A 69,990-nucleotide genomic window follows, 5' to 3' on the forward strand; every position below is an offset into this window, starting at 1 on the left:
TCAGTGCTGGTTCTGGTCTCAAAGTCTGACATTGCCAAAAGGAAGGAGCTGAGTGATTACACGGGGAGAAAATGGATGATCACAACCAAGAAGGAGTTTGTTTGGCCAAAGCTATAGCGAGATCTCATCATTCAGACTGAGGGGCTTCTCATGAGTGCAGCCCAGCCTCGTGTCAGCTTTTGTGAAAGGACAACGCTTTTTCTTAATAGACATATCAAACGCTGGGCAGTAATTCTGTGTGAATTTTTTTTTGTTTCTGCAGTCCAGACAAAAGCAATTCATAGCTGTCCCCCTAAGTTAAACATTCAGATAACCCAAAGAATAAGATGTTTGTATAACAAAGCCTGGAAACTTCAGCCAGATGAGTCTTTCCATTATTATTTGGAAAACAGTGTCAGAAATCATCATGTATCAAACAATGTGATCCTCTGAGAGTTTAGTTTTGGGATGAAACATCATCAAACATAAACTTCTTTAAAAAAATTTCACTAGAAGTTTTGTCTTTCAGACAAGATATAAACCCCGGATCCTGACCTCATGTGGTTACTGACAGGCCCTTGGTATTTTCCATGGAGCTACATGGCTAACTCATGTTTCCTGATCAAATTGCTCATTCTTTTTGACTATCTCTGTTTTTTCTTGTGGTTTCAGGCTAAAATAGACTGTGTTTTTCCTTCAGCTCTTGTCTTGCTCGAGTGTGCTATGTGTTCTCAAGCAGTTGCCATGTCCCTTGCAGCATCAAACATGCTGCAAATGGAGGCGTGCACGGAGGTACAGCCAGTGATGCTTTTAGGTCTCGCCAAATTCACCTTCTAATTGCAGCCAGCTCTGCTTTAGAGTGGGAGAGCTTAGGTGATGTCTGCATTTCCTTCCAGCCCTGTTTTCTGTGATGCTGGGAAGACCTTCGAGGATGCGAGTGCTGCACCCGTGCTGCGCCTGGGGAGCAGATGGTGCCGGGAGGGATTTGGGTGACACGGGTCGGTCAGGTCATGTCTGTTCCCAAATGTCCCAACCCTTCACGCCCCCAGGGCTGGCCTTGGCTTGTAATCAGGAGGAGCATTGTGAGCTGAAGCAGCTCTGGGTGCTGGCGGATGGTGCTGGAGAGGGGACAGTGACCTGGGGCAAAGATAATCCTCCTTGACTGGCATATCTCCAGTGGATGCTCTGCACAGCTTCCTTGAAACCTCTGGCTGTGGCTGGGACCTTTCCAAAGACCTTGTGCACCATGCACTGCTCAGCATCCTTGTTGATTGGAGGGAGTCTGGCCTGTGCAGGGAAGGGACTTTCAGCTTAGATGTCAGGCACATGAGCAGGGCTCAGCACAGTCGGCTGGTCTGGGGAGGACCGAAGAGCTGCTGGTTCACCTGTCACCAGTACTTTGTTCACACCCAGCACTTAAAAAACCCAAATGACGGATTGCCCAAAACCAGCTGGCAAGGGGAACCTGCTGCTACTCCCCAGGGCTCGCGCCAAAGGCTTTGGGGATGAGTCCTGCTTCCTACCTCTACCCCAGGGAATAAAGCAAGGGCTGGGCTTGGGCTTGTCCTCCATCTCCTGAGCAAGAACAGAAAGGCTGAGGCCAGCAATGACTCCATGTGCAGAGGGGTCCCAGGCCTCCAGCCTTTCCCTACGCCCTCTCCTGATGCCAGAGACATCTGGAGATGTCTCGCAAGCATTGCCTTCGCGTAAACCACCTTCTCTTGTCCACATCCCCAGCCAAGTCAATAAAGACACGACTGAAACCTTTAGTGTGTGTGTGGGATCCAGTTGAGAAAAACAAACCTCTCGGTCTCACTATGGTTATGAAAGCAACGATGTCGCCTGGAAAGTATGTACCAGTGAGCAAAGAGAGCTGCCTGTGTCGAGGGGCGAGCGGAGGAGGTGGGCACCAGCTCAAACATGACTCAAAATCAGGGGAAATTATTTCTAATGAACGTAATTACTTCGGCTCCAGCCCTGATCAATATGAGGAGCTGAAACGCTCATAAACCGGCCGAGAATGCGAACTATGCAGAATGATTTGGAAAAGGTGTTTGGCTGGGCGCGCTCTCGCCTGGCTGTCAGGCTGCCCATGGGGCAGGGTGACCTGCTGCCGCGGCGGGTGGGAGAGCGGCCACTTGCTAATTGCAAACCGGTGGCCTAAACGAGAATCCCCCATGAAGGAAGAGGGAGGTGGCTGCCTCACGTCGCTCCCGAGTCTAATTAAAAGCAACCAGCTTCTTGGCTGGGCTTCCTTCGTGCTCTGACCGCAAAGCAAGAGCCAAGACTGGCTCTTCACAGCCAGGCTGGCTTATGCCGGCCCCCGCGGCGCAGGGAGGTTTCAGTGGGCTGGCACCCAGCGCAGCCTGGGCAGGGGCTCTGCATGGGCTCAAGGCGAGCTGGAGACCTGCAGGACCACAAGGACAGAGCTGAAGGGGACGGTGTGCTCAGACTTCATGCTGGCTGAGCCCCAGCTGTGTCAAGCATGGTGTCAGTCTGCATGGGAGAGATGCCTCCTCCTCGAAGGCATGGCTGTGTCTGGGGAACTGCACCCACAAAAGCAGATCAGGAGGAGGATGCACAGCCTGAGAGACCCCTGCAGCAAGTCCTGCGAGGCTGGAGCCTGTGGCCATCTGGATGGGGCAGGAATTTCCTTCTGAGAAAGCAAGCAGAGGCTGAGGGATGGTGTCCTGGGTTATGGGGGTCTCTCGTGAACTGGTGGTTTCTCTGACATGGTGTGGAAAGGGAAGGAGAAGGGTTGTGACAGTCTCATTTTTGTCTCACTGTTCCCCAGGGAGACTGGAAATCCCCACCATGAATGTCTCCCACCATCAATGTCTTCCACCACCCAGGCTTCTTCTCAGGAAAGCGTCCTCAGAAACTATGATGGCAGAAATAGGAGAAGATGATGAATGGAGCCCCTGGGCTGGGAGCTACCTGTGCCCTGGCACTGTGGGACAGGAGGAGATGGAGCGGTGAGTGCTTCGCCTTCCCGCTCCAGCTGCTCTGCAGGCTCCACGCTGCCACTGCACATCAGACAAGGTGATGTCTCCATCTTCTGTGGTGACATCTCCATCTTCGCCTGGCTGTGTGAGGCTGCAAGTTATGGCCACCACCTGCCACTGCCCTGCAGCCACCCCACCCCGCTCCCACCAGATGTTAGATTAGCAGCTGCAGGAAAACTCCCTGATTCATATTTAATGAGACTCCGTTGGCTTTCAGCTGTGCAAGCCCTGCCTGCCAGGGTCCCTACACCCATGGTCCTCCCAGCCATGGGAATGGAGACTGTTCTGGAAGTTTTTCCTTTTCTGACTGAAGCTTTTTTGGTGATTTTCTTAAAAAAAAAAAAGCCTATCTGTGACTCGTGACTCACTGGGATGTGTCAAGTTCTGGATTAGTATCTGCTCATTCTGGGCTGGTCCCCCTTGCCATGGATCGCCTTTTCCGTTTGCTCAACTGGGCCAGTTCTGTTTCTGGCACGGAGATCGACACTTCCCTGGCTCCGACTGCACCACTGGGAATGGCTCCCTCAAGGGGGCTGCTGGTCAGTCCCTTTGAGAGCTCGGGCAGCCTGGGGCCAGAGGACCCTGCTGAGCATCGCCGAGCATCGCCGAGCTGGCCGCAGACCTCTGGGACCATCTGCGGAGGTGTCTCAGTGAGGTGGGCAGGGCAGTGTTGTGAAAACCATGTGTACCTTGACAGCAGCCCTGATCCCTGCAGCCTCAAGCAAGGAATGGCAGGAGCTCCTGCCGGGGGTCCCCAGAGCAAGGCTCCCACCCGTCGCCATTGCCTCTGACCTGGGAAAAAGCCTGGCAACTCGTGGCGGAGTTGCAGCGGGACTGCCTCCTGCCCTGGATCACACTGGGAACTCGGATGGGCCAAATTGTACTAGGAATTGCAAGGCATCCTTCGTGTGGTCCTCAAATAAAGACCCTTTGGGGTTTTTTTCCACTTGCTGCAGGGCTTTGGGGAGGGAAATCTAGAAAGGGAGTGTTTGGGTGCTGGGACTGTCTGCACCTGATTGCCCAGGGCTGGCGATGGCCTGACTGTGGCTCAGCTCGTCTCAGGAGCTGCTCCTGCCTGGGATCCCTTCTCTGCTTTGGAGTCAGCCCAAACCCCAGAGGAGCATCTCACAAGGCAGTTGTTCTTGTGGACCAAACTCCAGAAGAGAAACACAGTCCAGAAACCCTGGCACTGTGGGCCAGGACAGACGCCTGCTCTCCCCGCTCCAGCTGAGCCCGATAAAGGATGACATCTCTTACAGGTACTGCCAAGGCAGCGACCTAGAGCGCGGTGGGCAGCGTGTGTGGGGGGCAGCCAGGCTGCCCTTCAGACCTCGCTAACCACCCAGGCTGGAGGGGATGTTTTGAGGTGCTTTTGTCTGCTGGGCATGCTGTCAGTGCCACATTTCTGACATTATCTACATCTCTTCCTGGAGCAGAGAGTTCTCCAGGCCACATGGAGAAATCCTGGTCTCCCCGTGCTGTGATTTTGCTGGAAACCACATCCAGCACAGCGTGGTTGGGGTTAGCAGAGCCGTTTCCCTGGGGGTTGGCTGCACTCTCCACCACCAGAAGCTGACCGCATGCAAACCCCAGTTCTCTTCACAACCCCCCGTCCTGCTGAGATGTGGTCTGCTGCCCACGCAGGCGAAGCCACTCCACTGGCCTGCTGTCCAGAAAGCATGCTCTGCATTGCCTGAATGAGAATTAAACACAAACACTTTGCAGACCGCAGTCCTTGAGTGCGAGGCAAAGTGCCGAGAGCTGTCAAAGGGAAAGGGAAGATCCTCTGCGCCGCGCAGGCGAAGCTGAGCCGGCCTGCTACAGGCGAGCGGAGCAGCGGCAAGTGCAGAGGCTCTGGCTCCGAGGGACATCAGCCACCCTCTGCATGCAGCCCTGGCTTTGAGATCTCTCTTTGCTGCTGTTCTTCAGTCCCACATGTGATCCTCATCGCAGAGGGGATTCTGAGATGCTGAGTGTGAGAGGAAACCAGGGGTGACACCTCTGCTGCAGAGCAGTCCACTTGTCCAGCAGCTCAGCCCAGGGATGCTCTGCTCAGCCCAGGATCCCTGCCGCGGGGTAGAGCTGCACCTCCAGCCTCTGTCCCCTAAACCTGTGCCATGACGGTGCCACTGTGCCTTCCCCTGCATTACGCTCACCCTCATGCCACCTTCGATGGCACCAAACGTGCTGCAACTCCTGGAGAGGCAGCTGGAAGGCTCTGCGGTGACATGCAGCTTCTGCTGGTATCTGGCCACATCAACAGCCTGGTTGTCCTCTCTGTCCCCACACAGGGCCACGGGCACCTGCTTGGAGACAGCTTTCCTCACCGAGAAATTTCCCCTCCCTGGGCTGGTCTGAGGGGTGGAAGAGCCAGCCTCCCTCCTCCTGCCTCTGAGCCCTGGCCTCTGGAATGCCTGCAAGGAAATAGCTGAAGGTATTGAAAGGGGAGGCAGGAAACGCTCAGAATTTTTTTTTTTTTTTTCTAAATATAATGACAGTAATGCTGTTTGCAGTGTTAAAAATAGAAATGGAGGGAACCTGCCTTTTTCCTGTTTGCTTTCAGCTCTTGCTTTCCTGCCTGTCTCTGCGTTCTGGGGATCTGTGTGAAAATAAACCCAGCAAAAAAGACCTCTGCAGTGTGCAAAGCAAAGCCAGGTGGGTTTGGCCTCGACTCCAGCTTCCCCAAGCAGGGCCATGCGCCTCTGTGCAGTGTGGAGACCCTGAGCCTGTGAGCTCCCCACCTCAGGCAGCCATCCCCATGGGCTCTGAGCTGCGGTGGGACTGTGTCCTGACCCGGCTGCCAGGAACCTGGCCACTCTCACTGGGCGTCTCTGGGAGTGTGACCACAGGAGAGTGACCACAGGACAGCCACAGGTCCTGGCTCTGGTCATTCTCCTGACTTTTCCAAGTGTCTCAGTGCAGTGAGTCGGCTCTCAGCAGCGCTGCTGCTCTTCCTCCTGAGGCTGGCAGAGCCGTGCTCGCACCCAGGGGTGGATCTACCACTGTGCTACCGCAGCACCCCTGGGCACAATTCCCCCTGTGCCCACCTCTCATGCTGGAGATGCTTCCCCATATGTCTGTGGCCGGTCAGGAGCACACCTCTCCACCATGCCCAGCACACACCGGATCCCAGGGCCCTTCGCAGCCTCTGTCAGTGCATTGGGGGGATTTTGCTGCTGGTTTTTCACCAGCTCATCAGAGAGCTATGCCCACGCTCAGCACCTGCATCACTGAGTTCAGAGGCTGATGGATTCAAACTTGCTTTGGCAGCACTGAGGCAGACCAGGGCACCCAGAGCTTGAGGGTTCAGGATGCAGGAGCCAGCTCCCTGCCCTGTACGGGGAAAAGAAAAATGCCAGAGCACCACAAACCAGCCAGGGAGACAGTGTTTGAACAGCAATGTGCCTTTCATTCAGGAGGCGATCCTGCACCCCGGGTCAGTGGGGCTGCCAGCCTGCTGCAGGTGTTCAGATGAAAAGCTCAGCGCTCGTTTTTCAACAGAGCGAACCGGAGTGTACGTGTCTTGGATGGAGGCTGCTGTCTGATTTATTACAGACTCAGCTCTAGGTGCCTTGGGAGAGTGAGTCCTGGCAGAGGATGAGAGACGGGCGTGTGTATGGATGGATTGCAGCTCACAAAACGCTGCATTGTAGTAAGTCTGCCTGGAACGCGCTGAAGCTGGGAGCGGGAAGGATGAATGAGTCCTCTGGCCTGGTTTGCATTCCTCTGCCCTCCCCATTCCTCTCTGCTGTTGGTGAACAGGGCAGGCGGGCAGCCCTGGCCTCTCGATCTGTCTTGGAAAGTCACAAGGCGGACAAGCACTGGCTGGGGGCGTTGGTGGCACTGACCTGGCAGAGCACACGGGGTGCACTGGCAGTGCCGGGCAACCTGTTCTGCGGTGCCGCAGGTGCCACCGTCTGTGCAGCATCTCCTTAAAAAGCTGATTTTTGCAAGGAGTGGTTTTCCATAGAGTGACAGCTTACTGGGTTGACCTCAGGTTGTTCTTTCAATGTCTTTGATGAGCTGGGCATAAGGTGTTTAAAACGTCACTGGACTGTCATGAGTCAGTGTCTGGGCCACTTTTGTAGCACAGAGCCAGTTCTGCCTGTCACTGGAGAGTCCACACTTGAACGTGGCATGACGTGATTTTGAAAATGCCTTCAGAAGAAGCTTCCCTGAGTTTCCTTTCCCCTCCAGCTGCTTTCCTGACTTTGACATAGCCCTGGCCGCCAGTAGCCAGCACACCTCTTCTGCAGATTTGCGACTGCCTCTTCCCTGCCAGGTGTGTTTGGTCCCGCACCCCCCGGCCCCGCGGCAGCGCACGGGCTCTGCCTCCCTCTCGTGGCCGCTCTGCCCGCGCTCGGCCGGTGGGGGGGCTGCACGCCGCACCCCGCACCTCTCTCCAGCATCCCTGCCCCGCGCTCCCCTCCTGCCCCCAGCACCCCCTGCACCCGGCATGCCCCCCGTGCCCTCCGCTGGGTGCCCACCGGGGTGTATCATAACATCGTGCCCGCTGATGCTGGAGGCGTGAGCAGGGCCGGCAAGCTCGCAGGCAGAGCCTGCACCGGTCCTGGATATTTACCTTTTGCTTTTAAGCAAAGCTTTTCTGCTGCCACTGGGGAAAAACTTTTTATAGCCAGACTTGCATCACGCTGGGGGAATGATTGGAATTGGAGCCAACTTCACTAGAGACAGCTGTCTAAAAATTGAAGCTGTTTTCTTCCCAATAATCTGTTTTCAATTTCTTCTGCAGCCCTTGAAGCCAAGAACAGAACAAAACAAGAGCTCCAGGAGATCCTATAGAATATTAACTGGGTCAGGGCCCGGGATTAGAGGCGATTTAAAGCGTCTCCAGAAATTTTCAGCTCGACAGAGCGAGGATCAGTTTCTCTTCAAACTTTTTTAGCTCGAGAAGGAGGCTGTGCTCAGGCTGCCCTGGGGCTTGCAGCCGCCTTTCGCCGGGACAGCAGCCAGGCAGCCTCCCGCCGTACGCCCCAGCAGCACCATCCCTGCTGGGGCCAGCACTGGCGAGACGGGTGGGAGCACCTGGCTGTTTCCCTTCTCCCTCTGCTTCTTCACCTCTTCACCTTTCTCTCCTTTCCTGTGATTCCTCCTTTTAATAGCACCCGATGCAATAGCCCTTAGTGTTGATATTTCTGCTGGTGGTCTGCAAGCCCAGTCTGAGGAATGAACATCTCCTGGGACCAGAACCCCACATGTGAGTGCTGTGACCCTCAGTTTGGGATCAGTCAGACCCCACCTAGCTGGCACTGTAAGGTAGGTGGTTTGAGCATCCTGGGATGGCAACCTTGAGCTGTGACCGGGGAGGACAATTTAAGTTACTGCTCTCTGGGCATGAAAATATCACTTCAAACCATCTACAGGCAGAGAGGAGCAGTAGCAGGGATGGACCAGTGCCAGGATCAAACCCTGCTATATGCCAGGTTTAAGGGCTCCACAGGATCTCGCTGTGCCCTCTGTCAGGGTGGCAAAGGAGCAGAGGCAGTTCCCTAGCTTTGCTTTGCAGGATGTGACAGTGCAAGTGTCAGAGCCCTGAGAACATTAACAGACCTTAATGGCCCTGACCATCCTCACCTGATCCCACACCCATGGGCCCAGGAGCTCTATTTAAGCCCAGCTCAAGGTCTCAGACTCTTCCTGAGCTGTGCTGGAGAAGTGCTTGGCTCTGCTATAGCCCCAGCTGTGCCTTAGCCATGGGGCCCTTGGTCCTGACCTCAACTTGCTGACTGTCTTCCTAGCTTGGTGTCAGCTCTGTGCAATTGCTAAGGACCTACCTGGTGGTCCTGGACCTAGTCCTAGCCCTGATGGCTAGACTGACTTCCTGGCTTGACCTGGGACCTGCCTGATCTCTGTGATATTGCCTGATGATCTGTGCTCTTAGGTGGACCTGGCTGTTACCTCACTGTCTGTGCTGCTTCTCTTGATGGCCCACCACCTGGGTTTGGAAACAGATCCAAATGCCTGGCCTGAACTAGGATGGAGATACAGGTATGGGACAAAAACAGGCTCCTTAGCCCTGGCCTATGGTGCTGCTAAGAAGACCAGGGACTTCAGCTCTGGCACTTTGGTGCTACAGGCTCAACAGGATGGCTTGGTCAGAGCCTGTACTAGTGGAATATCCCAGCATTAGATCTCTGATGTGGGGTTTTGGATGGAGGGGATGCCCTTTCCCCTCTGGTGCTGAGGGGCCCTGCAGGCAGCATCTGCCCATGCATGACCTGTCCTGTGAAGCAGCTCCTGCATCCCTGCAGCAGCTGACCAGCGGTGCTCCCATTCCTCTTCCTGCAGTCCCACCCCAAGCTGTGTGGTGAAGGGTTGAGAGCTGCATTAAAACCCCTGAAGAAGCAAAAAGCTGATCCTGTGTGTCATTGGGGGGGTGAAGACACAAACAAGGTTCCAAAAGTCGGCACCCTGCAGAGAGGTGAGAGGTGGCCTCGGGTTTAGCTGGAGCTGGGAGCTCCCAAACCCTCCTGGACCCTGCCTGCCCGGGGCAGGGCCACTGTGCTGCGGGCTGAGATCGGAGGCTGCGATGTGAGGCGGAGGCTGAGGGGGGCAATGTTTGCTGCTGTTTGGTGCTGCTCCGTCCCAACCGAAGCATCTCGGAGACGGTCGGGTTTGGCAAAAGCGTTCTGCCTTTGTTTTTCTCTTTGCCGCTGCAGTGAAGATGGGCTGTGTGGTGCTGACCTGGGGCATCACCTTCTGAGAAATGCTGTCCTCGCTTCCTCTCTGTCCTTTAGTGGCCCAGGTGGCGATGTCTGGCCGAGCACTTGTAAGCTAATTACCTGCTTATGCTGGGGGCTAGAGGGCAGCTCAGCCCCCCCAGTGCAACACGTGCAGCTAAACCCTGGGCACGCAGAGTCTCCTCCGTGGCTGGAGAAGCTCGCTCCTGCTGGTCACAGCTGCCCAGTGTGTGTACAACATCCTGGTCAGAGATTTCATCTGGAGTTCTTGTTACTCTGCCCCCGCATAGTGACTCTGCAACTTTTAGACAGTACTTGGCCATGGGACAGGGTGTGACACCTGATCTAGCTCCTTTGCTGCTGGAGTGGCCTGTGAGGGTGGAAATCTGCTCCCAACACAGCCCTGGATAACGGGAAGGAGAGCTGGGGAAGCACTGTGGATTTGAGGCTGCAGAGCTTCACGTACATGTAAAGCTGCACAAGCCTTGGCTCCCTGGGCCATGTCTTTGGAGATAAAATCAGAGGTGTCAGCCCATGTGTCTCCTGGCCCTCGTTCAAAAAGGGGATTTGAATAGAGACACGTGTTAACTGGCCACAGCTGGGCTTACACACAGCCTCAGGAGCTGTATCTGTTGCTCTACTCAGTGACCCCCTTGCAAGAGCAGGGCAGCCCGCTCTGAGCGCAATTTCCTTGAGAGAAGAGCTCCAGGAAGGGGTGCAAGGGAAGTCAGTCTGGGTGGGGCTTGACATGCTTCCCTCTGCTCTTGCTCTGCTGGCTCGGGATGCTCTGAGCCAGGCCCAGAAGGGCTAGTCCAGCTCTGCAGGAGAGGTCAGGTAGGTCTGAGTGGGCACTGCGATTGTGTTCCAGTCCCAACCTGGACACCATGCTCCTGCTCCTGCAGAGGTTTTGATCTGCAGGCGAGCTGTGCCTTTTGAGATGATGCTGAAAACCCTCAGGAGAAGCACATTGTTCCAAGCTGAGCTGAAAGTGCCAGGCTCTTGCTTGCAGCCCAAAAAGCCAACCATATCCTAGGCTGCATCCAAAGCAGCATGGCCAGCAGGGCAAAGGAGAGGTGATTCTGCCCCTCTACTCTGCTCTCATGAGACCTGCCCTGCAGTACTGCATTCAGCTCTGGGGTCCCCAACATCAGAAGGACATAGAGCTGTTGGAGCAGGTCCAGAGGAGGCCACAAAGATGATCTGAGGGCTGGAGCACCTCTCTTATGAAGACAGGCTGAAAGAGTTGGGGTTGTTCAGCTGGAGAAGAGAAGGATCAGTGTGATCTTATTGCAGCCTTCCAGTACCTGAAGGGGCTAGAAGAAAACTGGAGAGGGGCTTTTTGCAAGGATGTGTAGTGATAGGATGTGCTGGGTTTACAGGACAGGCTGCAGAAATGGCCCCTGTAAGTACCTGGGCTGCCACTACCGAATTGGAGATGGCTGCAACGACATGGCCTGGAGAGCTCCGAAGGGCCCTGCTCCTGGGGTGCCCGCTAGGAGGAGTTCATCTTGCCAGGACTGCTGAGGCTCATCGAGACCTGAGAGAAACAGCCATGCAGACACGAAGGACAGTGAAGATGGAGCAGGAGGAGGTGTGCTGGAGCTGAGATTCAACCGGTGGTGAGATGGCTGGTGGCCCCCTGCAACCTGTGAGGATTAATGGTGGAGCAGAGACCCACCCACAGCTCTTGGAGAACTCCATGCTGGAGCAGAGATGCCTATGCCTGAAGGAAGTCATAGAGAATGGTCTCCGTGAGCTGCTGGAGGCTGATGACGAGGCAGAGAGTCATCTAAAGCCTGTGGAGAACCCCACACCAGAGTGGGTGGCAGCTCCCTAAGAAGCTGTGACTCTGTGGGGAAGAAGCCCATGCTGAACCAATCTGATGGGTAAGGATTTCATCCTGTGGGAAGGACTCATGTTGGAGAAGTCTGTGGACTGTCCCATGAGGAGGAGATCCACTGGACTAGGGGAAAAGAGAGTAAGGAATCTTCTTTAAGAAAGGAGCGGCAGAAAGGATGTGTGATGAACTGACCTGGAACCCCCCTCATTCCCCGTCCCCCTGTGCCACTGGGTGAGGGGGTAAAGCAGGGAAGAAGGGAGGGGGTGGGGGGGAAGGTGTTCTAGAGATCTGGCTTTGTTTCTTGTTATCCTCCCTGGACGAGCCGTTAAGGAAACAAATTCATTTGTCCCCAAGCTGAGTTCCTTTTCCCGGGAGCTGTGGTCGGTGGGTGATCCCTCCCTGTTCTTATCTTGACCTTCAGTCCTTTGGTTACATTTTCCTCCTCTCCATCACACTGAGGGGTAGGAGTGAGCAAGTGGTCAACTGGTGGCTCAGCTGCAGCTGGGCTGAACCACGACATAGGACACGGGGCAATGGCTTTAAACTGAAAAAGGAGAGATTTCTATTAGATATAAGGAAGAAGTTTTTTACAATGGGGGTGGTGAGGCACTGGAACAGGTTGCTTGGAGAAGTTGTGGGTGCCCCATCCCTGGAAGTGTTCAAGGCCAGGTTGGATGAGGTTTTGAGCAACCTCATCTAGGGTAAGGTGTCTTTGTGTATGGCAGTGGGGTTGGAGCTAGATGATCTTTAAGGTCCCTTCCAACTCAAACTGTTCTATGATTCTATGAATCCAGGTGCAAATCTTGGTCTCTGTTGGCACATGGTGTCTACAAGGAGGGCAGTGACTTCAGAGTGAGAAAGGCCTAATCCTCTTCATCCTCAGAGGGTGGTTCCTCCTTCAAAATGATGAGGATGGCTCTGCCCCACCTCACCTCTTGGCTCCTCCGAGAGCTCCTGGAAAGCTTTGCTCAGAGTCGCAGAGCTGAGCGCAGTGCTGAGTCCCAGCTGTTACCCCCAGTGCCTTGAATAGGGGATGTGTTTATTTAAGGAATAGCATAGCAGAGGAATGTGCCTCAGCAATGATCCCACCGCCTTATTGCTGGGAATTGGACTGAGCTGCACCAGCACCTGCCCTGGCATGCTGTGGGGACCCACTGGGACCTGCTGCAGCATGCCTGGCTCACATCGCACTCTTCTCTCTGGGTTTCCCTTTGTGAAAGTCATGGCTGGGGCAGGGAGAGGCTGGTGCATGCCTGGGCTGGGCTGCCCCTGAGCACAGGCACCAGGAGAGTCTCCTGTCCCACATGGTGGGTGGAGGTCTCTGGGCACTGACCCAGGCAGTGGGGCAAGAGAGGGGACCTCTTATCCTCCCATAGTCTGTTGGGAAGGTGGTTCCAGCTCTACAAGTAGCATTGGGTTCAGCAAAGCCTTCCTCCAGTGCCTGAGGCATCATTCATTGTGGTGAAGGTGGGTTTCTTCCAGCGTTCTTGGCTGGGGAAGCCTTGTATCCACCTAGCCCCTTATATCCTCACCTCCTCAGGATGACCTTGGCTGATAATGATGCTGGCCTTAACCTGAGAGGAGGTTGCATCCCAGTGAGTCTTGTCTTGGCTGCTGTGGCTAGTACAGACTTCTCTCAGCTCTTTCTCTCAACAGCACAGGCACAAGAAGGAAAGGGCCACATCTTTCTGTGGGATGGAGTCAGCTCCTTCTCTTTACCCACAGGAGAAATCAAAGGGCAGCTGGAACCCAAGGGCCCAGGAGGAGACAAGCTTTCTGCACCTCACCTGCATGGCATGGCAAGGTGAACCCTGCTTTCATTTGTGGTGATGGTCCTTGGTCTTGAGCTCGCATGCTTGATTTTAATTCTATGAAGCAGACAGGACAGAGGGAAGGGACCTGCCAAGGTCAAGCTGCCCCACACTGTGGGGACCATGTGTTCCTCTCACCTGTGGGCTCTGGGTCCATCTGCACCCTGTAATCTGAAGACCCAGGTGAGAGCAGGGCTGCCTTTATACTTGCATAACCCACAGCTTCCAGGGTGGCCTTTGGAGGCATTTCCAGGTCTGCAACACTGCCAGATCCAGACCACTGTGTTTTCCACAGCCCAAAGCACTGACACGGTGCTTCTCCGCCTCTTCTTTGCTGCATCACCTTTAAAACCATGCCAAACCAACAACCCGTGGGCCCTGGAGCAGCCTGATGTCCCCATAGCTCAATTCAGGCAGCCTTCCTGGTCCAGGACATGTTCAGAAGAGGTCAAAATACATCAGCATGGCCCGATGCTGGGTGTGAATTGGCCTTCTGTGCCACAGTCTTAATCCGGTTAGGGGATCAGCGTGGCAGGCTTGAGCAGCCCATGTGGCTCTCCTGGCAGCTGCATACCAGGATGTGCCTGGATGTCTGTGCTGGGCATGTGGTGCTCAGCCGGGTGAATTCCCTGAAATGGGAGAATGCAACCTGTTTAGAGGAAAGCCTCATTGTATGCCAGGGTATGTCTCGGGGTGGAGTTCCACTGTGGAGGTTAACAGATCCTTCTATTTTCAGGCTAGCATTGCATTTGGTGGTTTGAGGGTTCTGGTTTCCTTGGGAGCAGCACCAGGCAGGAGTTCCCAGCAAGGCCTGCCCTGTGCCAGCTCTGGGGTGTACCCAGGCAGCTGTCAGCCCTCTGAGGTGCTGCTTGGTGGCATCTTGTGATTGTTCTAATGCTGTTGAGGCTGCAGTTGCATGAATATCCTTAGGAAAAGCCCATCACTCTGCTGGTGGAGAGCTGAGGGAAAGCCTGCCTGGGACCGTGGTGCGATGCAGGACCTGCTTCTGCTTTCAGAGGCCAATGTTGGGTCTGCTTCCAGCCCCTTTGAGAACAGAGGGAAAATGAAGTCCCTTTGGGGAGCAGGGTGACTTCTCAGCTGGGTTTTTGCCTTTCCCTTGACCGCAGGGTCCTGTGATCCTCAGCAGGAACCAAGTGGGTTGCAGCTGAGTTCCCACAAGTGACTCCAGCGTGGGGACTGGTAAGGGCTTGCCCTGGGGCAGAGGTTTTTTCCCTGCCCTGTGGGGAAGCTGCAGAAGCTAAATGAGAAATGCTGAGATAAGTTAGGGCTTTGTCTCAGAAACAAAAACTTTGCAGAAGCAATGGATGTTTGGGCTGAGATTGTCCACTCTTGCAAAAAAGACAAGTATAGCAGTGTGTTCTGTTTATACAGGACATCAGCATTTATAATCCCTTACTGGTAGAATTAGTCTGAACACTTTTTCCTCTCTTAGCCACTTACAATGGGCTGTAGTGTGACACTCTCTGGTAGCTGGTGAAAAAAAACCTCAATAAAACAAACAAAACCCAAAAAAAACCCCTCAAAATCAGAGAAGTGCTTTTTTTTCTTGAAAATCCAAGCCTAGTGTAAGCACACTTTTTAGTATTTTTGGAAAGTTATTTGAAGGTGTCAGCAACCCTGACCCACAGCTGGTCTTAACCTGTGGGGGCAAGAGCAAGGGAGCAGGTTTTAATATAACCTTTGGGAAATAAGTGTTGGAATACCTTCCAAGATCAGTTTTACCTCTACTTTGCTGCCTGGGATTTTCCAAAAAATACAGAAGAGAAACAATCAACAGCACAGACCAGAGCGATGGGCAGGCTGTGCAGATGAGCAGTCGCTTCTCCCAGGGATGGCCCCGGAGCCTCCTTGTGTGGTGCCTTGTACCTGGCCAGACAACCCCGAACATAAGATGTGTCCTTGTCCCCTTTCTGTCCCTGCTAGCCTGTGGTGGCTTCCACACACGCTGATGCAGCCTGGGGTACCTCTTGCATCCCTCAGCCCTGGGGAAGCAGCAAAGCTGGTGCTCCTGCAGCTGCCCAGATGTGCTCCCTCCTGCCTGCATGCCTGGGACTGCCTCTCCTTCCGCATGCAGGGCTCAGGAGAGGCTTCCCAATCTGGGCAGTGATGGGAACTGAGTGAGCAAAATTGCACTGGGGCCCTTCATAACTTTGTTTTCGCCCTGAGTAGTTGTTTGCTTCCTGTTCCCCAGTGAGGCTCTGGGGACCATCAATCGTGCTGAAGGAACAGAGGGATTTGGTCGTTTTTCCACTTCAAAAGCACTGTTCCTCGAAGCTGAACCCAGCACAGGGCTGGCTGTCTTTACAAGTGACTCAAAGGTTTGACCAAAATGGAAGGGGAAGCAAACAAGGTCTGAAGTGTTGGGCTGATGCAAATATCCAAGCAAGGGTTTGGGTGGAACAGAGGTCCCTGTCTGTGCTCCTCTGGCTTCCCAGGTGGGAAATAGCCATCAACCATTAAATAACAGACTCTTGTTCTTGAACCTTCTGACTCCAGGGAGATGTGGTGTTCTCCCTCAGAAAACATTCATTTAATATCAACAGTTCAGCAGTTGTTGTGACCCCACTGGATTGCGACAGCCAATGGTAAAGATGGATGAAGTGAACCAGGGTCAGGTCAATCAAAATCAGCCCAAGCTTTATTTCTAAGGCTTTGCAGCGCAGTGGAGTGCAATGAATACGCTACGTGGTCCTGATGTTGACACTCCTGGAAAGAGCTGAGTCTACAGTGCGCATGTATTTGCTAAGCACAGAAAAAACATCAAAACCCCTTAGAGAACCGTTCCCAGTCGATGGGGCCAGTTCAGCTTCGTTTGCCTCTTTCTGACCTTTGCTAACAACCCTTCTGCCAGCAGAAAATTACCCACATACTATTTTTTATATTTTCCTTTAATCTCAAAGGAAGACTCTAACTGACCTCTGTCCTTCCAATGTAGAAGACACATCGAGCAAGGCTGTGCCCAGAAAAGGCCATTAGAAAGCATCGTGTGTTCACAGTGGGACCATTTATGCTACAGCTGCTTTGAGCCAGAACTCAGACCTCATGTGGTGCTGTGGGACGTTCTCCAAGCAAAACAGATGTTTTCAAGTGGCTGCTAAAAAAGCCTGTGATGGGGAGGTGAAATGGTCCACGTGAGCCGGAGCTCACCTTGCCCCGGGACGGTTTTGCACCCAGTTGCTAATTTGCACGCTCAAGCATTTTATCTCTGCCCAGACCCTCTGTGCACACCCAGGAGAGTTTTACCCAAATTCAGCACTTGCAAAGCTTTGGGAGCCTGGGTAAATCTCACCTTTTGGTGGCTCCAGAAATCAGAAGTTTTAGTGCATAAAATACCTGCTGTTTATTCCTGCTGGTTTCCCGTGAGCTTGGTTTAATGCTGCTCCATCCTATAGGCTCCTGGAAGCCCTGAGCAGTGCTGGCACCGTGCTTGGCAGCCAATGGCTACTTTCCCCCGCCAGTCACTATTTTGTAAAGAATATTTTTGCCAATTAACTGCGGCTAATGTGCTTTCATCTCTACGGTATGGATGCAGTCAGGGCATCTCTGAAAGGTGGTACTTCATAAAAGAGAATGTTTTGATGAACTTTCCTCCCCAGCCAAGCCTGGTGCTTTTCCCACAAGCTCTGCTGCAGTGCACGCGCTCAAACAACCTTGGGATTCGAGCTGAAAAACTGCTGTTTTCTCAATGTCTGCTTGGCTTTGGGCACAAATTCCATCACTGCTCTCATGGCAAAGCTGGGGAAGAGCCGGTACATGCACAAGGGACGCCAGTGATATTTTCCTGTGGAGCAAGGAGTGTGCAGCATGTTCCACGTTTACTAAGTGGTGCGTAGCAGCAAGTTGCAGCCCCCACCTTTGGTGCTGCTCGCTCACCTGGGCTGTTTTATGTCACCTTGCTGGGATAGCAGCGCGGCCGTGACAGCACAGGGCTGGAGGAGCTCCCAGCCCTCCTCGTTCCTGCAGGCAGGGCTCCAGCATAGCTAATCCCCTGCTGCCAGCTTCCACAAACAATGTCCCTCTGGTATAAACACAGCTGGAGAAGAAGAGAAAACTTTATTTTCCAACCATTTGCGGTAGCGTTCACGCCCACAGCCCCAAGTGCTTTCTCTGCTCACATGCCAGAGCAAGTAATAATAGTATTTTATGTTGATACAGTGATTTTCATCTCCAAGGATCCCCACAGACCTGGCCTGTGGTCTGGGGGCAGCTTCACCTGGGCAGGTGAACTCCAGTCATGCAGAAGAAAACTGTGTTCCTTGGCTTTGTGGTGATTTTGGAAACATCACCTGCCTGCTCAGCACCTGCCAGGCAGCCTGGATCTCATCTTACCTGGGGCTGCACGAGGACCCACAGGATGTTCCTCAAAGCTCACTCTGGGGAGTGTTTCCACCTTGCAGATTTGCCTTTAGCCAAATGGGTGCAACTTTGTGGGTGCTCCAAGCGAGTGGAGTGCTCCAGGAGTGACTGGAGGTTCTGCTTTCTCCACTACCAGAGAAGCCGCGCTCGGTGGGGAGGAGCAGGACTTTCTGCCCCACTGTCCCTCAGCAATGTGGGCTGCCACGTGCATTGCCTATGGGAGAGGAAGGCAGGAGGCAGAAGAGCAGAGTAAAACATGATGAGGTCACTAAAAATACGAAATAAAACACTGAGCATGAGTTTGCAGGAGCTGAAAGCAGGCGCAGGATAGACCAAACGAGTCCGAAGAGCCATCGGACAAAACAAGTCAGTCACTGAGCAGCAGCTTTGTAAGCAGGAAAGGGAGTGAGGGATGATTGCTCCGGGGCTGAACAATTAAATCCTTTTTAGGCTAAAAAAATATTGGTGCGTTGGCCGAAGGTTGCAATCAAAGCTGGCGATCGCGTTTTCCGTCGATGTTATCAGAGGAGAAGGGACCCCGCCTGGACTCTCGGTTCCTGAAGGAAACGCGAGCAGGAGGTGGGGGACGTTACCGGGAGGGATTCCGAGGAGCCGGGGCGGTAGGACACAGCCCTGCCCGCCGCGATGCCGCGGTGCTCGGCGCTGCGCAGGGGGCGGGGCGGGCCCGGCAGGGGGCGGGGCGAGCGCGGCCGGCGGAGCGGGGCGGCGGGCGCGGAGCGGCGGCGGCAGCAGCAGCAGCAGCAGCAGCATGGAGCGGGGGCTGTGCGTCTTCGGGGACCCCAAGGTGAGGCGGCGGCGCTGCCGGAGGCGCTGGGCTGGGAGCGGGGCGGGCACCGGGTCTGAGGTGCTGTGCCCGGCGCTGGGAGCGGGCCGTGCTGCGGAGGCGGGAGCCGGGACATGCACCGGGGCTGAGGCGCTGTGCACCGGCGGTGGGAGCCGGGGCATGCCCCGGGGTGAGAACTGGGACATGCACCGGGGCTGGGAGCGGGGTATGCCCCGGGGTGAGAACTGGGACGTGCACCGGGGCTGGGAGCGGGGTATGCCCCGGGGTGAGAACCGGGACGTGCACCGGGAGTGGGAGCCGGGGCATGTCCCGGGGCTGAGGCGCCGCACGTGCAGCCGGGGTGAGAGCCGGGGCTCGCTCCGGGGCACGGCGGCTGAGCCCCGGGGCACAGCACCTCAGCCCCGGGGCATGCCCTGCTTCGGGCGTGCGCGGGGGTGTGCCTGAGGTGGCACTCGGCGGTACCCGCCCCGGCCCGGTGCTCCCCGCAGGGACACGCAGGAGCTGCCCCCGGGGTCCCGGCCCTGCCGCCATCCCGCCGCCGGAGCGGTGCTGGTCCCGGTGCCCGGCCGGGGTCACTCGGCACCGCCGGGCTGGAGATGCACTGGGAGACGGGATAGGGGGAAGTGGGAAGCCCTGATGGGTCCAGCACTCCAACTGGAGCCTTGGTCTACTAAACCAAACGTTTTCTCTCTCTTTTTTTTTTTTTGTTTTGTGTTTTATTTTATTTTGTTGGGTTTTTTTATTTTTATTTTTTTGTTTGTTTGTTTTGTTTCGTTTGGGGGTTTGTTTTTGTTGCTTTATGTTTTTGTGTGTGGTTTCTTTTTTTCTTTTAAACACTTAGTTCGGTTATTCCTCAGATACCTGAGATACCATCTTGGTGACTGCTGTTGGAGGGTGCTCCAGTCTTTCACTCTCACTGTGTGCTGTACAAATACATCTCAAGTAGGATCATGCAGTAACATATGTATTAATCAGATTATAAAAATATTGAGAAGGAAGAAGATGAAACAGATGTGGTTAGCAATAACCCTGTATCTGATGGCAGATGCAGGACAGCTCAGCTCTTAGGTTGTGGTCTGGGTAGGCTGGCGTAGGGGGAGTGGGTTCTCTGCCCAGCTGCCTTCGGGCTCTGACTGCCAGGTGGGGCTGGGCTCCAGGTGGGCAGCGAGGGGCTGGGGCAGAGGAGACCAAGAAAAGTGACGTGAGAATCGTGGTGGTCCTGCTTTGGGAGAACCTGAGCGGTGGCAACTGTGTGTGGCTTTCCCTGGGGTACAAGATTGCTTCTGAAAATTCAAAAGGGATTTTTTTTGCTGCTGTTTGCGTCTCCTGCGACTCCCAAACTGTTTATCTCTCAGTTTGAGCTCGCACCAGGAAAGTCTGGTGTACTTGGGAAAGCCTGTGTGCACGGGTCCGATTCGTGCTGTGATCCATCGCTGTGCGAGGTTTCCCTCTCAGGGAAGGTGACCCACGCGATAGCCTTGATACCGAAATCCAGGGAGCATTGGCATCTGCTCCACTAAGAACAAAAGCTGGTAGTTCACCCCAGTGATTTTAAACTTTTGGCTGAGAGAAACAAGTTAAGTTCTTCTTTTACTTGTGCTTCTTCCTACTTTTCCAGTGTGTGGGAGAGTGGGATGTTGAAGAGAAAGATCCAGGGAAAACCAAGCAGGGTTTGACTGCTAAGATCAGGCTTCTGTTGTCTGGTTGCCGGCAATTATGCCGGCATGGTTTTCCTGAGTCAGGCAGTCCCTTTCAGTCCTGTGAACCTGCTAAGTCAGGCTTGGGAAAAAAAAATGGGTCTGAAGTCAGTTAATGAGCCCTATTCATTCCCCTGGACCCTCTGCCATTGGGAACGACCAGTTTTGTGTTTTAGAGACGTTTCTGGTAACTGGAGCGGCTTCGAGCCCCAGCTGAATGTGAGGCCGGGGCTGCCTCCGCATTTTTTGGGAACTCGCTGACTCCCAGTGACTGCAGTGGATGAACAGGGAGCTGCTGGAGCTGCCAGAGGGTGACTTTGAACCTTGCTTATCATAGCCCAGGGAAGAGCGAAAAAGACTGTCATTCCTTGGGTGCTGACCACCGGCCTCTTCCCTCTCTGCTCCATAACCGCAGCAGAGACCATGTCCATGTCCTCACTCGCTGCTGGCTCCTTTCTCTGCAGGCCAGCCCGAGCTCGGGGTGTCTGGGACATGTGGCTCTTTCTCCTGCTGCTCTCGAGTGCCTGGAGCCACATTGCGTGGAGTGGGATGGGAATGGGGGCTTCTGAGCTCACGCTCGACTCTCCCAGCAGCTGGTGCCACTCTGCTGCTGGATGCTTGTTTCCATAATAAGCACAGGTGGCACTGTGCAGGGGTTCCTGCAAGCTCTCCTGGGGCACACCGCATGTGTCACGGCATTTTGGGGCCTGTTGCTATCCAAATGGAGGCAGTTATCTCCGCCGTGCCCTTGGTACCTTCCCCTCCTGGGAACTGGGAGAGGAGGCCAGACCCGGCTGTAGCTGCACGTGTCCTGTCAATGGTTAGAACGCCTGGTAACCAAATCTGGATGGCACCAAAGGTGCCCGCTCTGCTGCAGAGCACTGGCGGTACCCAGGGGTCCTGCTCTGCTCCCTGTAACACTGCAGCCTCCTCCTGCTCGAGACAGACCTGCCCGTCCATGCCAAGCCACTAGTACACGTATTTGCCTTGGGTGCAAAACTAAAAAAATTGAAAAAAAATACTAAAAAGTGATTTCAAAAGGTGATCTTTATTGTGGGGAGTGCAAGTGCCAGAGCGTGTGCCGAGGATGACGTTTTCTTCTGGTGCTAAAGGCTGCTCAGCATAGGAGAATCCTCTTCCTCCTGTCACCGAAGCCACGTATCGTGTGAATGCTTCTCTAGAAAGCACAAATATTTCTTGCAATGGAGCAGCGTGTCCTGGGGCTTGCGGTCTCCTGCATTTCTCTTTTAAAGGCTCAAGCCTTAAAGGGTATGGCAGATTCGTCTGCAAAACGTGTTTGTGGGTGTCATCGGGTTTGAGGATAATACTGTGCCTCTTCCACTTCACATCCCTCTTGATCCACTCTCACCTCTTGCTTCTGAATGAGTGTTTGTGGTGAGTTTACGCTCAGGATAACTTTGCTCCTGAGAGCACACTTTCATAAAGCCAGTGTTTGGGGCACACAGTTCATTCTTTTTGCAGTGATCAGCATTCGTCTTATCTCTGCTGAATTTTGCTCTCTATTAATGTTTTGCTGCCATGTGTATCTAACAATTGACAGCTGTAATCACTCTGGTTTTCAGTTATTGAGATCCATAGAGTGAACTTTAAATTATCACGTTTTAACGTGTTGATAAATAATCCCGGGCAAAGTCAGTGCTAAGGGTTTTAAAATGATGCAACTTCAGCAGCTGCCTGGATTATCTATTAACATCTACTGGAAATCATCAAAATAAAAGGTGAGGTTGGTGTTACTTTTACCATGGTGTTAGGGCTGACTTTGTTCATTGTATATATTTTTAAAAAGACCCTAAAACCACCTAATACAGAAGTTCCCTCAAGTGCCTTAGCTGGGATGGTACTTTTTTCTGCCACATAAGAGGCAGTTAACTGCTCTGCCGTGGTCCACTGAGCAATCCCTAGAGTAACAGAAATTCTGTTGGGTTGACTGTAGCTGAAAGTATTTTTTGAATGTTTGGTTGACTTTTTCTTCTTAATTTCACTCAATTGAAAATAATCAGACTTGATCTTTGAATGGAATATACTTGTTTGCAGTACCTCATTTTGTGTTTGAATTTATTTTTGAAGCTTATTGGGTTTCAAAGAAAACATTATAATATTTTCAGAAGAGAAGAGTCGAGCCAAAGCCCTGAAAACTTCTCCTTTTTTTAACTCTGAAGCAACTTGCTGATATCTGCACTAACTACTCACGTGCCGTGGTTGAGCTAAAACTTTTTTTTTGCATAAAAAAGGAAAGCGCTCGGTTTGCTCTCACAGCCTTACTGGGGGTTGTCTGTGCTGAGGACGCACAATTTATGGCCAGTTACATCTTTTGAACTCATCCCTCTGGCTTTTGACAACTCTTTAGTGAAACTCAGAGATTTTACTGAATTTCACTATGTTTTTTTTGATGCACTGGCCAACGATCAGTGAACTCGCTCTCAGCTGCAGCGCTGGGGAAGTGCAGAAGAAGAGCTGAAGGGTGGCTACACAAAGGTGGTCCTCGCCACAGCTGGAGGAAGAGCAGTGCTCCTGCCCCAGGAAAGCATTTGAGAGCTCTCTTGCTTTCTTGTTCTTCATTGGAACAAACATTGACAGGCCAGGTTTACTGTGAGGAAGGAAGGCATCGCTGGTCCTGGCATGGCTGAAGGCTCCAGTGCTGGCACAGCCCGGATCAAGAGTCAAGATCCTTATTTTATCTATGTGCACAGGCTTCCTCTCCAAATAAACTGGAGAGCTTGGGGTGGGACACCACATGTGTGTGGACCTCTGTGTGCCAAGGAGCAGAGCCCTGGAAGAGGCACTGGGCTCCTTCTGCTTGCTCAGGCGTCATCTCCTGGAGCCTCAGTTCAGAGAAAACTATCGTCTTTATCTGGGTACTTTCCTTGACTTAATGCAAGGTCACGTCACCCACTTGTATCAGGAAAAGTCTCGTGTTTTGTTTACCCAAAACAAACATGCAGGAGGAGACCTGAAGTGTAATCTGCAGCAAGCAGCCTCCTACGGACCTGGAGACCTGCGGGGCTTGTGAGCAAGGCAGTGGGGGGAGCTGAGCTGCTCGGTTGTGCCTCTGCTGATTGCATCCTTATCTGGGGCCAGGGCTCGTGGAGGCCCTTGTAGACACACCTTTACTTCTTCACTTGAATGTCCCTTGGTAATCTAAATAGCCTAGATTAGTTCCCAGCTGCAGAAGTCAACTCCCCCAAGCACTGATCTTGAGGATCTCCGCAAAGTTTTGGATTGAGTAGCATTGTGTAAGAGTTTCTTGGTACTTAGGTTAAGTCCCTCCAGATCCAAAGAAATCCCTGGCAGGGGAGGAAAAGCTTGTTGCTGGTGTTGGAGAAGAACCTTGCTGCTTTACAAGCATCTCGCCTGTATCAGCAGCAGCAGGAGGTGGCTCCTATGGGTGAAGGACACCACTGAGTTTACTTTCTCATTGACGGAGGTGTCACATTGGGATGTTCTTGCAAGAAATGCTTGAGAAATGTTTGGAGTGAGAAGACCCCAGTAGGTTTGACTTGCTTGATTTTTGTATCCAACATGAGCAAGTTTCAAGCCTGTAACTCCATCAGAAGGTCACAAGGGCTGTTGAAAACCTCAAGGAATGGAGCTTGCATGGTTTCAAAATAGGAATCAGAGCTATTTTCAAGAGTGGAAAATGTGCCAGGCGTTCCACATCTGGCAATGCAGATCATGTCCATAGTCTGTTATTTTATCTGCTGCTTCTCAGGACATTTAGTCCTCATAAGCAGGATTGTGTAACTTGAGGTGTGGGAAAGATCAGGTTTTGCTCTTTTAAAATCATCATCCCTTTAGATTCAGACTGTGTCTTAAGGGTGGGAGAAGTGACAGGGATATCTTTTCACAACCTGCTAGCAGTGCTGTCGGTGGGGACATTCATGACCCCTGGGCCAGCTAATTGCTACAGTGCAGGGTCAGCAGCTCGAGCTGCCCTGAGCCTGGCATCTGCATTTTGCATCCCACCAGTGCATGTTTCAGCGATAGCTTCATGACCGTCCTAGGGAGGTGGCCTGAACCCGAGCACTGTCCCACCCCAGCGATGATGGCCTTTTGCAGCAGAAGCGGTCGATGAAAACCCTGGCCGTGAGTCAGAGGATGGCCGTCGCTGCCACACGTGTCAAGGGCTGCGGGAGGATGCGGGGATGGGAGCGAGCTCCTGGGCATCTCTGCACGCTCCGGAGATGGGCATTGCCAGCCCCGCGCCAGGAGCTTGTGTCAGCTGCTCGCGGACGCTTCAGAGGAGACCAAAAGGATCTAGAGGTGGACAATTACGCCTTGTCCTTCTTGTAGGGACCACTTACTCATCTTTCTTCCAGCTCCTCGTAGTTATTGTTTGATAGATACCCTGATGCTAGAGGGTTCGTGGGTTTTAATTAGTAACCCTGGGCGGTTTAGTTATCCATGCAAATATCCGGTCCTCTTCTGAATCCTACTCAGTTCTCACCCTCAGCATCCTGCAGCAGTCATCTATGCAGGAAAACTTGTGCAATGTTATAACTAGCAAGAACTTTGTGTGTTAAGTTGCTGCTCTACAGTTGCATTAAAAAAAAAAATAATTAAATTAAATATGTATTTTGTAGACTATTCTGTTGCTTAAAATAAAACAGTTCTGGATATCCAAAGATCTAGCTGAAACACTTAACAGCTAATATTTTCCTTCCCAATTTGACTTCCAAATTACATTTGTCATGTTCCTCCAGAAGTCCCAGCTGCCTAATGGAAAAAAGCTTCCTTTTGCTTTTCTGGGACTCCTTCTCCAAAATGGCGTTGTTTCAGCAAAAATCGGGAAACAGGATTTTGGAGTGAAGACATCTGAGTTACTGCCCCGTTTTTAATGAGCCAAAATTTAAGTGTGGTGTTTTGAAATCAGCTCATTGGCTCTACGGAGCAACTCTCGTTCTTTTTATTTTTTCACAGCACCTTGTACCGTGGGACTGACTCCATGTGTCGGATTAGAAAGCCTGTAAGCTCTGATAATACCAAGTAATTAACAATGTATCAGGAGCTGATTCTTGGAAGTGAAGTCAAATTTTTTGTGTAATGAGTCTTAGCAAATGAGTTGATGCTTGGGTGTCTGCGAGTTCAAGGAGCAAGCTGGAAGGCGTTTGGGGTTTGCTTTCTTCACTCTTCCCAAACTCTAAACCATGAAGCTAAATAAGAGTAGGGCAGTTCCTAAATATTGCTTGGAAACAGAATAAATTTCTAAAGATCCATTAAATGTGTGAGCTGCAACAACAATAAGAAAATATTTAGACAATACTTCGTGAAAAATAAGCTTTATAGTGATGGTATTTTAAAAATGTTTTTCTTCTTCCTTGTCATGACTTTGTCCCTGTATTGGCTGCATTTACACCCGTGTTAGCACCAGCTGCTTGTCTCTAAACTTTTGCTGCAGCTCTGAGAGTACCTCACCGATTTCTTTTTGTCTTATTTCAGGTCGAACTTCACGTCCACCTGGATGGAGCCATTCGACCAGAAACAATCCTGCACTTCGGCAGGTAAGTTGTGGGGGGAGGAAGGCTCTGGGAGATGCAGTTCAAAAGCATCGTCCCTTCTGCTTGTCCACTTCTGTGGCAGAAGAGCTGGTGCCAGCAGGCTGGGAGAGCTCTGCTGTGCCGTGCAGGCAGCAAACCTGGCCGGTGCCAGGCTGGCCTCTGCACAGACGGGTCCTCCGACCATGTGGTGCGAGGACATGGAGCACATCCATGGAGCTTGGGGGCTGCGCTGGCGGTGGGAGCACGAGCGAGGTGGTCGTTGGTTCCATGAGCTGGATGAGCCAAGAGGAGCTTCTGTGGGATGAGTAAAGGAGATGTTCCATGAACAGAGCCATCTGCCTTTGAAGGGTGCCCGGAGAGCCAGTGTATTCTTGTTGCTTTTACCACATCCCTCATTGCAAGAGCAAATGAAACGAGAGTGGGCTGGGAGTGTCATCTTGGTGCTGGTACCACGGTATGGGGAGGCAAAACCAGCTGAGGTGCTCCTCCCTGCCCTGCTGCCGGGTTCTTTGATGCCCAGGCTGGCTGCCAGCAGCTGAGGAGCCAAGCTCCTGTGAGGGTGACCCAGGAGAGCACTTGGCGGTGACTTAAGGAGAGGCCATTTCCTTGACAGAGGCCACGTTGCTCCGGTGTAGCTCGTGTGGGAAGCACCAGGGTGAATGATTAACTGGTGTAAGGACATGGCTCCGCAGCTCTAAGCAAAATAAACTCAAGACTTCTTCCAGCTGTCACTGTTCAAAAAGCTATTGGAGACTAGCGGGTGCTCTCAGTTGGAGAAAGTGGCGAGCTGAAAGATTTCAGGAAACAGCTCTTGGGCACAACTCTGGTACTTTGGGGAGGCAGTGAACTCCGAGGCAGCGCGATCTCAGGGGGAAGTGTTCTTTCTGAAGTAGCTCTTTCCGCAGGGAGCGGCCGTACGTTTTGCAGTGTAATCAGATAAAGAAGGTGGATCAGAGATGTCCATCTCATTCGTTGCAGGACGTTAGCATGGTGAGTTGAGTCAGGGTTCTCGCTGTCTCTGCCCACGCTGCCGGTGGGCTGCAACACAAGTCCCGATGGGCAGAAGAGTCGGTGCTGGGTCCCTCTGCCAGCCAAGGGCACATGCCGGTGTAGTTCCCCAGGAGGGTTGTAGGGGCCCAGGAGGCACCAGCCATCTGAGGATCTCGTTCCTCTCTCTTGCTTAGGGTAGAAGCCTTGATTGCTCAAGTGTGGGCCGAGTTCCCTCTTATTTTTAAACAGCCCTGGCATCTCCCGGAGCTGCCAGCCCTGGGGTGGAGCAAGGCTATGCTATTCGTGGGCTCTAAAACTTGTGCTCACACAAATGTAAAAGTAACGGGGCAGTGCAGGAGACTGTAATGGACCTTAATAACCTCATCCAGGACACAGAAAGCTACTTGTGGTCTATTTTTAAAGGTAAAGAGCTGGAAATAAATTTGCCAGGTGGTGGCTGACCATGTACCAATAACTCAGAGCCGCTGGGATGCACAAGCCCCCTTGGGCAGTGGCTGAACTCAGCTCTTTTTAGGACTGTGGCTCCAATTTTATCAGGTCTGGATCAGACTTTGCATCCCCCCTGTCCAGCCAAAGGGTTCAGAGCTGTGGCAGACCCTTCCTGGTGCTGTCTCTGCGGTGGGACGGTGTGTGTGGTGCTGCTTGTGGCTAGAGGTAGCTTTGGGCAGGACACTGAGGTGCCGGTGGGCACGAGCACGTTTCCCTGGGACAGCTTTGCTGCAGGAAGGCTCCCACCTACCAGGCGGGTTGGATGGGCAGCAGCAGCTCCCAAAGCCATGCCGGCAAGATCCACCAGAACCCCTCAGCCAGGGACACCTGACCACCTGACTCCAGTGTCTCCACTCTGCGGATCATCCCAAAGCACTGTTGCTGCTGCCTGCGTGGAGGCAATCTTTCGGAAAGCACCTGAAAAAGGTCAGGGAAACGGCTTTGCTGTAGGAAATTTTCCCTGGGCAGGTGGAGGAAGACGTGGGCCAGTTCCTGAGGCAGAGACTAGTGTGTCTGTGCCACGGAAAGGGCAAGGCAGGCAGGGAAACCGATGCCTTGGCAGCGATGAACGTCCCCTGCTGTGTGCCAGCAACTTAATCTGTGCAGATTGCCTGTGAAGGCTGAGCGTGGGGCTGGTTTCCTTCCTGCCCGAGCAGACAAGAGCAATGTTTACTGGGCCCAGGAGCAGGGTGGTTCGGGCTGCTTCCCTTCAGATTGCTCGTCGGGAAGGCGGCTGGCAGCGGGACGCTAAAGCTGTCTGCGGTGTTTTGTCTCTGTTAGCAGGGAGATCGATCAATCGGCTGTAATTCATTGTGGCAGGAAAGAGGATTAAAAACAAATGTCTAGTTATGATTCCTAATTTAAGTTGGCATTCATGGGCAGAGTGACAGGGTGGGGGTGGCGAAGCCTGCCTGGGAAGTGTGCAGCGTCCTCAACTCCCCTCAAGCCCCCTCGAGCCCGGCTGTCCCTCCCTTGGGACACTTCCACCTCCCAGGACTCCAGGGACAAACAGCCTCTTTCATCTTGGAAAAGTTTAGGTGGGCTTTACCATCCCCATCCCTTTGGTGAGAGCAGTCATTCGGACTGTGTCTGCTCTGGCGTGGAGGTGTGCCTATCAGAGGAGATGCCACCACAATGTCAGGTTGGGAAGCGGAGCTGCTTTGCTCATGGGAGCTGCCGGAATTAAACCCATGAGCCACGATGCTTCTGCGTGTGTGATCCTGGGCCTGGGACCGTCTCCACAACTTTTCAAGCCTTTGAGCCTGACTAAGTGGAAATTAACTTTTCTAAAGAATTTTGGCAATTCTGCCAATAGGACTAGGAGGTGCCAAGAAATAAACCAGAGCCCCTTTAGATGAGCTCCTTCTTAAGCTTAAAATGTGCTCTGGCTCTGTTCCTGCCAGGTCAATCTGGGCTTGTATTTCGATTTGTTTGTGCTTTGCCTGAGTTTTGGACTGCCTTCCTCCCTGTTGAGATTCAGGGCTGCATCCGCGAGGAGATTTTGGAAGGACAACGTGTGCCATATCTTTTCTGTGAAGAAATGGCATTGAATGCTGCCAGCTTGGATTGCGATTGCTGGACAAAATGGGCCGATTAAAAACGTGATAGCCTTCCCAGTCAGTAACACGTGGCTTCGTTTCCAGGAAAAGAGGAGTTCCTCTCCCCGGCAGCACCGTTGATGACCTCCTGAAGCACGTCAGCTACAAACACCTCTGACACTTACCCAGTTTCTAGAGAAATTTAATCACTACATGCCTGCCATTGCGTAAGTACCCCACTTTTCACTTCTTCCCCCTCAGCCCTTGGCAGGACCTCTTGGCTAACGTTGCTCAGCCTTGGAGGTCACCTTGCCTGTCCCCAGTGTGCCCCGGGGGTGTTGAGTCCTGGTGATGGGTCTCACTGCTGTCCTTGCAGGGGTGACCGTGAGGCGGTGAGGAGAATCGCCTACGAGCTGGTGGAAACGAAAGCGAAAGAAGGCGTCATCTACGTGGAGGTCCGGTACAGCCCTCACCTCTTGGCCAACTGCCGCGTGGATCCCATCCCCTGGGGCCAAACCGAGTGAGTGATCCTGCCGTGCCGGGAAGATGGTGGCCGGCCGGTCAGGCATGGCCGTCGGTCAGCCAGCGCACGTTCAAAGTCGTGTAACCAAACCTCTCTCCTCCAATGCAGTGAGCGCCGGCACGCTTCCACCTCTCTTCCCCATCAATAGGATTTTTCCTCTTATAATATCTCCATGTGCTGATGTATTTTAACGTCCCTTGCCTTGGGCACCTCGCTCCGCATGTGCAGAGCAGCTGTGCTTAAACTTCTGGCTGCAGCTGTTCCCCAGGCGAGGGAAAGCAGCATTCGGACATGGGTCACCTGCCCCCAAAATGTGAATTTGAGCTGCCGGAGACGGTGGATGATGTTGAAGGCGGCTGGTGATCCAGTCCCTTCTTTACATGTCATCCCCTCTGTGATGTGTGCCTCTGATTAAGGGGCTCTGTGGCCCCTTGCTGAAGGTGCTGTGATGGGCGCTGAGCCCCCGGGCTGCAGGCAGTGTGTGTCCTAAGGAGATGCTCTGGTAAAGAGCAGGTTCCTCTGCTCGGGCTAGATAGGCATCCAGTTTCCCAAGGCTTTTCTAAACCTTACTGTCACCTTTGCTATGAAGACAGGCTGAGAGAGTTGGGGCTGTTCAGCCTGGAGAAGAGAAGGCTCCGGGGTGATATTATAGTAGCTTTCCAATACCTAAAGGGGGCCTACAGGAAAGCTGGAGAGGGACTTTTTACAAGAGTGTGAAGTGATAGGACAAGGGGCAATGGATTTAAACTGAAAGAGGGCAGATTTAGGTCAGATATAAGAAAGAAATTCTTTACATTGAGGGTGGTGAGGTACTGGAACAGGTTGCCCAGAGAAGTTGTGGATGCCCCATCTCTGGAGGTGTTCAAGGCCAGGTTGGATGAGGCTTTGGGCAACCTGGTGTAGTGGAGGATTTCCCTGCCCATGGCAGGGGGGTTGGAACTAGATGATCTTTGAGGTGCCTTCCAACCCTAACCGTTCTATGATTCTATGATCTTTGCATGCTTTTGTGCCTGACATCTGGTAGATCTGGGCATGCCATGGGTGTAAAAGGTGCTCCTCGGCTCTGGGTGGTCTCGTCAGGCTCCTCTGGAAGTTAAGGCAAGTGGGAGCCTGGGCAGCCTGGGTTTTGCTGGGGTGTCCTGTGGGGATGCTGGGCTGGACCTGCGGCCTCTCCTGCCTCCCTGACGGTGTCCGACCTCTCGCTGACGGCTTTTCTTCCCTGCAGGGGAGACCTCACTCCAGATGAAGTCGTTAACCTCGTAAATCAGGGACTACAGGATGGAGAAAGGGATTTCCGCATCAAAGCCAGGTCTATTCTATGCTGCATGCGCCATATGCCAAGTAATGTATTGCAGCTCCCCTGCTGCTCTGCTCCCCTTCCCTGACGCGTGGCGGGGGGTGACGTCCCCTGGGTTCAGGTCCCCGCAGAGATGTGGGGGAAGCCCCAGTCCCATGGCCCAATATGGGACCAGACAGTGCTGAGGAGTAGTTTTTTCATGGTGGGGGTCCTCTACTCCCTTCACTATGGGGAAAGGGTCTGCTGGATGCGAGAGTGGAGGTCTGTGGGTACAACCAGTATCTCAAAAGTTCTTGCTAGAGAGACAAAAGGGCTCTTCTGTCCTCTCCCAGGGGAAGTGTGGTTTCTGCTCGTACCTCACTCCCTGCCCAAAGGCTGGAGCTCTCCATGGGCCGGTTGAAGCCATTGCCGCAGTGAGCGGTTGCATCTGCCATGAACGGTCATGGGAGGAGGCCCAGGTGTGAAATGTCACGCTTCCCCTGCTCACTCCTTTGTTAGCCTGGACCATGGGTCAGCCAGGGAGTCCGGTGGCTGCAGGCTCTGCTGGTTTAAGCTGAAAACACAAGTGAAATATACTTAAGTCACATACATAAGATGTTTTTTATAAAATCAGCTGCTCTGAACTTCATTGGTAACAGGTGCCGTGACCCAGAATAGGAAGAAAACCCGATGTCCAATGTTTCATTGAGCTGCCGAGCTCTGTGAGCATCTTCCTCTAGGGAGAGATGCAGTCCGAGCGAGGCTGGATGACAGTAGCTCTGTGTGAAGACTTTGTTATGAATATCTTCATATCTCACAACAGTTTTGTGTAGCCTTAGTAGGGTAGATGGTGGAAAGATTTTTGCTAATGAGTACACAGTTAATTTGCGTCTAGAAATGTGAAAAATTATATTCTTGGAAACTGGGAGATTTGAGAATGTGTTTGGTTTTGTTTCCTGCCTGCACAATCAACCCCAAATGAAAAGCTTGACACTCACTTTTCTGGCTTCTAGGAAGAAAACGTTTTTCTTTGTAGAAACTGGGAAGCTGTAAGGCAGTGTCACACTTATCTGCAGTTACAGTCCTGCCACCACACCAGTGGCAAAGGCAGAGGTGTCAGGCGCTTGCACGGCAGGAGGGATGGCTTGTGCAACAACCGAGCTGGCGTTCTTGTGCCTGTGTCCCAGGTCACTGGCTCTTACCGGAGCCAGTGATGCCCTCGATACGAGAGGCTTTAGCTGTAATTTATGAATTGCTGAGAGAAAGGCAGAGGTGCCAGCCAGAACTGGCTTGTGTTAAACTTGTTAACGAAATAATGTCTCTAAGCCAGTAAGCTTGAAAACAATGAAAAAAGAAGATGAAATTGCACACCTTTTCTTGCGTGTTCATATTATTTTAGGATTGTATGTGCACAGCAGGTGCCTGTTAATTATTGACACAACCATTTATCTCTGTTCCTTGGCCTTGTTGCTAAGGGTAAGTGCTGTATGAGCTGGACATGCATGTTCTCTTTCAGAGGTTCTCCTCTATCTCGATCAGAGATGGCTCTGAAGTAGTTGTTGGCCACTTGTTACTCTCCTTCTCACTGATGCCAAAAAGATAAAACTTTGAGTTTCACGCAGCTGACCAGCTCCTTCCCACCACGAGTAGCATCCATCGTCTTGGGTGGGGAGTTGAGGATGCTCTGCAGCAGGGCACGACTGACTGTCGTACTGAGCCCCCGCAGTGACCCCTCCCAGCCTAAACTCCTCCGTGATACAACATGTCCATGGGCCGGTTCTTCCCTTTCCCCTGCCCCTTCCCCAGCTGGGACAGGGCGACGGCTCAGGAACGGGATGAGGGATCTCTCCCATGCACCATGTTACAGTACCTGCGCTGTGAAGTTCAGCTGACCATGGCCAACTGCAGCAGTTACCACTGTGTTTGGAGGAGTTTGTTTTTCTGTTTTTTCTTTTTCTTTTTTTTTTTCCTGCCCAAAGTGAGCAGAAAAACATGATGAAAGCAGTTTTATAGCTAGTAAATGCATTTCATTTCCCTTTGATTGATGATGGGCTAATCAGTTGGCAGTTTTTATTTGCCTGAAGATGGCAGAGCTTTCTAGGAATTTGTTAGCCTTCTTTTTGAGCATCAAATTTTAGGAAAGACCAAAGAAAATAACTCTAGCCTCCTAGTTATATGACCAGGATTTGTTTAGAAAAATGCTGAAGGTGTGACCCTTACCAGTGCTTTCTCCTGAACCCTGGTGCTGTCTCTTTCAGGCTGGTCTCCAGAGGTGGTGGAGCTCTGCAAGAAGTATCGAAACAATTCTGTGGTGGCCATCGACCTGGCTGGGGATGAGTCCCTGAAGGTGGAGAACTCCTCTGAGCATAAGAAGGCTTACGAGGTTTGTTTAATAAGCTTCTTAAAAGAAACGATGAGATAAACATGTCTTGAGGGGACATGCATGAGGGGACATGCAGCATGTTATTCAGACCGCAAACAGCTGGGACAGCTTAAAAGTCTGTTGCAGCTATTAGAAAAGTTCAGTTAAATAGCAAAAGTATTTGTTTATACTTCCTAAATGACTAATGGCAGGCATCATTGCTGAAACATGGCCTTAGAGCTGGAGCTCGGCACCCTACCCTGTAGCTGAGACTGCGATGTGAGCGACGTGGAGCCTGTGTCCCTGCTCTTGGCCAGAGTCCGCTCCCAGGGCACAGCAAAAACATGGCCAAGGGTGCAAGAGACTGGCCTCTCTGGTCTGCAGCTGGTGGCAGTCGCCCAAGGAGCAGAGAAGATGCTGCACATTTGAAGTGCTTTTATCTGATCATCTCAAATGCAAATTCTGGAGTGGCTTCAGGAGCCTGATCCGAGGCTCTTGCTAGACCTCAGCGCTTTGGAGCAACTCAAGGGGAAGACTTTGTGCCTCACTCCTCTTTGCTGGTGGGAGTCTAGGGTTGTTGGTCCCCTGAACCAGTGAGAAAGGAGGTTGTGCACCATCACTGCCAAAAAGGATGATGGTTTGTGAGCAGTGCTCAGGGCTGAAGCCACGTGGGGCTTTCTCAGGGGCTTTGCCCACGTCATCGGGAGCCACCAAGGTCCACCTCTGCTGCTGCACTGTGCTGGATGGGCTGAGTGGTTATAAACTGAGACACAGGCACAGGGTTTTATGAACTGGTGCATCTCATCCTGCCTTGGTGTGCCATCAGTACCTGGATCCAGACTGCTCTGTCTGGAGGACGTGCCTTGTCCCTGGGCTGGGGACTTAACCAGGCTCTGAGATGCTGAAGCAAACCCTGCTCCCGACCATCAGCCTCTCTTGGTCTGCGTGATGGGGAAGTGCTTCCGCATAAATACATAAATACTGCTGCTACGCTCCGTGGGGTACTTAATGCATCCAGGGAAATCGGCGAGACTTGTGATTCCCTTGGGCTCGGACAGGCACGTTCTGCCTAGGAGACAGCAATTGTTGGAGGAGAAGTCAAGGGAAGCACCATGTGTCCTTGGATAATTGGTTTGAAAAGGGGATTAGGCCACCCCAGGGAAGATGTGCCCATGGATGGACGTTAGACATAAGCTCCCTCCTAGATGCAGTGGATAAGGGGTCAGGCTTCAGTGACCAGGAGGGTTAGTAGAGAATTCCTGGTGCATGTGGTGTTCCTCACCCCTCTGCTTGTATCCCCAGCTCCTGTTGGGATAGTTAGGGATGTCTGTCACAGAGCAGAGGAACAAGAGATTCTGGTTTGTCTTCATTCCATGTCAAAACAAGTGGGAGATCTCAGTGCTGGTGTGTTTGTCTTCTTGGTCTGGTACTTTGGCCAGAGGGATTTTGTTATTTTAAAAAGTGTTAAAAAAAAAAGTCTTTGGGGAAAATCAACGCTCACTTAAATGTAGGGAGCACAGAGCGTCTTGTAGGTCAATGCACACAGGGCTTTTCTGTAGCTGCCCCATGCAGAGCCTGGCCTGACCTTTGCCAGGCTTGGGTGTGCAGCACATGAGGAGCTGAAAATTAAGTAATTGGAAAAAATCATGAGTGCAAAGCCCCGAAGGAGTGCCTGGAAAGAGCTGCTGGCTGGGTGGCCCTTCTGCAGCAAGGCAGGAGCCGGGCTTCCCTGGAGGCTGCATGGCTTCCTAGAGCCCAGGTGGTCCATGGTCACCCTGGCAAAGTTTTTCAGCATGGCCATGGAGACCATCTCAAAATGCCCCCAAAGCTGCACCCGCGGGGTCCTCCCGGCTGGGATGCCTCCATCCCCAGCCCCTTTTTCAGGAGCTGGGTGCCTGGTGTCTGAGCACCTCTTCTCCTCTGCCCGAGGGGCTTTTAACGTCTCCCTCTGGGCTGCAGCTGTAGCAGCCAAAAAGGTGGCAGATTCCAAGACAGGAATTGCTGCAAGATTTATGCAGAAGGGTGAGCGGGTGGAGGAGGGAGAACTTTGAGCTTAGTGCTGTTTGGACAGGAGACAGTGCGGAGCTCACCTGGTATTAAAGGGCCTTGGAGGAGCCTGGCTGGGCTCCAGGGGCAGGTGGCCAGGCTTTTGGAGTTTCTCTGCCTGCGGCATTGCCGAGCTCTCCTCTCGCAGCCTGTGCTGGAGCACTGAACGTGCACCTCTCGGGGTGTGCGCCTTCTGCTTTGGGGGCTCCTCGTGCAGAGCCCTGCTGCCCTCGCACGCTGTGCTCGCCCGGGGCTTTGCTGACCTTGCTGCAGGTGATGGGACAGGAGCGTGTCCTCCGTTGCTTTGCAGGAAGCCGAAAGATGCGGGATCCATCGCACTGTCCATGCTGGGGAGGCTGGCTCGGCTGCCATGATCAAGGAGGTACGAGTTGCTCCTGGCTCGGGGCAGGGAGCAGGAGGGACCGGGGCTTCCCGGGGTGGGGTGGGAAGCGCCCCTGCATCCTCTGCACCAGGGAGAGGGGAGCCCAAGTTCTCTCCTCTTCATTGGGGACCCAGGCAGAGATCTGGGCCTTCTGTGAGGGCTCAGAGCTGGAGCTCCCAGAGCTGGCTCAGCGACATGGGCTGTACCCGTGGTGGGGCACCGATCTCTGGGCAGGCAGGAGCCCAGCTGGCGCTTGGAGGCTGTACGTGGTTTTCCCATGCTCTCTAGGCGGTTTATCTCCTGAAGGCTGAGCGCATTGGCCATGGCTACCACGTCCTGGAGGACCCCGAGCTCTACAAGGAGCTGTTGAGAGCAAAGATGCATTTTGAGGTAAGGATGCATGGTGGGAGGGTGACAGCCAGGCAGCTGCTATCTGAGTGGAAAATCAGCCCTCACTTGGGCTGTGCTACAGCTGGGGACACGACCTGACACCCGAGTGCTGACCACATGTTCAGTGGTGATGCTGTTGAACCCAGATGCTCAAAGCTCTGCAGCAAAAATCCTGGGGACACCTGACTGTTTGCTGGGCTGTGCTGCGAGGAGCGCTGGGCACACGGCAGCTCGCAGGAGGGATGTAGCAGGGAAGAATGGATCCTGGTGTGGCTGAGGATTAATTTTTGAGGGCTTATGCACTAATTTATATACCTCAAGCCTGCAGGCTCCTCCACAAATCAGGCTGCTGTACCGGAGCCTGGCTGGTTGGAGGGTGGAAGTGCCTGAGAGTTTCTGTGCATGGGCAGATTTCCTTGGCTTTTCCCCAGAATGGGTGTATCCAACTAATATATGGGGTATATATGTAGATACTTAATGCCAGTGGTTTCTTAACTGTGGTTGACACGACTGGTGGCTGACTGGCCATGGGAAATACCTCACTGGCGCCTGCTGCTGTCACTTGGGCTCCTTGCGTCCGTGTCCTGGGACGTGCACTGCTCCATTGGAGCAGCACTGAGGGTCAGCTGTGAACAAAGCTCTCAAGCTCTATCTGGCTTTACCACCATGCCTTAGCTATCTGCGTACACCGCTGGGGTTCGGATCTGCGTGGCTGATTCTGGTTTTTGTGTTTAACTCCCCCAAACAGGTCTGCCCTTGGTCCAGTTATCTCACTGGAGCATGTCTTCCGGACTTTGGGAAACACCCAGTAGCACAGTAAGACTTTTCAATTATAGGCAATCTTAAATAACCAGGGTTTGGGTTGATTATAGTGGCTTTATTGCTTTACAAAGGTAACGCACTTGTAAGCACTTGGGGAAAACGTGGTACGTCCTCGCCCTCCGGCACAGAGGGCCCTGGTGCAGCTGGGGTGGTGTGGGGTCCCTGCTCCGAGCTGTGGGGGATGAGATGCTGCACAGCAGCTGTGAGCTCTAGTTTGTGGGTGAGAGCTGAGGTTGCAGGGACAGCCCCAAGGTCTTTGCTTTTACTGCGTTTTACCCTGAGAAGTGCACAACCAGTGCCACATCCAGTGTCTCACCCACCGGTTCAACCTGATTTCCTTACAGATTTAGGAAGGATCGAGCTAACTATTCTATAAACACGGATGACCCCCTCATCTTTAACTCCAACATTGACAAGGATTACAGCATAGTGAAGGACTACATGGGCTTCACTGAAGAGGAGTTCAAGAGAGTGGTAAGTCGGGCTTGGCTGAATGCTCTGCTGATGTCCCATTGCAGCCCAGAACAGCAGCCAGCTATTTTTCTTTATAAGCTGGAGAGTTTTTAATGGGAATCAAATCCTGCACTGGCCTTGAAAGCACGAGGCTGAGGGCAGATGCAGAGCTGGAGGGGGATGCTGGACGCGCTGCAGGGCGTGGAGAGTCAGAGATGCAAGTGCAGGGTGGGCTCTGCAGGGGTTGAGCTGTTTTGGGCTCTGTGGGGAGCAGATCAGAGGGGAAATTGGCCACTGAAGAGCTGAGTGGGAAGGAAGGAAGGGTGCCTGTTGCTTTTTTTCCCATGTAGATTATTTCAAGGTGTCGTCCAAAAGTTAGTGAGATTCAGCAGCTACAGAAGTGCTGGCAGTTTTTGCAGGTAGAACATGAGTATGCAACAACTGAGCTGGAAACAAAGCGACTGCTGGCTTCAGTTCTGGCACATGGTCATTTATGTGTCTTGATTATATCCCAAAAACTGGCTTCAATAATTGGTTTTCTAATTACTTAGCCAAGACAGAAAGACAGGATAACTATTGGAAGTTTGACCTACCCATTGCCAAGCGAACCTTTCCTGGTTTGCACTGAGAGTCGTGCTCAGCACTTTCGCCTATGTGTCACCAGAGATACTTGCTTGGATTGGGAAGTGCAGGGTGCATCGTACAAGAGAGCACCAGTCCTGCTCTCAGCTCTGGCTGGAGGAACAAGTCCCTTTCTCCTACAGACGTCACTCTCTGAGACTGGAAGGAGGAACGAGGACTGGTCTGAGATCCTTGATCCACAGCTGTTCTGCTGCCAGTTGTCCTCTCCTGCTCTTGCAAAAGCCAAGTTGCTTCTGTGTAATAAAGGAAAAGTCCCTGCACAGATGGACGAGCAGGTTACGTTGCACAGCCAGGCTGTGTCCCAGCAGCAGTGTGTCAGGCTGCCACCACCAGTGTGCCCAGAGAGGCTCTTGTCCAAAGGGGAGCTGGGGGTGTAGGAGCAGGTCTAAAGCACATGTCGTAAAAACTCCAGAGTATTTAAAGACCTTTGCTTCGTGCCTGCCTTGCTTCTCTGGTGACTGTTGCCAGTGATGGGCCGGAGCAGTTATGCTGTAAAATGGGGCCGTGGAAATGAAACTTGGAGTGGAAACGTTACGCTGTCCCTTGCCTGCTGCTGCTCAGAGCCAGATTTTTGAGTGTGCACAACCATGTGTTCATGTCCAATGTGTCCTAATGTCTCCCTTGTGTTCCCCTTCTGCCTCCCCAGAACATCAACGCAGCTCAGTCCAGCTTCTTACCCGAGAAAGAAAAGCAGGAGCTGCTGGACACGCTGTACCAAGCCTATGGGATGGTCCCCAACGCATTGTAACCCGTCCCTGCGAGGCAGCACGGAGCAGTGGCCCTTCTTCATGTGTGCTTGGCTCTCCTCTGTGCTAGTGAGAGCACCAGGAGAAGGTGCCTGGGGTCCATCTCTGTTACTGGCACCCCTGTGTTAACCCTTACAGTACTAAGCAGACTCAGACTATCACATACACCTACCTATACCCCCACAAACTCTCTCCCGAATGGACATCCAGCTTCCTATCGTGCTGTTGTGCAAGCAGACTGGCCCGACTTCCTCCTGCATCCGCCAGTCTTTCAGTACTGCAAACGAGAACAAACTAACCACCTTAAACTGGGACTGTGCCCTGGGTTAACCTTCACTTTTCTAGGATATAGGTGTGTTAGTACTGACAGGGAGTCAGCAGGCACCTCAGAGACAGAGGCTTTATTCGCATCCGTAGGGTAGGAGGGTTTGGCCACAGCTATATTTACCCAGGGTTAGTCTTGTACTAACAAGACTGGAACAAGAACAAGCTGGAAGCTGGTGCTCTTGCCCGTGCATGGGTATGAAGGGCATTTAAAAAAAAAACAAACAATTTTTTGGCATCCTTTCTTGGAATAAGGGCTCCTGTGTATCAGGCCTCCCAACATCACTGCCGCAGAAGCGCACACCTTGGACTCAGGCTCCAGCTGGGCTCACAGCTGGCCGTGACCATGCTCGCACATGCATAGGAAGTTGGAACATATTTTTACCATTTTGGGCCAAAATCTGCCTTCTGGGACTTTTGATGGTTTTGTACTCATCCTGGAGAATTCCCGTGAACTGCAGTTTGCTCTTCCTCTGTCTTTGCTTAGGGCTTGGAAAGACCATGATTGATGGCCTGTTTTAACCATTCTGCCCTCTTCCTGACCTGACGTAGTCTTTAGGCACCGTTAAAACTGAGTAAGCAAATTAGCAAGCTAGGGCCCGATGTCACATATTGACTCAGGTCCCATCTGAATTGCTTCTCTCGCTCAACCACAACACTGGCTAGAAGTCAGATCTTCAGTTTGGTGGAGAGTTTATACAGAAATATTCACCAAAATTTCTAAGCGATTTTGGTGCATTGTGTTATTTTTACTTAATATGCAATAGAGCCGTGCATCCAGAGAGGAGACCATTGTTTTCTTACGTGAGTGTGTGGTGTGCTTTAGCATCCCAGGTGTCTACCAAGATGCTTACTCCAAAGATACTGTACCAAAAAGTTGCCTTTGACAAGGGGCCATGGTCACCGTTACCATGGATAGTGTATGAGACTGGTCCTGTCTCAGCCGGCAGTGACTGTGGGCTGGGAGTATTTCCATTCTTTCTGGGCTTCCATAGTTGTCTTCTGAGTAAAATACTCATCTCTGAAGTACATGGTGCATATACACACATATATATGTATAGCTAGATAGACGGATATGAGAGAGTGAATTTCTTACTTTTATAAAGCAAACGATAAAGCATCACTTTTAAGAACATGACTGCAGTAAGAACCAGGCTTTTGGGGGTAATTGTTCTCCAAAAACTGTTTCTGAAGAAGAGTTGCTTGTTTGGATTCTGGACAGTTGATTGTTAATCCTGTTTAATAAAATAACAAATTTATATTAAAAGATAAGTCCTCCTGCCTTTCTGTTCAAGGGTGACTGTTAAGAACCATGATCCGTGGTCCATAGCGTAAGCCGTTGTACCCCCTGCCAGAGCATGAGGCTTAATTGGTTCGGTAGGTGCGATGGGACCTTTGGCAGCTGCTTGCTGCCTTCTCCTCTTGCCAGGTCGGAGCACTTTGACATCCAGAGGACAGGTACCCCAGCTCATTGCTAGATGGGCAAGTTGGATTTATGGATGCAGGTTGTTCCAGCCTCACCTGTCCTTTTCCCTTCGGTGATCAAAGGGACACGTATTGCTGCGAGAAGCAGCAACACCACTGCTGTGTGCTCTCGCTTCTTCTGGCGTGTATTAAAAATATTTTACCATTTTCTTCCCTGCTCTCCTGAGTTTTGCACAGTCAGTCGATGCTAAGAGCCAGAAATGGTGCAGCCTAGGCTGCCCGGCTGTTGGACAGCATGGTCAGCTCGCACAGGAGAGGGTTTGCTGAAAGACTTTCTGATCGTTTAGTGCCCAGTTAGAGTTTTGGGAGGTCTGCATGCCCCTGTGTTCAACTGAAATGAAGGGCTCAGAGCATCCATGTGCTCAGCAACTTTGCAAGTCAGGATGTGGCTGGCTTAAGCCAGTGCCCTTGGTCTTTCAGCACAATCGGCGACGGCAGCTGAGCTGGCTCTTTTGCTTGCAGGGGGAACCTGATGCCTCTTGCCTGCCCTCTGAGGGTAGCTGGCCAACAGGTCCCTAATCATCTGCCTAAATATAATCCTGGAACAGATATTTTCTGACCAAGGAGACCTAAGATTAGCCCACACTTGACTGCTGGAGGTCTTGCGTGGTGCACAGCCGCTCTGCGCAGCCTTTCAGCTCTTTCTGTGTCAGCACGAGCCAAAAATACTGTTCAGCAGCAGTGAGAAGAGCTGGAAATGGGGCTCAAAGACCCAACTGTGCAGTCAGTCAAGCCCAGGAGCTACCTGCTGTTTTGTCCCCGAGCACAGGGAAACAGGAGCAGGCTCTTGGCCGCTGTCCAATACTGTCCAATACTGCAATAGTATCTGGGGCCGAGCGGGTTTGCAGCTGCCAAAGCGGCAGATGCAGCCGCTACCTGGCTGCCAAATCCTCATTTCCTGTGGAGGCTGGAGCTGTGGACATCTCCATGCTGGTCCCGCAGCCATCGCTTCTCAGAGACCCGCAGACAATTCTCCCTGTCTGGCAGCTGCTTCTCTGCTTATTTATGACCTTGTTTTCTCTGAGAAATCTCAAACTTGTAACTTTCAGTTCTTCCCTAGGCTGTCAGGGTGATGCTTGTCCCTGTGTCACCAGCAGAGAGTATTTCTCAGGCCAGCTCTGCCTTGTCCCCTTGCCGGCTGTCGATCCCAGCGGGGCTGTAGCTGTCTCCCGCAGCTCCGGCAGGATGGGCTCTGCCTGGATGGGTGAGATGCCAGAGATGTCCTCATAGCTCTGTGCTGCAGAGGAAAGATGCCTTTACCCACAGGCACCTCTTCTGGTGCCTGGGTCACTCTGCCACATCCGAGCCAGCCTTGGGCTTTGAATTCTGAGGAGGGGAGCAATGGGAAAAGCGCTGCTTGGCAGCAAATCTGGGAAAGTGTGGGCAGACTTTTAACATTTTCTGTGCTCAACTACATCTGCTTCCACCTGGTTGCTGCAAACCCGTGGGGTTCAATGGAAGGGACCCTTGTAACACAGCTTCGTATCGCCCTGTTAGGGGCAGGTGGTGTAACCACCCTGCAGCTCAACCAGCTACAAGGCAAAACGGAGGAAGAAGAAACATCCAGGCAGAAAAAAATCACCTTCAGTACTTGAAGGCTGTGTTATTTATTCCAACAGCTTATATAGTTTTATCAAACCATCTTTAACACAAAACATGTCTCCTAAAAGAGAGAATGGTGTGAGATCCTACCAGAGATCATCTCAGCTAACAGCTTGCAAAGTTAAGCCTGAATTTCAACAGTCAAACCAGCAAAATGTTTTTCCCCTCCCCTTAACATATCTCTTAAAATGCTAAAACCCAAGAAAAAGATGCCTGTGGCTGGTGCTGCTGGGTCTGTAGGTGGAGCTCGTCCACCCAGAGCTGTACTTTGGTCCTTTCCTGATGCTAAGCGGCAGCAGCCCAGGTGAGTGGTGCTTGACGTGAAGGCGGTGGGACTGGCCGGGTCCCTTCCCCACCGCCCACCCTGATGAGGGGCTGCATGGACAGTCCAGAGGCCAAGTCAGGTCTAAGATGCAGATGAGGGTGAGGCTTAGAAAACTCAATAATCTAAATTTCTAATCTAAGGAAACAGAATAAATAATAGTCTAAGTTTGTAAAGTAGGAAGGTACCTTGGACAGGAAAGTCTGATGCATCTATTATTACTGAAATCGTTTTTTCCCCTTGGGGAAAACTGCAGCTAAGGCATCTTGAGAATGGCTCATATCACTACGACCATGGCAGTGTTGCTCTAAATTGTTGGGGATGGGTGCAGGAGTCTTTTGGAGGTGCCAGTCCTTGCGCAGCATCTTGTGGCTCTCTAAACAAAAACAGTTGCAGCAGAGGCATTTGACAGACAACTTGCTGTTCCAGGTTGGTTTTTGTCCACAGATTCAACAGCAAATTCTTGTTTAATGTTCACGGCAAGGCCCTCCTCCTGCCCATCCCACCCCCTGTACACTTTCATGGGGAGGGGCTGTTTTCTTGCCCCTTTGGTCTTGCTCCAGGGTCGTTCTCAGAAGAAGTGGCATCTCTTTGGCTTTCTGCAGAAGGGAGGATTGGGAAGAAAGCATGGTTATACTCAGCTGCGGACACACACCATCAGTAATTGCTACAGCTGATTTTATTCAGATCGTCACCTGAAGACCTATCGCTACCCTCCAGTGGCCAGATACTTGGCTTAAGAGTATTGGGTTCTCCCCTCATGTTCCCGGAATACAAATGCTTCTCAACACATCAGGTGATGCTGGGAGGGAGCCTCGGGGCAGGGATGTGCTCTCCTTGCCTAATCTTGTCTAAGTTGCGTAAGGGCAACTTGCAAGTGCTCCAAAGAGTGTCCAGGAATGTCTGCCCGACAGCCTGGCACCTACCTCAGTTGCTCCCTGTTAGAAGAGCTCAGATTTGTGCTTATTATGGATGGGCAGATGGACACACTCTAGTATGGACATGTTGAAAGAGGTACAGTTGGGGTAATATGTTTTAAAGTGGTTTTACAGTTACAGATTGTAGGCTGGAGGAGTGAAAGAGCAAGGGCCAAAACTGCGTTTACCCTCTGCAGTGGTGCTGTATGTTTTGTTGCTCATTAGTGAAATCAGAGTGGCTGGTTTGCTTGTGCCCTGAACAAGGATCCATGCTTTTTGTAGTCAGCTGGCTGGCATATATTGAGCAGGGTGATATTGCTGCCATGTTTGGACCACAGGGGACAATTTGGAGATGGTTGGTGGCGTTTAAAATTATTTCTGTTGTTATTTAAAATACTGTGGAACTATTTGAAGGCTGATTTTAAAAAAAAAAAAAAAAAAACAACAACGAACAAAGTAAACCACAACCTGTCCCGTGCTTGATTTTTAGAAAGCCTAAGGTGTACCTATTGTGTAATTTTCCCTGGGAAGGCTCTTGGTCAGTTCACGGCTTGTTTAAGCACCAGTGCCTCTGCAAACCAGCCGGTGAACCTGGGACCTGCCAGGAACCCTTGGACCATCCCACTGGTTGCTAAAGCCCCTCAGCCTGAGGAGTCTCCCACTAGATGAGTACCCACCGAGTATGGAGGCACTGACTGCAGCCAGGAATGGGATGTTCCTCCTGAGCATCTCTGTGATGCTCCCAGAGACAGCATGGGTCAGCTGTGCTACCATTCCATGCCTTGTCCTTCCAGCCTGGGTGCCAGGAGCTGGGTCTACTGGCATCTGTGGCAGCTCACCTGCTCTTTCAACGGAGAGGTCACCTAGGTCCTCGGTCAGCTTGCGCATGCTGATGGTAGTTGCATCTCGTTCGATGTCGTGGACAGCGTTCCTCCGACCAGCCCGATCGCAAGAAATAAAGTCGGTGTACGTGCTGGACTCTACCTCCATTGCATCTCTATACACCTGCAAAACGCTGCAGAGAAAACACAGCTGTGAGGTTAAGGATGCTGGGCAAGCCTCGAGTCATGGCTCCCTCCAGGTTAGGTTACTCTGTGGAGTTAAATTACAGCATGAAAAAATAGTCCCTGAAACTCTGCTCCGGTTCCCCTAACAGCAGCTACTGAAATCTTAGATATCAACCCTGTCACGTGGAGCAGCATCCAAGGTGACCCGTGTTAGGTGACCCACTGTGTGGGGTGACCCACCATGCGGAGTGACCTGTGTTGGGGGAACCACTGTGTTGGGTGACCAACCGTGTTGGGTGAGGGCAGGTAGGCAGGAAGGATCCCTCCCGGGTGCCTTACTGGCCCTTGCTCTGCTTTCCCGTTGCAAAGCAAGGCAGACAAGGCATTTATGCCTCCTTTTGAGTTTCTGGCCTTCTCCTTTAGGAGCTGCAAGGTCGCTTGCAGCAGCTTTTTCCTACAGAAAAAGCCCTCCTTCCTCCTTAAAATGCCATGGGAGCTTTGAAAAGAGGCCATATTTGGCTTGCTGCATGGGGGGATGGGGTGCTGATCCAACCTGAATTTGTAATGGGAAATGATCAGGGCCCCAGTTAATAGCCACTGGAAAGCTCTGGGAACAGGGGAGTATTTTACAGGCTTTGGATCAGCACTGGCCCCCACTGGTTGTTGATTGTCACTGAGAATGTGTTGGGCTGGACTGCTTGGACATAAGCACTGCTCTCACATGTGAGAATCAGCCCCTCCGTGAGATGTTTGGATCCCGTCCCTCCAGCCTCGTGTCTGTGCCAAGTGAGAGCAGGAAGAAAGACTTGGAGCAGCCACTTGTCACCCACGAGCTCTGCTGCGAGCCAGCTCTTAGCTCAGCCTCAGGCATCCTGAAGTTGTGGGTTTTTCACTTGAGCTTGCCAGCGTTTGTACAGCACGCAGGGTCCAGGGACCTCGGTGGCTTGTGTAACATATCACGGGCATCTTGGCTCCCGAGCACAGAGCTAGCGAGAGCATCTGCCTCTGCGCTGGAAACCTGGTGCTCATCGTTCCAGCTCCTGCCTAGTCAGTTTGGCACTTTGTTTGTTCTTCTGAATGGAAATTAGAGATTAATACTTGTCTTATCTCCAATTTTACCCACTAAAAAATGCCTTTAGCACTGCTGATGTAAATACTAGAAGGGGGGTCCCGATTAGAAATGCTTGTGTGTAATGAAAAAAATTCAATTTCTTGTTATTCGCTTGCTTTTGTGTCTTGAGGTTAATGTCTCACTGAGAAATTTGCTTAACCTCTTGTACAAATCCTGCTTAATATTGATCTTCCTACCAGGGAAATCTGCTGGCAGACCACCAGCCGGGGCAGGAATCACACTCCTCACTGTAATCCCTGATGTTTTGGCAGTAGAAAGAAGATGCTGACGAGGATGCAATAGCCAGGATAAAAGAGGTTAAATTCTCCCCTTTCCTGAGACTGAGCAGGGTGCAGCAACCTCAAACCTTCATAAACCCAGTGCATTTTGGTAGCCCCAGGGTCTCCTTTCCTGGTGCCAACGCAGCTCAGGGAGCGCTGGCTCCGACTCATTGGTGGGACGTGGGTCTTGGCCAGAACCTGCTTCTCCAAATCCAGCAAATCCTTGCAAACACCCACCTCCTGCCAGGGCTTGGCATCCACCTAGCCCCTGTTAAACGAGTTCTGGGAAAAGCCACATCCTTTGCTCCAGCAGGAGATCCCAGCTGTTGTTTGTCTTCATCTTCTCTCCTTCCTTTTCAGGCTTGTACTTCCCAGGAAGAGGCGCCTGCTCTGGATGCAGCAGGCTGGCTGATCTCAGCAAGCGAAGCGCCATTTCCCTGGGACAGAATGAGCATCCATCATTCCCAGACAAGTCCTCCTCGCAGCTCCTCGGAGCCCAGAGGCTGCGGACCTTTTGTAGCTGCCGGCCAGACGTCACATGGGCTTGGAAGCCTTCCCTGAGAGGGGCCCATGCAAGCCTGGCTCCGTCCCCACATTCAGTTCAGAGCTGACATGCTCAGGAGTCCTCCTGCCCTTGACCAGGGGCTGGACCATCTGGTTCGCAGGATGGACTTCACAAACTGGGGAGCAGGAGCCAGCCAGCCCGCGGGACGCAGGGGCTTCCCCGTGTCCCTTGATGCAGCTGCCAAAGGAAGATCCGCTCAGCTGCAGCAGCACTGGGCCAAGTGACTGAACGCCCCATTGCATGGGAAACAGACGGGATCTTGATTTCAAATAGGGGAAGGAACCAGTTCCTCTGAAGAAGCGGGCCCCGCTCCCGTCAGGTTTGGCCCCGGCTCAGCGGCCGGGAGATGGCGTGTGCGATTTATTTATTTCCCGTGGCCGGGAGGGCTGTTCCTGCCTTCGGCTCTCCACGCGCAGAGCCGGAGATGAGCGGATTTATGAGCAAAGCTTTCAAACTCGTGCAGTTCCTTCAGGATTTTCAAGGCCGGCGGCTCTCAGAAGCCTTGTGGGCAGAGCCCTCCCCGCTGGCATGGACACTCCAGCCTCCACCTCCAGGAAGCTGTTGGACCGGGGAGGTGATGGGAGTGGGTGCCTTGATTTCTGATAGAAAAAAATGATTTTTCAAAGAGTGTTTCCAGATTTCCAGGCAGGTGCAAAACACTTCAGTGGGTTTTTAAGTCAGCTGCAAACATCTTTTAACATAGAATCATAGACGTGTAGAACGATTTGGGTTGGAAGGGACTTTAAAGATCATCTAGCTCCAACCCCCCTGCCATGGGCAGGGACACCTTCCACTACACCAGGTTGCTCAAAGCCTCATCCAACCTGGCCTTGAACACTTGCAGGGATGGGGCATCCACAGCTTCTCTGGGCAACCTGTGCCAGTGCCTTACCACCCTCATTGTAAAAAATTTCTTCCTTAGATCTTCCTTAACATCTGCCAGGAACAAGAAAGGAACCACCTTCCCTCTTGCCTATGTAGTTCAACCTGAAACTGCGTCATCATGGACAGTCACCTAGCGGTGGCAGGGCGTGCAAAGTGGGGTGCATCACCCGCCAGCTCCCCACCTTCAGTTTTTCAGGCTCCCGTCCCGTGGGCTGGTGGGAGGGAACAATGCAGGAATAAGCCTACAGCACACAAATACACTGCACAAGGGTTTCCAGAGCACTTCAAACAGATGATTCAACCTGTCCCCAGAGGGTCTTTTCCCACCTCTCTTCCCTCCTCGCTGCTGTTGGTGACAGTAACAGTCCCCGTGCCCTTGGCGCAGCATGCCAGCCTGCAGGGACAAGGCAGGGATGCGCGGCATGGTGACAAAGGCCGTTGGCAGGGGACTGGGACCTGCTGCCTGTTGCACATTCCTCAAAAGCTTTTCTGTGCAGATTGGAGGGAGATTGTGTCCCCTCCACCGTGGAGATGTGGGGCTGCCTGTCCCAGGGCAGCTGGCCACAAGTGAGGAAGCCCCCATGGACACCAGACATGTCCCCAGAGCCACCTCTGCTCCCCTGCCCCCCAAAATACCGTGCCTCTGCCAAACCTGCCGTTTGGCCTGGAGTTATTTTATGGTAGTGTCTTGTGAGGACTAAAATATGGGGAGCTGTAATAGTCTTGGCTTTGCTGGTGTGGACTCAGCTCCCGGAGCAGTTTTGCTGTCGGACCGCAGCTGGGCTTGTCGGCATTTTCCAGGGAAGTCTCCCAGGAGTTGATGGAGCAGCTGGCTCTGCTCCAGGGGGCTGCAGATAAACCGGCCCTACAGACACCGGGGCTGAATTTTACCCATTTAGAAGGTGGATGCTGAGAAATTAAAGGGCTAAATGTTTCTTCTGCCTTAGGTAGAAGAATCCGGGACATTTCTCTGGGGTAAGCTCAGTGCCCCTCTCGGTCCCACTGACAAGCCAGTATTTAATTCCCATTCCCCCCTTGCCTGCTTCTCCCCAGCGCAGATCCCAGGGACTACAAGTGAAGAGTTACCACAAATAATGGTAGAAATTAAGAAATGACCTGGAAATGCCACGGGCGGGTGTAACTCAGCACAGGAGCAGACACAGCCCTGCACCCATGCCAGTGGCCGGCTCTGAGGGATGGGATGGATGTTACAGTCACACCCAGCCCCGCACTCCAGTTCCAAGGAAGCTCTTCGCACGACATTGCATCTGTCCCTCGCCTAGGTTAAGCTGTAAGCTTTTAATGGCGAGGAAAGCCTATTTTTGGACCCTGCACCGAGGCCCGCTGCATTCAGCCTGCTTCCCCCCTGCTGCCCGCTTGGCTGCTCCGTCCTGCGCTGCCTCTCTTACCTCTCGCCTTCCTCAGTGCTTTCCTCTCCCCTCAACCCGCCTTTGCAGCGAGAGCAAAGGGCCTCTCGGTCAGAGAGGTTCCCCTCTGCCAGGCACCCGTGGCACCTGTGGGTGTAAGGCGGCTTAGCCCCCACCTCGGACATCCTTGCCCCTCGAGGGAGCCAGGACAGCACCTGGGCTGCTGGAAGGAAGGAGGTTCAAGGGTTAAACACAGCAGGGGATTTCCCTGCTTAATTAAACCTGAATCATCGCCTGCTCCCACCCTGCTTCCCTCCTGAGACCTCCCTGCCCTCGGGGATGTTCCCCGGGACCCCGGAGCTGGGGAGCCCAGCGCCTCGGCCTCGGGCAGCCCCGGGGGCAGGGACGGGGCCGCCGCGGTCCCCGGGGGCAGGAACCCCGCAGAGTCACATCCCGTGGCCCCGCTCCCGCCCGTTGGCAGCGGCAGCTGGCACCAACGGCCGCGGGTTCTGGTTGGAGGCAGCTTCCCGGTCCCGCAGCCCGGCTGGGGATGTGCTCTCCTGCCTGCTTGGTGTCACACCGGAGGATCCGACTCTCTCTTTTGGCCTTCAAACTTCTGGAGTCATAAAGCCACGAAGTGAAGCTAAACTGCTGCGTTTCTGGGGTGAAATGTCAAAGTTCTGCCGGGGAGGAGGGACGTGACCCCTTCTTCTGCTCACGCATCGCATCCCTTCGTTGCCATTCTGTTGGGACCGATGCATGAAATTGCACAGTCGCCTTCGAGCTCTCCGCGTCGTGCAGTGCCCCTTGCCCTTTCATTCCAGGGTACAGTGACTATTATTAGACCTCTCCTGCTGGGGCTGGATCCATAACAACAGCAAAACACACTCAGCAGCCCTGCTGGGCTTTTAAAATATTTACAGTGTAAGGCAGTTTACTGTGGAGGGGGGGCCTGGTAGAGCACAGAGACGGGAGAACCGGGATTTCTGTGCTCCCTGTGGCTCTGCCGTGAGGTTTCCTGCTGGGAGAGTCGCATCCAGCAAGGAGGTAAAAAAATCTCATAGGGCTGAAGCCAGCACTTGAGGTCAGGGGGTTTCCACCAACTGTCTGACTACTTCCAGCTGGAATTTCAGCAAATTTTCCACTGGCTCTTGTCTGGGAACATGCATGAGGGGTTGCAAATCAAAGGAGGGCTCTGTAACTGTTATCAGGGTTAGAGAGTATTTTTAGACCTGTGCTCATGCCTTCAAGGCCTTGCTACAGCTCATGACCCCCATGCACTGGAGCTTAGATCCACAGCCAGAAGCTGAACTGAAGGTGCAGATGCCCTGTTGGGAACTCGGTCTGGTAGCAGCTACATAAGTAACAAGTGTTGGTAAGGCTGATGGCAGGCTCTGAGTCAGGCACAGAGCTCCCCTGCTTTCCTGCTGGGTCTGTGTTCTCCAAAATGTGGTGGTGGTGGGTTTTATTGGTCACAATTGATGTGCTCCAAACTGCTGAGCCCTGAGTTTCCCAGCTGGGTGAGAAAACAGGCAGGACCACGGCAGCAGCCTCATCTCCTAGCAGGGTACGTGTGTCTGTCTCATGTGCCGAGCAGCTTCTTTCCAGGTGAGAAGAGCATGGAAAAGCCTCATCACACTTTGGCAGTGAAGAGATGTCAAGGCTGGGCATGGTGCGTTGGGATTTTTGGAAGGCTTTTGCAAGGCTTTTTTTCGTAATAACTCTGTACCTTCTGGCTCTTACGCTAAGTGCAATGAATTCAGCCAGCACAGACATCACAGCTTCTCCAGCCACTGCAGTGGTTTTGCAGGAACAGCGCTTCTAGAGTTCTCTAGGACTTGGTGGAAAATTATAATTCTTGTAGGAGGAGAGCAGTTACAGCAGGGACTGAGGTTTGGTGCTCACAAACAGATCCCTTCTTTTGCTTTGCCCTTGTTGTACAGTACAGACCACTTAATGCCTGTTAATTTCTTAGCTCCAAGTTTAAAATGAGGCTGATGGACTCCTCTAGGACTTCGCGAACCTTGCTTTGAGCTTCTCCTGCCACCAAGCTCCCCAAACTCCCTCCCCTCCCTCCTGGCCTTCAGCATGTCCCCAGGGACCCCCACCGCAGCATCTCTGCTGTCCCAAAGCACCTCCTGCTGCCCCACATCCTCCCGGCCACTGCCTGGCTCCCGGCTGACATAAGAGATGCTCCAGCTGGATTTCAAAATCACAGTCTACCCTTGGCATGGGGGTAGGGCGAGTTCTTATGTGGGCTGCTGTGGTCCCTGGGGGAGAGGGGAAGGCTTGGGAGGAGAGAGGGAGGTGGGAGGGGATTGCTCAGCATCTCCTTAGCGTCAGGATGTGTGGGCAATGGCAAGAGGGAGCTGCCCGTCCATCCGTCTGTCAGTGAGGAGGGCAGCCCAGTGCCCAGATGCCAGCCTGTGTCCCCATGCTGGGAGTGGGTGGCACCTCTCTGCCAGTTCCCGTGGGGCATGGGTGCTGAGTGTCTGCTCCAAAAATCCTCCACCGTGAGAGAAGTCATGGTTTGCCTTGGCAACCAGAGTTTGATGGAGCTCTCTGCTCCTCCCTCCCCTCAGCACCGAGCCTCGGCTGCAGCTTAAGCCTCTTTGCAGCTTCTCACTAAGTTGATTAATGGAAATAATTGGTCTCTTTGTGCGTCTGGAGACAGTTGCCGTGACAGCAGTTGTATTTTTGTTTTGTTCCCAGGTCGAGCTTGTTTTTCACATCTCACAGCTTCAAGGTGCTAACAGATCAAGGCACTCCAGATCCCCTCCACCTCCAAAAGACACAGATCCCTCCAAAGGACGGGGTGGCAGGGAGGGATGAGGCACGCTTGGCCTCGGCCAGCCCTAGGACATGGCAGACTGGCACCTTTCTCCTCCCATTTTGACCCCCTCAAGCCAGGCTGGCACTGGGCGGACATGGCACTCTGACTGCGGAGCAGAGAGCAGCGAGCCAAAGCCCTCTTCACCCAGCACAGCCATGAGCACCCATTGCCTGGTGAGCCAGCACCCACTGCAGAGACCCTTTCAAAGCTGTAAGGGGTAGGAGGCTACGAGTCCCTTCTCCATTATTTTTATTTTCTCCCAACTTCTTCTTTAGTTGTCTTTATATGTCAAGCTATTTTTACATGAACCAAACCAGAGACTGTATGGAAGATGCACTAACACCTGACTTGCAAAGCAGATGAACCACAGACCAGTCACGTCAAACTTTTCAGCTGCAAAAGCCCCACAGCTGCTGTTGCAGGCATGTTCCAGGAAGGCTCATGTATTCTCCCTGCTTGTGATGTGCAGACACCCCACCACACGTGGGCCATGGGGTGTATTCCTTTGCAATGGGAAATTAGACTTGGGTCCCCTGCCTTCCCCCTAATCATTCAGGAAGAAAAGTCCCTGCTGGATTTTCACCTCAAAGGCTGGAAACTCCCCAGTGGTCCCACAGATCTTCTGACCACACCGAGGCGCTGACCTCTGACGGAACGTTACCTACTCAAACCCCACTTGAACTCCTGGCCCAGGGATGCTCACCCCCAGTACAACCTCCTCAACAGCTTGCAGGCTTCCCTAGGCAAGGAGAAGTCAAATAAGTGCAGAGGAGATGCAGCTGGGGCTATTCTCTAGCACAGCTGCCCTGGTCATGTATAAAAGGAAGGTGAAGGCACAGCAGAACTTGATAGGATAGCTCTGTGTCTGGGTGGAGGAAGACCTTTCTACGAGGACAGAGGTAAGCAAGGATGGGTCTTTATTTTTATGCCTAGCAGGAAAGAGAGCAATTTTGTCCAGCTGTTCTTTGTGGTCTGAGTTGAGCTCTGCTGCTGTGTGAAAGCAGTGCTTGCATGGCTGGAAGGAGAGCTTAGCTTGGAAGGGGTGTTGTGCAGGCTGTGACTATGCAGTTTTGGCTGCTGCTAGTTGAGGGGGCTCTGGTTAGCCCGGGGTGCACGAAGCTGAGAGCCACCTGCCTTGGCTCTTCCTCATTCAGCCTTGCACAATTCCATAGGAACTCACATCCAGCATCCAAAGAGTCTTTCTGACTCAGTGTGGTGTAAGGGGCTGAGCAAGAAGCTGTGAAACCTCCTGAGGTGCGAGAGCCCTGGCAGCTCCCAGCAGTGCCTAAAAATAACCTGGGCGACTCTTAGGAGTGTCAGTGTGGAATGAGGCTGATTAGCAAAACCAGGCTTATCTCTGCTCCCTGGGGCTGGCTGCCCTGTCCGTCCACCCCACCGCACGGGACAGGCAGCAGCAGGACTTCCACCTCAAGCAGGAGCATTGGTTGCCTGGGAAAATAGGGCAGGGGGAAACTCTATCTTTGGGAGCTGTGAGAAGGACTGGGTGGCTGGGATGGTGCTGTTGGTGCTTTACGTACACTAGAAAAGGAAACTGTAAGAGTTAAAAACAGGCTGGTAGTGAGAGATGGCTGAACTAAGGCCTTTTGAATGGCTCCATGGCTTCTGTTACCCACTGAAATGAGTCCCTGGGGCTGTGCTACCTTGCTGGGAACCCCACCTGGGCAGAGAAAGCTCTGCTGGCCTGCACACCCCTTCTCTAAGTACTTCCGTGATGGATGGAGAATTTTTGTATAGCTGTGTCAGGTGATGGCAGCTTCTGATCCTTTCTGCAGGCAGGGTAAATCCGTCTGCATAAGTCACCAGGGATGTGACATCTAGACACGAGTCAAAGTGGTGCTTCAGATGTGCCTGTAGCATTACACTGGTGATGCTCAGCGATCATTGCAAGTTATAGCCTCAGTAAAGAGAAAACTTCTAAATAAAATGAATTGCCAACTACTTTACGGTCCACGAAATGCAGTCTGGGGGTAGAAGGACACAGCGTGTCTCTGGCACATGTGGGAAAGATGTTGGGTACAAGAGATGAACTGCCCTGAAAGACCTGAGGAGGAATGTCTACGTGCACCAAAGAGCCCTGAGACCCTGTACTGTCAGATCTGCAAACAATATGGTGACAGCAGCTCTGGGTAAGGGAAAGTTCGGTGCAGGGATGAGAGAATGCAGCAAGGTGATGGGAGGACTGAGGAGATGCTATGAGCACAGGAGCCATGGGAGTGAACCACAGAAAGGACAGTCTGAGCTGGCGGCTCTGCTACTTACGCAAGCACCACAAAAGGTTAAGCTTTGGGGGTTCCCTGGATCTTGTTGGGCTGACTCCACAGGCAGAGCAACACTTGCTTGTGTGGTTATGTACAGGCAAAGTGAGTGGGCGGCCTGTGAGCAGGATTTGCACGTAACGTCCCCTTTGCTGGCCTGGGAGATGCCGAGCAGCACGGCTTGTACGTGGGGCTGCCCTTACAGTCAGTGCTGGAACATGGCTTGGTCCAAGTACATGGCTGTGTGGTATGGAAAATACAGCAGGAAAGTCATTATGGCAGAACAGGAGATTTTTTTTTTTCTCTTAGCAGCTTTCTAGCATCTAGTAATTCAGAATACAGAGGGAGGTCAAATGATCTATGAAATGAGAAGGAAAAAAACTCATTCCCGTTCATGTCATCTCTCCTTGCGAATAAAAATTATCAGTCCATAGTGTGAATCCCTACCTGATTCAGTTGACTTTCCTTCTGGACATGACTTCAAACACGCTTCATACGCAGCAGGGCAGCAGCTTCTGGGGAAGGAAAAGAAAATAAATGTAAGAAAACATTATCTGTGTTTTTGTTGGGAAGCATAAAGCTCAGCTGTTTTTTCCACTGCCTGTGACTAGGACAGCAAAGGGGCCACGGGCTCTGGTGGGGCTCAGCCCAGCAGGCTCAGCCGAAGCCTGGCTCAGCGAGTGCGGAGGCACCAACCGAAGGGCTGTGGGATGGTGACGTTCTTACAGCACCTTCTCAGGAGGCTTTGTGCTGATGGAGATTTGGCCTGTTGTGTCTCAGAGCGAGGGAAGTCCAGCTGAGGGTCTGGCTTCACGGAGAAGTTGTCTTTGGTTTTGCTTCTCCTTTTGTTAACCCTGCATGGATGCGCTGGGCAGAACCGGAGCAACGCGCATCTCCTGACCCGCACTGTGGTGGGACCCAGCGGCTGCCTCCAGAGTATAAATGAATGTTGGTTTGCAGCTCCACTGCCTTTTAAAGAAGTGAAACATCTCCATCATCTTCTCTAAGGCAAAAGGGGAAGTTTGATCTGGTACTTTTATCCGCCTTGCTGGGTCTGTCTCCAGCTCCGTGGGTTTCTGTGCTGTCTGCACACAGCTGTGCCTTCTCCCGCTGTCCCCAAGCCCTGCGCAAAGACATTTCCTCTGTGGCCTTAACATCTGTGGGTGCATTGCAATCTCCTGACCTGCAGAGCCCAGCCAACAAGACACTTGCTTATTTTAGCAGCTGTTTCAGCTTTCAGGCTCTTTGGAACATCATGGACTGTTTGCTGGTTTTTTTTTGCTTTGTCCCAGGGACAAATATTAGCAGAACAGAAAGCACGAGATGAACCATTTAACCATATAAGCTGTAGCTCATCCAGCAATTTATCTGTCTGGTCCATCTGGGTTGAGTACCACTCTGACTGGAACTGTTCCCTATTGTTTTACAAGCTGGGACAGATCTACAGCCTTTCTCTTTATTTTTTTGACCCACTTTTAAAACTCCCTGGTTGCTGGAGCCAACTACTTGCTGGCTCTGGCCCTGCTTCAAGGACAGGGCACTTGCTGCTTCTGTGTGTCAGTTTGCCCATCTGTTAAATGGAGCTATTAATACTCACTCCCCTTGCTAGATGCTTCAAATATTGTAAAGCACTTTCAGATCTGCAGATGACAGGCTTGCAGAAGTGGAAAAGACTAATTATGATGGTGACAGTAGCGAAACAAAGACACGGGATCAAACAATACGCTTTTGTTTGTGTTTACCCCGTTTACAGTAGAGTGCTTACTGGAAACACTGGAACGGAAAAGCTACAGTATTCCCACAACTCTGGGAATATGCATTGCCCTTTCAGGGCACCAAGCAGGCAAACAAAAGCAGGAAGGAAGAAAGCCAGCTTTGGAAATCCACGAGTCTTTATTTTCCTCCTTTGCCTTCCTGCCTCACTCTGACTCGTGTGTTACGCAGCCCAAACAGTTTAAACCTCCAGCACTTCAGATGTGTTGCAAAATATCTCAAAATAAGTGGCCTTTTGCCGAGAGGCTTAAAGGAAATAGGAGGGATGATGCCCTGAACTAGAAGTTATCACTCAGTAACACTGTTCTAACGGGATTTTTGGGGAAAAACCCATTTTTCTCTCCTGATGTTAGAGATAGAAGCTCTTTAGCAACTGATATTGGTTCTCCCACCCTGCAGCCCTGGCTCTGGCTAGATGTTTCTCCCCACAGCACTCGCATGGGATCTGGAGTCAGTAAATCTGAAGCTGAGCCCCTTGCTCCATCCCCAAAGGCTCATCTTCTGCTCCTGGGGCGATGGGCAGAACTCTGAAGGACCCTCTGGGCAAAGGCCAGGCAACATCCCACACAGGGAGTTTGGGGTTTTAAGGGTGGTGAGGTGGATGAGTCCATGCAGTGTGACTAAGGACAGGCGAAAGTGACTTGTTAAAGAACACTTCACATTTCCTAATCTAGTTGTATAACGCATCAAGGCACCACAGATGATTTGGGGACTCCTGTGGAAGTGTTCATTGGATAGCTAAACATCCACACCACATCAGGAGTGAATTAAAAGGGCATCAGCATGATGCCCACGTCTGGGGTTCAGATTCCCTCTGTGCTTATCAGCTGTTACCCAACAGCAACAAGCACAGAACACACTCAGTGCTCTTGGCCCTGCTTCAAAATGAATATATGTGCCAAACAAACCCGGAATGCTTTTTGGCAGAATTCAGCATTGTTCTACACAACAGCTGTTATGGGTCTGTTTTTGACCCAGAGAGGAAATCCTTTCTGGTTTCAAGCAAGGTGATGGTAGCAGAGAGAAGGTTGTTCTCATGTCTCTTGACTCCTGGGTAAACAAGAGGCTGTCTGCATTGCTGTTCAGAGCAGGAGCCCACTCCTCCCAGAGCAGACCGATTGTCCTGTTCAGTGCTCTGTCCCCAGCAGCAGCTGGCACCCTTGGCCACACAGGTGCAAGAAAACTTGTAATTGTAGTGGAACGTTTTTTATCAATTACTAATTACCCTGAACCAGGAGGTCTTATAATCCTTCAAATGCAATGTCCTCTTAATCATACACAGGATTGTTTTGTTACTGAGATAACTACGTGATAGCTATGAAAATGCCTTCTGAGCTCTTCGTTCCAGCAATATCTCATGTCAATGAGCACCACAAATTAACTACACTTCATGGAAACAGTAATTCCAGTAAAGTTGATGACGCTCCAGTGAGGATATATTTGGCTTATTACATCACTGCAAACATCAACAAATATTGGCATTTTGGCACTTGCTGGGGAGTTCCTGAGGCAGCGGCTTGCGACCGGCAACCTGCCTGCATGAAAGCCAGTGTGGAGGAACCGTGCACAGAGCCCTGAGCCGTGCTGGGAAGGAGGCGCTTGGGAACCCGCCGTGCCAACCAGAAATGGGTGGTGTAAAGTACATATCCTCGTAGGCTGGAAAGGAGGGAAAATTTTGAAAGAGGAATAGGTGGTTCACAGTTCAACTGCTGTTCTTCCTGCTCATGCCACAGGTGCCAGCCGAGTCCTGGAGCGATGTTTTGATCTCTCCAACTGCTGTTGTGACGAGCTGGGCACAAAGTCCATGCAATGGCTGAACTTTCCCTTCTCGCTGGCTGGTGCTGGCAAACCTTGGGAGCAGCTGCCTTTATGACTTGGCTTTTTCTAGTCTTTGGCTATACACAACTAGAAGTACATTCTGTGTGGTGTTTTTTTCCCCCTCTTATCCTCTCTAAAATGGGTACTGTGATAGAAAATTTTGTTTTCTGGATGAGTTCATATATACAGCTTTGGTGGCACTAAGGAAACCCTTAATATTGTGAAGAAACAGTTGGATCCAGATTTGAATGTAAAAATGGGATAGACAAGAACAGGGTGGTATAGAAAGGCAAACAAAAAGCTTGGTTGAAGCTTCTGCTGTTTCTTATGGACTTGTAGATTCATCCCTGATTCTGCCACAGAACTTTTATGAGCCCAGGAAAATAATCTGGTTTGTGTATAGCCCCTGTAAAATAGGAATAAGGCTGGTGGTTGGTTGCCCACAGGCTGGAGGGATTAATGCACAGCAGTATGCTGCAGGAACTGGCTCTGAAATGTGGGAGATCAGGAAACATTAACAACTTGGAAAATGTTTTCCATAGTTATTTTGGGGAGTTGGGTTGTATGCCTGTGGCTATTCCCCTGAGTGGGCTCAAAAGACATACCTTTCTTTGGAATAAGAGGAAAAAGCAAAACTTCACATTCTAATTCACTGCGTGCCTATACACCTCCTCAGAACTGGCCACTGAGTACAGAAATACTGGGTGGTTGGAAGATGCATGGCTATGAACCTTCTTGCATTTTCATCTCTCAATGACCACCACCTACACTAAGAGCCTATGTACTATAATGATCTCCAGTTCTTTAAGGTTCTTAATCCGCACCCTCTGGAAACTGTCCTGGAAAATGATGGCATGGGGGACTTGTAGGTTCATGGGGAGCTCTGTCTGAAGGACTCAATGCCCTGTTCTGTGCTCAAGGCACTACCGGTGCAGCCATGTTTGTAAACTGCCATTTAACCTGCATCTGCACTATGAATGAATCCGGCCATTAAGGATCTCTTCATGCATCCTTCTTTCCCAAACACCATCCCTCATGAGAGCAGAAACATGGTAATTTCTCAGTTGTGTGGCCATGTATTAGCACAGTGGCCACTTCCAGCCAAGAATCTCAGAAGCCAAGGTGTTGCTCCATGGCTACCCAAGCCAGGCATGCCAACCTCACCATGAGCAAACAGCCCTGAGCCTGAGGGACTGCAACCATCCGATGGTCTCTACCACCGAGCCAAGCCATCTCCACTCCACAAGCCTCCTCTCGCTCTTGCAGTGCTGCAGCATCCCCACCATGGCAGCCTCTTGCTCATTTGACCCAAGTGTGTCCTCTTTCCGGTTTGTGCCACCAGCCCAGCCACCCAAGGCACTGGTTTTGGGTTCACAGCTATGCTTGGCTCTTGTTCTGTAGACCCATTTACCCCTTCTGAGCAAAGGGAAATGCTTCCCAAACACCCCTTTGGGGCCAAGGCATTACATGCATGTGAAAGCTCACCACTGTGGCTCGCTACCAGCTGCTTAGGGGAATCCAGAGAGAGGAGAGAAAGACTCACAGCTCTGAGGTGGAGGAATTTGCAAAGCCTCCTGAGAATACCACCACACAGCAGTTCTTTTTTTATCCCAAGTCTTTGCCTTTTAAAACATTTGCTTGGAAAGCTGGATGCCAGGGAGTCTCTGAGCCTGCTTCCGCTGCCACGCTCTGCAAAGCCCTTGCTCAGGACTCGAAGGGGAGCCCCAGGCAGCCCTGCAGCTCCCGACAGCTCTAAGGATGGATTCAGACCATGACCCTGTACGGAGGGCACGCTGGGTGCCTGTCCCACTGGCTGGCATCCATTCCTGTGCGAGCACAGAACCATCCTGAAGCTGTAAGGGATTCCCTCTGGCGAGTCGCTCAGAATAAATGGATACATGTCAGAAACGAGGCCAGAAATCCCCACGGGGGTCACTGATCCATGGTCCTTTGTGATTTCTAACCTCCAAGTCCGCTCTCCCTGCTACCCTTTTGCAGCAAGTACTGAACTGGGTTATTTTCCAAGTGAAACAGCAGCCACCTCCCTGCCATCAGCCTACAAATGGCTTCTCCCGACAGAAGAAAAAATGGGATGCAGCTTAGTTTTTCAGCCCACGGTTTGTGGGCAGCAAAAAAATCTTGCTGTTCGCAGGCAGTTAGGTAAAAGTTAACTGTATCTCTAAACAAATCACCCCTTCGTACCGTGGCTCTGGCTCCCGTGCCAGGGTGGCTGGAGAGCAGCCCCTTACTGCGCGGCCACCAACCATCCCGGTCTCCTGGCCACTGACCATCCCAGCCCGTCGCCTGCCCCACGCGCCCGCAGCAGCGTGCACAGCCCTACTTACGGCCACGCCGGCTCCCGCTGCTTCTCAAATCCCAACTTTCACAGTTCCGCCACCGAGGAAGAAACCGCAGCTGGTTTACAGCCTCCCGGTGCCTGTGCCCGGAGTGGCGAGCGGCCAAGCTGGCCGGGGCAGTCGTAGCCAGCTTCAGTCTTGCAGTTTCCTCATACTGGGAGCTGCTAAATGAAGTTGCACTTCTGGGGCTGAGGGGCGTGTTCTCCCCTCCCGAGTCAGTCCCTGCCTGCTGTAATCCAATGCTCATCCCGATGATGTCAAGCAGCTCCCGCTCGGCTCCTACCTTACAGTCGGCAGGAGGGATCTGTTTCTTTTTTGCAGTGATCTTTGTTTAGCTTCGCCTTGTAACCCTGTCTCCTGGCAGCTGCCTGTGCCCGAACATCCTTCCTTCGATGCTCGGCGCTGTGGCTCTTGCCGCAGGGCGCTTCCTCCTGCCTGCTGCTCCCCTAGATTTCTCTGGCATATTGCTGAGATGCATGTCCCAGCTGCATCCCGCTGGTCATCCTTTCCATCGGGGCCTGGCCAAAAGCATCATCACACCCCATGGAGCCTGAAGTGTTTTACCAGGTGTAGCACTGAGGAAGTGCCTTCCATGGAAAAAAAAAAAATAGCTTCATATCTTTTTAAAGCACCTTTTGCTCCACTGACTCCCACGGGGTAAAATCCAAGTGTGCATCAGCTCATCTGCCCCTGGGGGCCAGCTGTATTTGGGAGTGAAGTGCAGAGCTGGTGACAGCACCCAGATTTAAGCGAGGGGAAAGTGCTTAGGGCAAGGCAACACCACGTAACAAGCACACACCTTTGTATCCACCTTGCTGTGAAGCACAGCCTGGGAGCTCTCAGTGAGGTTGGGGCTACTCCAGGAGAAGAGGAACTTTTGGCTGTCCTTGTCACCCCAGGGGCCCAGGAACATCCCTCTGGGTGCTATCAGCTCCCTGTGTTACACCAGCCTTGGAGACACCATTGGGTGGCTGATCCCAGATGAACTAGCTGGTCGCTGTGCCAGGTCTCTAGCCTTCCTCCTGGCCTGCACTCCTGCAAAGCCCTACCAGTGTGGTGGGAAGGTGTGTGAGCACACAAGGATGTTGATATTGCTGAATGCCCAGACTGGAACAGGGCTCGTTAGTGTTAATTGCTTTGCTAAGAGAGTGGAAGACTAGCTCCGTCCCTGCTGTAAGGACACTCTGGTCTTCAGCCTTGTGAAGAGGAGGAGGAGAAGTGGCCTAACTCGACTTGAGAGCATGAAGGACATTTGTCAAGGAACGGGTCCAGTCCCTGCTTGAGCTAGATGAGCTTTTACTTCAGGTTGCATGCAAAGTGAGCAGTGTGAGCCAGGAGGACTTGGCTCTCCCAACCCGCCATCTCACTGAGCACCAGCCTCTCCTTTCACACTGGCACCGGCTGTGCAGCCGGACCTGCTCCACCTCTGCCAGCCTTGCCGCCTCCAGCCAGAATCTGTGCACGCCTGAAAACATGCCACTTGCTGTGATAGATACCCACACCCCTGCCATCGCACGCAGGAAGAGATAAAAACACCAACGAAAGCAGCAGGCAGCACAGGAAACACCCTGATGACAATACTGAGGCACGGAGGAAGGGGAACAGACCTCAATAAAGCAAAATGTACCCATGCTCAGTGCTTCCCCAAACCGACCTTGCGTAGCTCTGCCTCCTGATTCAATTCAGTTGTATTTCAAAACCAGCCCTGGGAAGCCAGTTTGATTTCCTGAGATGTATCGCTTGGCAGAAAGTCATCTCTCTCCAGCACTTTTGAGTCACACGTTATGACTTCTGAAAGTAACGGTAAGGGATTCACCATATGCCTGCCTTGATGAGACACAGCGGAGGGAGGAGAGCTTTGCCACGCTGTGCCGAGGGACCAGCGCAGCCTCGGGAGGCTGCTACGCTGGCCTGGCCAGGGCTGCAGTTTTCTCTTTACTCTAGCTCGTGTTTGAAAGCGATCCAGAAGGCTACAGCTTTACACCAACGCTTGGACTGTGGGGTTTGAGGGCCAAATCTCATATGGATGCAAATGATGCACAAGGAACCCAGGCGTTTTCTTGACAGCCTGTGGCCAGCACCATGACAATATATGCAATATATAGAGATGGTTAACAGCAAAGCACTTCAAAAAGCTGAGAGTGCAGTACATGATCTGTACATTTTAAATAAGATGTGTCCTAACTGTTTGTCATAGTCAAACCTCCTAATCTTGTATGGCTGGTCCTGAGGACAACCCCCCAAAGCATCCCTCAACAAAGAGTCTGTCCTTTCCTGCACACACTCATGTGTTCTTATAGTGACCTTCTCATCCAAGACTATCCCCTACAAGGACTGGTCAAACATTTTCCATCAAAACTCTTTTTATTTCTTCAGAAGATATATTTTTTTTTTTCACAAGGGGAAGAAAAAAAAAATCCTGAGATGATGAAAAGTTTACCTGAAGTCTTAATGCATTAGGATAAAAATGCATGGCTTTCAATGTATTCATTCTTTCTCTCTTTAAATGAAAGTCAACATTTTGCTCTGGAAATCCACCCTAACTTCTGGCTAAGTCTCAGGTTCACCATCTCTTGTCCTGTTGCTTTGTACGCTGTAAGACATTCACCTGGAGGTGTGGGCTATGAATAAGTGTGGTTCCCATCTCGCCATAATGAGAAGACATTATAGCTGCCTGGCATGGCATGATCTGTGTGATGGACGGTATTACAGCCTTGAGCCGACTGACTGCAGCTACAATCAGCCTTTAATGGCTGGCTCTGCTCTTCTACAGCTTCTGCTTGACTGATACACTTGTCTTTGGCGAGGATCTTACTGCCTCTTGCACCCAGCTGCTTTATGCTGTGCTGTCCCGTGTGGTCTAGGACTGGTGTTAATGACATTGCTGCTCTGGACACCAGGAGGTTTGGCTCTGCTCTGGTGGTGGCTGCTGCTGCTGTTGACCATGCGGTTGGGCTACAGAGAATTTCAGAGATGTTTTAGCTCTGCATCGTGGAGTGGGATGTGGAGAGCAGCCCCCAGGGAAGGGATGGTCCTATGATGCACTGCAGCCCACACCGTGGGTGCCACCTTCATGGCTCTGGTGCAGAACAGGACAAGAGAGCATGGCTCTGGGAAGAGCAAGAAGTTATCCTATGGGTTGACTGTCAACCTTTAGCTGGAGAAGGTAGAAAGACAGAGCAATCTCATAGGGCAAGTCTCAAAATGAGGTGAGAGTATCCCTAAGGGCGATAACATAAAGAAACCCACCCCCAGAGCAGCGTCGGACTGCATGCTGCCTGCTCCAGCAAGAAAAAACATCAGCACAAAGGACCCTCTGGGAAGCTCTGAAGCCCAAGGCGACAAGCTGTCACTTCAGAAGGATCTGACCTGCCTCTGACCTGAATGTTTTTGCAGCCTGAGCCTCAGTTCCCTCCAAAGCTTGTGCTGCCGGGTTTAGAGCGGTGCCATGATAGCCCACTGGTGTGGCATGAAGCCTCCTCATGGATGAGCAGCTTCCCGCTGCATTTCCCAGGCATTGAGTTCTCCGTGTCACCCAATGTCATCAAGATTGCAAGGAAAAGTGGAATGGCACAAGATATGCATGGAAAAAACGTAACGACCTGATTTTTTTCCTCCCCCCAAAACACATACTTTAAATAAACTTTTGATCAGAAAACCCCACAGAATGTATTTCAACAGTCTGCTGGGCTCCCTAAGGAAAGTGTGGATGTCTTAAGCCATCGAATAACAGCTCGCACTCTGAGATTCATGAGAAAAAGAGAAACCAATAGGTAAAAGCAGCTTTAGTGACAAGCCACTCTCTTTGCTGTCAAAGGAAGGACGTGGTTTGCTGTTGATTAGGGAAGAGAAGAGTGGGTGTTGGGATGTCTGAATGAATTACTCAGCGTTCAAACCCCTTTTGTTTTTGTAGAAGTTGCTCATCTAGAAAGGATCATCAACAAGTGAAACATAAAAAAAGCTTGTAATGAGGCTAAACTCATTAGCGAACCCCCTCCAGGGTCACTTCTATTAGCAGGCAGGGTCGAAGAGTCGAGTCTGGCGGTGGGGAGTCCCTCTCAGCACTGGGACATGCACCGTGGCTGCTGGCACAGTGGCTCGGCACAAGGCTGGCATGCCAGCAGGGCAGAGCACGCTCAAAAAACTGTTTACTTTGAGCTGGAACTATTTTTAGCTCCAGTAATCTGTGCAGAGATGATAAAGCTTTTCATTGCAAAGTGAGTGGCTGTGCTTTGCTTCTGGGCAATTTCACTCCATGAGCTCGTTCCTTTCCCCTTCCCAGCCAGTGCTCCCCAGGGACCTTATCTCCTCTGTCTCCTGGGCCAAACACCTCTGAAAGGTTTGTCCCAGCTAGATAGGTTGGAGTCTTAGCCCAAACTTACTTTTTTTTCCTTTTACCCTAGGGAATGTATTCAATTTAGAAAAGAAATGAACTTTTTTCATAGTCTCCGAAGTCCAGTTCAAAGCCTTTGCTGAAAGCCCATCGTGGACATGCACCGTCTCATCCTCCATTCCTGCAAAATTCTTTCTGTCCAAAGCCTCTTGCAAAATAAGCCACTTGACAGCTACCTCTTTGCAGCTGCAGCAAACACAAGCAAGTCTCAAACTCCTATCTCACGACAAGCCAGAGCTGTCAGTCCGTGACAGCACTGCCCTGCACCACGTTTTACCCAGAGGGTCCCAAAGCCCGTTACAAACTCCCTTATACACTCTATATAAGAAGCACTTTACCTGCTGCTGATAGGAGAAAGCGTGGCAACTGGCTAGCGGCACAAAGACTACAAAACAAGCATAAATCCTGCTTGGTAAGGGATTTGTTTGTCTAAAGGAATCCAGAAGCTTCTTTAGTGTAAACCCACAAAGGTCACGTATCCAGCACATGCTTCACCAGAAAATCATCCCACTGGTAAAAGCTTTCTTGTCCGTGGACACAGGGTGAATAGCAGTATCTGTCAGCTCAGGGGCGTATTCAGAGGGGGAGGAATATGCAAGTATTAATTAAACAGGTCCATCCTGCTTGCTAAGAAGGGTCGGATATATGGAAAGAGCTAAAAAATGATTGTCAGGATGAAAAGGTGCAACAGGAGAGGTATGGCTTAAATTGATCGCGACTGACTGCTCAGGTCTTGCTGGCAGGGAACCAGGAGATCCAAGGTCTGCACAAGGCTGAGTTGGTAGATTGGCTTCTCCCTTTTGGAGAGCAAAGGGGTATGCTAATAAATAAGAAGAAAAGTCATCTCTGTCAGCTTTACAATATTTGCCAGAGCCACCCAGCCAACTGTTACGAATTTTCCCCTGTGTTTGGCAGCCAGACAGGGATTCCTGTTGCAGATGTGCAGAAGCCGCGTAAATATTTTGATCCTGACTTGTGCTCTCAGTTAAATGGCTTTCACGTGATTTTATTCCACGAATTCTGAACGGAGTACTCCTGATTTGGAATGGTGAGGGATCAAACACAGGTCTTTAATCCTCTGTGTCGAGTCAAACAACTGCAATCGCCAGGCTTCACCATATACACTTACTCTCTACCTAAGGTCAGGAAAAATTCTGCCTAACCTCCTAGCATGACTCCCTGCTTTCCGTGTTGGCTTGTTCAGGGGGTACGTGTAACTAGATGCTGTCTTGTGAAGCAGCTGGCCACCAAGGCAGCCAGGATAAGCTCAGTAAGGCTGTTCCTGTGTCCTCTGCTATCCCATGCCATTAGAAACAGTGTCGCTTATCTATTCTAGCTGTTCCTAAGGCCATAAAGACTAAGTCTGGGGAGGAGCAACATCCCTGCGATTTGGTCTGAGAGCAGCAAGAGTTCAGGGTGCTCTGTGGGAAGAGCTCCATGTTCTGGTCAGGGAACAAAATATTCTGTTTGTGCTGACAGCGTATATGAAATAAAAACAGAGTTTGCCTGGTGACCTGGGAGTGTTTTGCTCAGGCATTGCATAGAGCCCTCTGCTCCCAGCACCGCACTGGGAACCGGCCCTGATTTCAGGTGTGGCCCAGGTGTGCAGTGGTTGACACAGGGAGGTGTAAGCAAAGGTGACGGGGCCACCCTGCATATTGGGTGGCCCAGGGAAGGGCTCTACCTCTCCAGGGTGAACGCAGGGGCTGACAAAACCCTGTTGCTCCTCACCCACTGTGTGGGCAGAATATGGCGCTGGCTGGTGGGTGCAATGTGGGATGCTGCGGGACATGGGATTTGCCAGGAGGCAGAGCCATTGATTCTCAAGCGATCCCAATGGTGTTACACCAGCATCAGACTGAGATCTCACGCTTCATCCCTAGTGTAGTAGTAGATATTAAGGCATAGTCCCAGTCTCAGAAAGCTTAATCCTTTAAATAACTAAAATAGAAAAAAATAAAGGAAAAGAGGTGTTATCATCTCCTTTGGCAGCTGGCTAGTGGAAGGACAGAAGGCTAAACAACCACTATGGAGACAGATTATCACCCAGCCCAGAACGTAAACTTAGTCCACACTGTTACTGGCAGCGCTTCCACATCCATCGCAGATGGACAGCCTGATGCTGTTGTGTGTCCATGCCAGCAGACCTTCCTCACCTAATAGTTGCCAATCTGATTCCCCACTGCTCTTGAGATGTGTTCTATTTACTGCTTTTTACGTCGTGACTCTTCCCTTATGGTTATTCTAGTATTTCCAGTTTTTAAAGGGATCCACTTACTTCCTTAATTCACTGTATCTGTTTCAGATTATTGCTTTCTCCTAAAGTTTGGCTGGGGTTTTTTTGGACAGGTGTAAAATTTTTCCTTTTATGCAGAATTATAGCTTTTTTCTAGCCACAATTTAATGTTTTCATACAGATCCCTGTTGCCACGCACTTTTATTGGCTAAATCATTCTCTTTTATAACATCTCTCAAGTAATTGTTTTCAGGTTTGTAGAACTTGGCCTGATAAAGCATCAAGTATCTCTCTTCAGTTTATCCATCGTGAGAATAACCTAGCAATGCTGTTTAAATAGACATCAGCTTCCTTGAGGCGTATGTCAAAACCTTAGCTTTGTACAATCCCAAGTTAGATGTCTTATAAGAAGGTCTTGCTGAAGGCCCTTTAATAAAAGCCCACCATCCAGGCTGCCCAAGGTCAGAAAGTTTCATAGAATCATAGAATCACAGAATGGTTAGGGCTGGAAGGGACCTTCAAAGGTCATCTAGTCCAACTCCCCTGCAAGGAACAGGGATATCTCCAACTAGATCAGGTTGCTCAGGGCCTCGTCCAGCCTGGCCTTGAACGTCTCCAGGGATGGAGCATCCACCACCCCTCTGGGCAACCTGTTCCAGTGTAAAGTGGACAGTGTTTCAGTCATATTTGGTCTAAAAGTCTGAGTTTGCTCCAGTGTTCCTTGCCCTGTATGTAATGCCAGACATCATCCGAAGCATCCTTTGCCCAAATTGCTGCACAGCCTAATAGCTCCTCCCCGCACGCAAAGGTAGCTGCGATACCGTGTATGCCGCAAGCCATCGGTGCAACAGTTATGTCATTATTTCTGTATGGACAGATACATTTCTGTATTTCAATGTGTTGGCCATCCTGCAAAGGCATGTTCAAGGGAGCAGCCTCTACAGCAAGCTAAATATTTCTAAAATGGCCCACTCTACAGATGGACACTTCACCAGCTGCCCGTCTCAAGCTGCTGGCGTTTGCTGGGGCCTGGCCGACCGACTGAGCTGCTAAGCAAGGGGATGCTGCACCCAACGGATGCTTGCGTGGCAGAACTGCCACCCCAAACAGCCTCTGCTTTCTCCATCACTATGGCAATGAGCAGGAGATCTGTGTTCGGACAAGAGGTGTGTGCTCCACAGCAGCACTGCCTGCCTTCCTGCAGAAACAACAGCTCAAACTGAGCAACCAGGAGGGGAAATCCTCTTTATTTTGACTAGGAGGCCTTTTTAGTTATTACTTATCCAAGTCTCCAGGCATATCTTTAATAATACAATTAAATCTCAACAGTGTTTAAGGGTGAGTTGAACAAGAATGTAGCCAGTTGGGCACCTAGAAGCATTCTTTTATGCCTCTTCATTGCTACGGGAAGTTCATCCTCAGCTCTCCAACAGTTCCACCAAACACACTGCTTCTGTGTTGAACACAGAAGGTCACCAGCTTTTCAGTATCTAAAGCAATTTGAGAAGTAAGTCTGCTAGCTGTTGCATTGCCAGCTAACAAGAAATGGTGTGACATCGAGAAGTAGAATTAACGGAATAACAGACCCCGCCTTTTCCCCTCTTTATCTGCACGAAGGGGAAAAAAAAAAACCACTCATTGAATCTCCTGGTTTATTAGATAAATTTAAGATGCAAAATTTGAGAAACTTGACAGACTTGATATTGAAATGTTGGATGCTGAAAGCAGGAATGTGTGGTCCCACCTGCAAAGTAATTACTAATCTGGAGTAAACCATTACATGATAGGGATATTTACCCCAAGAATTAATATGGAGAGACTTGTGCGCTATAAATTTCATCCTAATTCGCTGCTAGCTGATCTCCTCATGTAAACAGGTCGTTTTGGCAAGGCTTATGATATATTTACTGCTATTTGTGCAACGGTACTTCAAACTGGGACACCACCCCAGTCCAAACAATTGAGCTGTGCCTGCTGGCTACAGATACAGCCCAGCGAGAGCCAGGAGCTGACACTGGCACCGTCATTGATGGTATCCAAACAAGCTAGGTTTGGGAAGCTGTTAGGAGTCATCTTTCATCATTCAGCATTTTCAGTTGGGTTCATTTAGTTCCAAGCTGGGTAATTACAGCCTCATTAATTTTCCCTTTACAATGAAGACAAGACTGCAAGCCAGGCAGAATAATTCCTCCTGTTACCGTTGCCAAGATATGATAGCACATCTACGCCATAAGGAGTGTGTCATGGTATCAGTTTTATTAATGGTAAATAATGGCTCCGCAGTGAAGCAACATCTTAACACTATCTGTTGCCTAACCATAAAACACTAACTAAATTTCAACCCCTACAGACAGACAGTTGAGCCAAGACTACCACTGCCTAACACATTCCCTGTTGACCAGCATGCATCAGGTTTTGCACATTATTTTTTTCACTGAAATTAGTATCCGGCTACAATCAGACTTTCATTCTAAACTCACAAAAACTCTTCTAAAAATAAGACATCAAAGTTCCCATGACAGTAAGCACAGGCCAGGACTGAGGGAGTGGTGGTAGATCAGATATCAGAGAACAATTTATCCCATCTGTCCATCTTCACTGGCTAGGGAGAGAGCTCAGCAACTACTTGGATTAGATATTTACCTTGTAGGCAGCTTCAAGGCAGTGAGATGAAACCCATCCAAGCAGGAAAGCAAGAGAGACACCTCTTTCATACCACTGTATGAAAGTGAAAATCTCTGTGTTCTTGCAGGAACTATTTCTTAGCCCAGAAACCACTGCTAGTGGAGTGAAGTTTTCTGACATACACATGGCACCAGCGTGTCCATTTCTGCTTTACTTGGATGGCTCCTGCATGAAATCGTTTGAGGACTGTAACGATACTAAATACACGGTTGGAAAAAACAGCTTTGAAAAGAAAATATCCACAAGAACTGCATTGCTGTCCTGTCAAGGCATTGGGTTCTGCACAAGCCCCTAAAATCACAGTAACAAATACGGTTATACTAACACACATTTTAATTAAAAATTGTAAGCCATCCTTTAGACTCTGAAAAAAGCCTCTGCCATTATCTCACAAAGACACCGAAGTCAGAACTGAACTATTACTTATATTAGAGGGAAATCACTCTGCTTCTGCCACTGAAATGCCTGTGGAGGTCAAGCTTAGCAAGATCCCATTGGAGCTCTCAATTTTGTTTTGACATGACACCCTCAGCATACATTTTAAAAATGTGTGTGTGTGAACCTGTAGTAAAGGTTCAGTGTTCTCAAGCATGTTCTGCAGCAGGAAGCTGGTTTGTAAGATTCCTGATAAGCCACTGCTCAGCCCTCAGTTCTTCCCCTTCCTTTTCTTCCAGAATTAAGCTTGTGGCTGTTTCTGCCCCCAGTGCACGTGGACGCAGTTAAAACTGAGCCTTGTCATCTCTTGCCCTACACTGCCTTCAGCAAACCGCTTCATTTAGTCTCTGTCGGGCAACAACCCTTTTGAACTCAGGGATGGGACTAGAGATGGGTATTGTATTATTAGACTCCCCTAGGGCACTTTTTTCCTAAACCATCTAGGATGGGAAAAACATTTATATAAAGAAGAATGCAGTGACTCACCCTCCAGCGCCATGGAGGTTCAGAGAAACCAGAAAAGAGTTAAGAACACAGCCACCTCCCAGTAGTATTTCGGAGTATCTAAATACAGAGTTCCTTTCCAATCTGCATGCCCAATTTTGTTATCTTAAAAGTATTTCTGGAACTCTTAGCCAGCTTTAAACAAACAAACAGGGAGAACTATTTGTGAAGATAACGCAGTCGAGAGTGTTTGGTTAATGAGTCTTTCTAAGTTATAGGATTTCATTTTTAGACTTAATTTCTTTAAAGCTTGTGAACCGAAGAAAAAATTGCTCCGGAGACGTTAAATCACAGAACCATCCCAGCTATTGCCTTTGGAAGAGCAATCATTCAACCTAGCAAATATCAAACGTGGGAAGGGATTTATCTGACGCACCTATATGATCATGTGAACTTGTTCCTC

At 51.4% G+C, this 69,990-nt stretch overlaps 2 protein-coding genes across 2 annotated transcripts; one reads left to right on the forward strand and one right to left on the reverse strand.

Annotated features, from left to right (window-relative positions):
- Positions 1 to 18,482: 18,482 nt before the first annotated feature.
- Positions 18,483 to 38,413, forward strand: ADA (adenosine deaminase). The gene is given in 12 exon segments (XM_086623154.1): positions 18,483 to 18,518; positions 25,673 to 25,734; positions 28,875 to 28,933; positions 28,936 to 28,996; positions 29,146 to 29,289; positions 30,518 to 30,633; positions 32,827 to 32,951; positions 35,287 to 35,358; positions 35,647 to 35,748; positions 36,497 to 36,564; positions 36,915 to 37,044; positions 38,312 to 38,413. Coding segments are annotated over 12 exon segments (1,077 nt in total).
- A 4,250-nt stretch (positions 38,414 to 42,663) lies between these two features.
- PKIG (cAMP-dependent protein kinase inhibitor gamma) lies at positions 42,664 to 48,462 on the reverse strand. The gene is made up of 3 exons (XM_009982578.2): positions 48,356 to 48,462; positions 43,901 to 44,076; positions 42,664 to 42,743 (listed from the first exon to the last, which is right to left on the reverse strand). Exons 1-3 carry the CDS (start codon positions 48,460 to 48,462, stop codon positions 42,664 to 42,666), a joined length of 363 nt encoding a protein of 120 aa, XP_009980880.2.
- Between the last annotated feature and the right edge of the window lie 21,528 nt (positions 48,463 to 69,990).

Source organism: Tauraco erythrolophus, chromosome 18 (assembly GCF_009769465.1).
Source record: "Tauraco erythrolophus isolate bTauEry1 chromosome 18, bTauEry1.pri, whole genome shotgun sequence".
NCBI lineage: Eukaryota > Metazoa > Chordata > Aves > Musophagiformes > Musophagidae > Tauraco > Tauraco erythrolophus.

What these genes read in the sequence shown, in the direction of transcription:
- PKIG (XM_009982578.2), bottom strand. Translation starts at nt 48,462, where the DNA reads ATGTCCGAGGTGGGGGCTAAGCCGCCTTACACCCACAGGTGCCACGGG. An exon ending in TGCTCTCGCTGCAAAGGCGG is followed by an intron (nt 44,077 to 48,355) that starts GTTGAGGGGAGA and finishes TTTTCTCTGCAG; the next exon opens with CGTTTTGCAGGTGTATAGAG. An exon ending in CCTCTCCGTTGAAAGAGCAG is followed by an intron (nt 42,744 to 43,900) that starts GTGAGCTGCCAC and finishes TCCCTTCTGCAG; the next exon opens with AAAGCCAAAGAGATGCCACT.